The sequence below is a fragment of the Etheostoma cragini genome, chromosome 3, assembly GCF_013103735.1.
Source record: "Etheostoma cragini isolate CJK2018 chromosome 3, CSU_Ecrag_1.0, whole genome shotgun sequence".
NCBI lineage: Eukaryota > Metazoa > Chordata > Actinopteri > Perciformes > Percidae > Etheostoma > Etheostoma cragini.
Genome location: NC_048409.1, coordinates 20,723,572 through 20,785,740, shown reverse-complemented (window position 1 = coordinate 20,785,740; position 62,169 = coordinate 20,723,572). Strand labels below are relative to the sequence as shown.

At 39.0% G+C, this 62,169-nt stretch overlaps 5 protein-coding genes and 1 long non-coding RNA gene across 11 annotated transcripts; 4 read left to right on the top strand and 2 right to left on the bottom strand.

Annotated features, from left to right (window-relative positions):
• Positions 1-3,475: 3,475 nt before the first annotated feature.
• On the top strand, positions 3,476-7,508 carry serpinh1b (serpin peptidase inhibitor, clade H (heat shock protein 47), member 1b). 2 transcript variants are annotated; one of them, XM_034867748.1, is made up of 8 exons: positions 3,476-3,695; positions 4,328-4,359; positions 5,137-5,286; positions 5,419-5,611; positions 5,736-6,006; positions 6,126-6,224; positions 6,310-6,542; positions 6,651-7,508. In XM_034867748.1, exons 3-8 carry the CDS (start codon positions 5,168-5,170, stop codon positions 6,951-6,953), a joined length of 1,218 nt encoding a protein of 405 aa, XP_034723639.1. In that variant the 5' UTR covers positions 3,476-3,695; positions 4,328-4,359; positions 5,137-5,167; the 3' UTR covers positions 6,954-7,508. The 2 variants fall into 2 exon arrangements, with proteins under 2 accessions (XP_034723639.1, XP_034723640.1); XM_034867749.1 differs by lacking the exon at positions 4,328-4,359 and having other exon boundaries at positions 3,553-3,695; positions 6,651-6,953.
• A 2,165-nt stretch (positions 7,509-9,673) lies between these two features.
• gucy2f (guanylate cyclase 2F, retinal) lies at positions 9,674-19,712 on the bottom strand. 2 transcript variants are annotated; one of them, XM_034864931.1, is made up of 19 exons: positions 19,137-19,712; positions 18,268-19,083; positions 16,424-16,725; positions 15,944-16,298; positions 15,222-15,306; positions 14,537-14,633; positions 14,266-14,391; positions 13,939-14,019; positions 13,644-13,820; positions 13,312-13,468; positions 12,726-12,875; positions 12,418-12,566; positions 12,122-12,285; positions 11,848-12,040; positions 11,572-11,746; positions 10,880-10,978; positions 10,700-10,794; positions 10,524-10,609; positions 9,674-9,794 (listed from the first exon to the last, which is right to left on the bottom strand). In XM_034864931.1, the coding sequence occupies exons 2-19, from the start codon at positions 19,007-19,009 to the stop codon at positions 9,713-9,715; spliced, it is 3,315 nt and encodes a 1,104-aa protein (XP_034720822.1). In that variant the 5' UTR covers positions 19,010-19,083; positions 19,137-19,712; the 3' UTR covers positions 9,674-9,712. The 2 variants fall into 2 exon arrangements, with proteins under 2 accessions (XP_034720822.1, XP_034720813.1); XM_034864922.1 differs by having other exon boundaries at positions 18,268-19,712.
• A 4,012-nt stretch (positions 19,713-23,724) lies between these two features.
• Positions 23,725-33,409, top strand: tsku (tsukushi small leucine rich proteoglycan homolog (Xenopus laevis)). 4 transcript variants are annotated; one of them, XM_034864980.1, is made up of 3 exons: positions 23,725-24,148; positions 30,343-30,654; positions 31,283-33,409. In XM_034864980.1, exons 2-3 carry the CDS (start codon positions 30,349-30,351, stop codon positions 32,015-32,017), a joined length of 1,041 nt encoding a protein of 346 aa, XP_034720871.1. In that variant the 5' UTR covers positions 23,725-24,148; positions 30,343-30,348; the 3' UTR covers positions 32,018-33,409. The 4 variants fall into 4 exon arrangements, with proteins under 4 accessions (XP_034720871.1, XP_034720856.1, XP_034720865.1 ...); XM_034864965.1 differs by having other exon boundaries at positions 23,727-24,108; XM_034864974.1 differs by lacking the exon at positions 23,725-24,148 and adding an exon at positions 24,488-24,626.
• A 146-nt stretch (positions 33,410-33,555) lies between these two features.
• LOC117939547 lies at positions 33,556-35,607 on the top strand. Its single transcript, XR_004655602.1, has 2 exons — positions 33,556-34,801; positions 34,832-35,607. It is a non-coding gene; the product is annotated as an uncharacterized LOC117939547 (long non-coding RNA).
• A 7,454-nt stretch (positions 35,608-43,061) lies between these two features.
• mmp13b (matrix metallopeptidase 13b) lies at positions 43,062-46,460 on the bottom strand. The gene is made up of 11 exons (XM_034864944.1): positions 46,299-46,460; positions 46,010-46,120; positions 45,240-45,367; positions 44,978-45,126; positions 44,714-44,839; positions 44,476-44,631; positions 44,193-44,313; positions 43,926-44,059; positions 43,684-43,843; positions 43,475-43,578; positions 43,062-43,352 (listed from the first exon to the last, which is right to left on the bottom strand). Exons 1-11 carry the CDS (start codon positions 46,419-46,421, stop codon positions 43,252-43,254), a joined length of 1,413 nt encoding a protein of 470 aa, XP_034720835.1. The 5' UTR covers positions 46,422-46,460; the 3' UTR covers positions 43,062-43,251.
• A 6,832-nt stretch (positions 46,461-53,292) lies between these two features.
• LOC117942523 (matrix metalloproteinase-20-like) lies at positions 53,293-58,415 on the top strand. Its single transcript, XM_034868027.1, has 10 exons — positions 53,293-53,463; positions 54,160-54,398; positions 55,021-55,169; positions 55,424-55,549; positions 55,640-55,798; positions 55,939-56,107; positions 56,544-56,677; positions 56,927-57,083; positions 57,531-57,634; positions 58,239-58,415. The coding sequence occupies exons 1-10, from the start codon at positions 53,329-53,331 to the stop codon at positions 58,337-58,339; spliced, it is 1,473 nt and encodes a 490-aa protein (XP_034723918.1). The 5' UTR covers positions 53,293-53,328; the 3' UTR covers positions 58,340-58,415.
• The last annotated feature ends 3,754 nt before the right edge of the window (positions 58,416-62,169 follow it).

The window sequence follows — 62,169 nt, the reverse complement described above, 5'->3', positions numbered from 1 at the left end:
AGGGGGATCTGAAACAGCATTGACTTAACATAATTCTCTATATCTTCCTAATCAAAGACATCTACTCAAATATCCACTCAGGATATGTGTCAGGTACGAGAGCTGTCCCACATTCAACTGAACTTGTTTTTGTGTATTTTGAGTTCACTTTTGTTGAAATTTGCCAAACTGGAAATATGAAATGAGAGACATGTGTCAGTGGGCCCTGAACAGTAAGTGGGAATTACTATGACTAGAACTCCTCTTATTGACTGTCAACAGATACCTTCTCTGGCCAAAGGGGTGTACGTTTTTTGGTTTCATTGCACCCCATCTAGTGGTTGTTTGTCCATAATACAATGCAGTAGCAAATACAATATCTACAGTACAGTGAAGCAAACCATTAAAATAGTTTCCACTGGCTCTTTTAATTCAAACAAACAATTCTGACATTCAGAGTTTATATAAGATACAAAGAGTTTGTGTGTCTTTAGTTTCTGTGCAACAATTCTTCGTATTGCTTTTTTTTCTCAAGCACATAGTTATATACTGTAGAAAATGGAAGATAAAACAAAAGTCCACCAAGAAAAGTTACATTAATAACATCTCAAGGGTAAAAGAAACACTTCAAACTTGAATGACCTCAATTAAGACTTTAATTAAAGAAAACTTTAATGGCTTTGGAGGAAGCTTTCAAACTTTTCCCAGCAGGGGGCATGTTCGGTCAGTATTTAATCCATTAAAAAAAAAGAGTGTCCTGAGTGGAGCTGCCCTGTCATCATGAACTTAGACGGAAATAGATTGTTACTCTGCAAAACGGACAAAAAAAAGTTCTGCTGATGTTTTCCTTAATTATATAATTTGTGTGTTCATTCAATAAAGATTTTAAACTTGCTTGACATGGCCAGCTTGGAAATATTGATGGAAAGATAATTTTATACTTTGAATACATTTTAAATCAGACAGATACATATTGATGTTAGAGTTACTTAGTCTATTGTCATTGTACTTAACTGTATAGTGACACGGTGTACAATGTTAATACTGTTTCTAATAAATCTCCTAAAAATGGATGTGAGTGTACAAAATTATAAACAGGTTTGTTATGCAGTTACTACAAATTCCATATCTTCAAATCCATTACTTTCATTTTGACTACAGGCATTGGTCTGTTTTGTTGAAAGAGCAAGTGGTCTATACTCTCCAGTTCATAACCAAAAACATTACGAATATCTCAACATATCAAATTATGTGATATTATGTGATATCTCATGTGAGTCTGGTTTAGACTAACAGTGCACTACAAACTGTATATGATCCAGCAGCTCGCTGCACTCATTCACACTAAACTTCAGAAAGTTACATCATTCAGCAGAGCTGAAACATTTCTCAGGTCTTGCGTCATGGTCCTCTTGGCAGCTGTGCTCCGCTTCCTTCAGTAAAGTGGGCCATTTCTAGACTGGGTGAACCCAGCTTGGTCTGGTGTTAGTCAGAATGTAGATCATTTCCTCAGTGTGCCAGAAGGATTTGAATACAATCAATGCTGACAGATGCAGATCATCTATAAAACTTTTGAAACTTTTGAATTTTTTTAAACAATTAACAAAAACTTGTTTTCCCCTTAAGGTAAATACATTTTGGTAAAACAGGAGAGTGATTCCTTTGTTTGTTCACAATCCTCACCTTTAACTACAATGCATCTGCATGAGCAACTGTATAAATTAGATATTTTTTTGCCATCCATTGCTACAATATGCACTGTAAATCTAAATAAAAAGCTAAGACTAACATGATTACCTAACATTCCCCAACCATACTTCTTAAACATTGATGATCCTGTTTGTGAAAGTGTCGGTATTCTGTCAACCGTTTTATGATTGAAATCAAAATGTATAAAATGAAAATGAAATGATAACCAGCAAGCAAAAACCTTACTGATTGCTCTTTTAGCAATACTATTCCAGATGTTGAATGGGCTGCAGTTATGTGAGAATCGCTCCACCCTCTGAGGTCTGTTGCATGAGATTCTGCCTGTCGAAAAAGAAATCCGAAACGTGTCTGCACTTTACGTAATGTCTTTTAATGGAACCCTCTGACTATCTTGGTTGGTGGTGAAAAATTGTGTAATTTAGTATTGTGCCTATAGCTTTTAAATCTTTGCCTTTCCATGTGTTTCATGCTTTTGCCAAAGTGCTGAAAGCTTCTTTATGCTCACACAGACACCAGACCTGTTTGGTTACCCTCACTCTGGAATTTCAGTGTAAACTGTTAACTCCAGGTCTTCTTCCGAATGACAAACACCCCCTGAGGGGAGGAACCTACTCTTGTGTCAATTTTTAAAGTAGAAATAGGAAAAACTTAGAAATTGTTTGGTGGATTCTCTGTCCCCAAAATGTGAGTTATGTAATATTTGAATTTAGACAAAAGGATGGTGGAGTGAGGATCTGAGATTTCATAGAAATCTCATAGAACTTTCTGGATGCCTGTCCCAACATGTCTCCTAAAGAACACAAGCCACTCATCAGTTGGAATGTCAGGACAATTTGCAGAGGGCTGCAAAAGAGTGGGGTTTGGGAGAATTGGGGGAAAAAGATGGATGGAATTCCTTTGGTTGGAAAATAGTTTGTGACAGATAGCATGTTCGAAACTTAAAGGCTGCTGTGTGTGATGCAGAGTGATCGTTTATCTATGAGACATCTCTGTCCTGCCATAGTGGAAATGACTGAGGCAAATTTGTCGTTCGTTTCTGTAACTTGTTTACACAGATTTTACAGTTGAAAATGTTTAACTTTTATATGATAAGACAGGTATTAACAAGCTGTGAGAAAGCAAAGACTGAACAAGCTTTACACAGAATGTGGAAAGTATGTCTGACCCTTTACACAATTATTTAACTAATTCTGTTTTGTTGGCTCTTGTCAGGACACGTTAGTTTTTAAGACGAGTGCTCCTCCTCAACACCCCAATCCTCCCAGCATCCTGTAATCAGCTGTGGTGGACAGACGTGGCACTGTGATAGTGGGGGAAGGGCTGGATAGCTTCTGTTAAGAATGAACCCCTGAGTGAAGCTTTTAAAGTTGTGGAAATTTCCATATGGAATCAGACATCTTTGTAACAAAGTTAAAATACATTAAATGACTGCTTTTCTTCTGTGAACATTTGCAAAGAATGTGCCCTTTTGCTGTCTTGCCTGCTGAGATTGCAGAAGAGTAGTGCCCCATAGAGGCTCACACACTCAGATTTACAACAACTGCAGAAACAGTGTTTGCGTGCCACATATTTTAATGCATAAGAATAATTCAGTTCATATTAAATCACAATATATCACATGTGATGAAACTAGTGGAAGAGATTGAGTCAGCAAACAGCGTTAGAACCTAGAGGCTGAGGAGTATTTCTGTTCACAAGCAGCTAGATCTGACCCAGAATCAGATATTCTCTGGGTTTCTGTCTGCAGCCACAGGAGAAAAAGTTTCAAAGCTGAGCCCCGACCAGTGTTGAGGAGTTAACTTTATCCATCCCTTTTCATTCCAGCCTCAAGGGGGACGTCCCAGCTCCCAGTTTCCTGAAGAACAATATGAACCCTCATCTGAATATCCCATTCCCCCTTCTAGAAAGTTCTCTCTAGAACGATATAAAGAGCAGGAGAGTTTGTCACAGTAACACTTTCCACAGGACACAACCCAAGAGGAGAAACCCTGCAAATCCAGCGCGAGGTAAGGATTAGAAGGGAACCATCTTTGCTTTCAGGGAGGTATGCATTGTGAAAACGTGGTGCTTAGTTATTTATGGTTTAAAGATATAGTGCCTCATTTTAACCCATTTAACCCATACTTTCTAAATCTCATCTCTCTCTCTGTTTGATTGCACACAGAATATTATAGTTTATCTTTTGTGAAAAAATCAATTAATCTTTGACATATTTTAAAGATTTCACAATGTATACCAGATTGCTATTACTAAAGCTATTTGTGTCTTGCATGCAATTTGTTGCAGTCTGTCTTAATGCATTAGGTGCAATGAAATGAAGGGAAGTACTGTATGTGCACGCGATCTGTCTTTTTTAACTAAAATCCATCACTATTTGATCAAGAGAGGTTCAAATTTGTCCTGACTGGATTCAAAGATTTTATCTGGGTCAAAAAGAGACAATGGAAAACATTTAGTTGTCTGATTGAGGGGAAGTGATGACTAACTTGTTTAATAACACAACTTTAACCTAAATGTTTTAGTCTAAAAGGTTGGAAACTAGGATATAAAATGAGACACAGAATGTCTCCACCAGAGCCTGTATACTGTTTTACTGTCTGCTCTATATAGATTATTACATACACCTCTTGTCTTTCAGAATGAAAATGGCAGACATGAAAACATCTCAAGGTATCCGACCGTGATGTGAAATCATTTCTGCTGTATCACAAAAAAATGCAAATAACAGAGATGTAGACAACATATCTGCAGAATTGTGGAGGTGGATTAGAAAGTTGCTGCTGCAGGGGGTTAATTACAGCCGTTTGCATTTGGATCTTTGTTTGAACAAGTGATGGGATGAGTTAGACATAGCCTGCAGGCACACGCCCTTTCTTCGAGACAAAAGATGGCTCAGAGCCCTGCAACAGAGAGCATTTAAATGTTAGACTGCACTATAGGGCTATACAATGAAAGGCACTGATTTCTGATTCTGACGTCTACTGGCTTAAAAAGGAGTCATTAAAGCCGTCAAAGTGCAGATGTGCAACAGTTTGCATTAATCCCAATAAATGTAGAGAACAGAGCATTTCAGTGTCCAGTCAGCACAGAGCTTCACTCTGGGTGGACTGCAGCTCTAGCTGTACAGTTAAGCCTCAGTTGCTGCTGACGTGGCGAGAGTCTGGAGGCGTTCCCAAGCTTCTGTGTGGGCTGAGACAACCCTGCCCTGCCACGCCACTAAAACCTCCACATCTGAATCATGTAGTCTGTGTCCTGGCATTTTGTGTCTGAGATATATAACGGTATCAAATCAAAACACTTGTGAATCTTTATTGTTTTCTCACAAACTCACTCTGAGGAGACATTTGTCTTCCGTTTCAAACTCAATACACATTAATAATACTTAAGGAAACCGACCCACATTAAGAGATGTTAACCCTATCTTTGTCTTTTGTTCGTTTTGCACAGGCTGTGACCGCTGCTTTTTGAGACAGACAGGATGTGGATGACTAACATTGTAGCTCTTTGTCTGCTGGCCCTAGTGGCCTCCGCAGAGGATAAAAAGCTGAGCAGCCATGCCACCACGCTGGCTGATAACAGCGCAAATCTGGCCTTCAGGTCTGACATCTATATATTACTGCAATCATACTAAAATATATAGCGATGGACTTGGTTTTGCATATGCACTTTTGGTTAAATTTGTCTTCCTCGAAACACAAGCAAACAATTTTTCTTGTGATTGCGATTCAGCCTCTACCACAACATGGCAAAAGAGAAAGACACTGAAAACATCCTCATATCTCCTGTGGTGGTGGCTTCTTCTCTGGGCATGGTGGCCCTCGGTGGCAAGGCATCCACTGCCTCGCAGGTCAAAACCGTCCTCAGTGCTGAAAAACTGAGGGATGAGCATTTGCACGCAGGCCTGTCGGAGCTGCTCTCTGAGGTAAGTACAACCATATGAAATACTGTAAATGATATCTTATAATAAGAAGTGGATCTAAAGTGGAACTTGACCCTTTGTACTCATTGCACATTTGTCACCGTTTATACATTGTTCTTGTTCCCAGGTCAGTGATGCTAAGACACGCAACACTACTTGGAAGATCAACAACCGCCTCTATGGCCCCAGCTCAGTCTCCTTTGCTGAGGATTTTGTGAAAAACAGCAAGAAGCACTACAACTACGATCATTCAAAAATAAACTTCAGAGACAAGAGAAGTGCAGTCAACTCCATCAACGAGTGGGCAGCCAAGTCCACAGATGGAAAGCTGCCTGAGGTCACCAAGGATGTGCAGAACCCAGATGGAGCCATGATTGTCAACGCTATGTTTTTCAAGCGTGAGTTACAAAATATTGTCTTATTTTTATATTTTTTCATTTCTCATTGTTAATAACACATGGAGATGTCAAAGGATTGGGCACCTATGTAACTGAGTCCAATGTGTTTTGTCCCACAGCTCACTGGGATGAGAAATTCAGTGCTGAAATGGTGGACACGCGTACTTTCCTGGTAACCCGCTCATTGACCATTGGAATTTCCATGATGCATCGTACAGGTGAGTTTCTCCATTGCCTCTACTTCTGACTTTTTTATGTTTTCAAAGCTGCAAGCAAGATATCCAATTTGTCTGCTCTTTGCAGGTTTGTATGACTTCTACGAGGACAAAGAAAACCGTTTATTTGTGCTGAACATGCCTCTGGGCCAGAAGCAGGCCTCTATGATCCTTATCATGCCCTACCACCTGGAGCCCCTGGATCGCCTGGAGAAACTTCTGACCAGAAAGCAGGTGGACACCTGGATCAGCAAGCTGGAGAGAAAGGCCGTGGCCATTGCCCTCCCCAAAATCGCAGTGGAAGCCAGCCACAACCTGCAGGTAAATGGTGGCAAATTGATGGGCCGATTATAACAATAAAGTTGACTTATAGACCTCTTAAAATCAATCAACCACTCTTTAAATTGAGCAATTCTCCGTCTTTTCTAGAAACATCTGGCTGATCTCGGCCTGACCGAGGCCGTTGACAAAGCCAAGGCTGACTTGTCCAACATCTCTGGAAAGAAGGACCTCTACTTGTCCAATGTCTTTCATGCGTCAGCCTTGGAACTGGACACGGCTGGAAACCCGTTCGACACCAGCATCTACGGCAGCGACAAGCTGAGGAACCCCACCCTTTTCTACGCAGATCACCCCTTCATTTTCCTAGTGAAGGACAACAAGACCAACTCCATCCTATACATTGGCAGACTAGTTAGACCTAAAGGAGACAAGATGCGTGATGAGCTATAATGTTAGTGTTATGAATTGTGGTGGGTGCCTCTGACTGTTACCTCATGAGCACATTCCAATAGGCAAACTGTGGACTGAGTACCTAAGCCTACTATTACTTTATAGGTACACCAAACATTCCCAGGGAACATTCTATAAAAGTTTTATCTCTCACCATTGAATCCTTTTCTTCTTTGAGATAAACAAACGGCAGACAACATGCTTATATTAAGTAAGTTTTCTTTATACCTTGTTTTTCGAAAATCCGTGTGCATTTTCTTGCATCATCTTTAATGTTTAAAGTAAAAAAGATCGTTGCACGTTTGTTTTCCAGCTCTGTCTCACTTCTTTCCTCCATGCATTCTGTGGTTTTCAATTTTGCCTCCAGTCTGCACTGAATTGTTCCCCTGCTCGAGGTGAATGTGCAGAGGAAAGGTGGAGGAAGCGTGGTGCTCAATTCGTTTGCCAACCATACTGTGCCATTTTGTTGCTGTAGGTAGTTTCCACAAAGAAGCTGTTGGAATTGTGTGATTATGTAATAATGTGTTAATTTTTCAATAAAAATAACAAAGAGGATCTTTCTGTGTGTTTTATTTTTTGCTAATCATATCTGAATACCATCCAAGCACAGTTCATACAGTCTTTTGGAGCGTTGCACAGAGGAATGTGAGCTAGAGTCATCTCGAAAGCATAGGAAAACAATCTTTCCAGTTGGCTGGAGGTCCAACAATCATCACAGGTCTTGGATGTAGGGGCTATTTCTAATCTGCCATAGATAACTATCCAAGGAATGTTGTGGTTAATTTCCCTTACCACCACTGGCCTAAACAATATTGTCAGTGGGATCTTTGTTGGGACAGCCCAAACAGAGGAAAAAACGAGTTGCAGTGCTACAACTGGAGTGCATGGTTCTCATGGTGATTGGGAATCTTCTGCAATTCGAGCACAGTAAACACAAAGGTGTAGTTGCAATGCAACATATTGAAAAAACAATATAAATGTGTAGTTTTAGAGGTGAACTTCATAAAGCTTAACTTGAATACTTCTCTCTGACAAAATAATGCAATCGCAATTGTGAGAAATAAATGCGTGAAGGATTTTTCTGTAAGAAATGCAGCGCCACCTTCTGGTTGCAAAGAGGAAAAGGACTGCACACTGTAAGGAACTGCAAACAATGAAGGTGTTACAAATTAATTATTTAATAACTTAATCATGCCATATTTACATACACATTCACATACTTTACATTGCAGCAATTTAATAGAACACGGATAATGTATATTTATATATATAGCCCAATATGCATGATTCTGACTGACTCTGCTGTTGTTTTGCACACATAGCATGAATTAAGATGCTCCTATAATCAACATTGAGATGATAAGATGCAGGGGATTTGAGATGTCATATTTGGATCAAAACAATACTTTAACAAACACATTTCTATCACATAAAATATTTCTATGTTATTATCTATTTAGTTTGATATTATTTTTAGTGTCAGCTTTCAGGTATTCAGTAATGCCTACATGCTTTTTTTTTTAAATTAAATTGCAATGAACATGTTGCTTATTATCTTTACCTCAAAAGCACATCTGTTGATAAATAAAAATAATTTAATGCTCCTTAGAAAATATAATATATAATATATTTGAACACTGGATGGCGTTCTTCAACAGCTGCACAGCTCTCAGATTCATCATGCATGGAGGACTTGTTGATTAGTATAATGGCAACGTCAGCTGTTGGGGAAACCAGGGGACACCACTTCCAGATGAGTTTAACATTGTGCACACAGTTTGCTCTCTCCTGATCTCAGGAATAAACTTTTAGGGATTTGTGTGCTTTGACATCACAAAGTTAATTGGTTTGTGACATAAATGCAATTCACGCGTGAGCATCGACACAGAGATCATGTTCTCATACTGACATGCTAAAGATAGCTTGTAAACTTGTGATGACGGAAAAGAAACAAGATTTTAAAATGCTGAAATACAGAAATGATTGCCTCACAAATCTTTTTTTAGGATGAATAGTGGAATTACCGCATTACTGAGCACTTCGGAAACAGCAAGATGTTTCACTAATGACCTTAAAACTGTATTGACTATAACAGAAAAGGAAAATGTTTCTTTGTTGCATTGTCTTAAATTTCCAAGTGCTGCCACTCTTTCATTTGTAAGAAGAAAAGGTGACAGCTCATAAAATTGTTTGTGGCAAATGGTTGGACCGGACATATTCTTTCTAGTCATTCTAGAGTAGAAATTAATGTCTCTTTCTCTCTTCTGATAATTATACACAATAGCAGCCTTTGCCTTGGACTTTGGAGGGCTAATGACATATAATATTCAACCATAGCTAAGTAAAATCCTCAGCCTCCCAACAGACATCATCACCAGAAAAAAATACAACATTTCATTTTGAAATAGGCATTTCGGGCGTTGACTCTTCTGATGGGTGAACCTCTGGTTGCCTTGAAATAGGTGACCACTTAGTGGCCGGTGAGTGCCTCCTTTGTCGAGGCTTGGTTCACCTTCCCTACGCTGCTGGCAGCAGGCATGTAGGTAGGTAATGCGACAACTCTCATTACATTAGCACCGTGGTGTACTGCTGCGTTGGCTGCAGGCAGATTAGCCAGTCGAACGGGCAATCCTCTTAAACAAGTCTGCATTAAGCCAAAGTGAGAAGCGGGGTGGTGCTCTCTGTCTTCCTCTGGATGTGTCCTCCTCTTTTCTTCTCCCCTGGTGTTCTTTTAACATCTTTCCTTTCTTTCCACTCATTCAGATCTTCTTGTCCACCTGCCTGTTGGCCTTGCGAAAAAGCGTCTTGATCTCTTCTGTCACCATCTCCTGCCAGTTGTCCCTAGTGACAAAAGAGGGCGGAGTATTATACAGAGACATTTTTTTTTAAGTAGATCTCTCCGGGATTCAAAGACATGGAGACACCATTAAAGCAAAAAGCAAAACAAATGCTGCCTAAAACATAATAAAATAAACGAACTAATTATGAAAATGTGCCCAGCCAGCCGCAGTAAAAGAAGGCTTTCCCCAATCTGCTTAAGATGAAGAAGGTGATAAGATCAAGAGATTAATTAGACAAGTAGATCACATTTCAGGAATCATTGAGAGAGGTCAGACTCAGAGGTTGCATTTGGTCACATCCACAGACATCAAACTGACAGCCACAGTAACAAATCCACAACACAACACCAGCTGGCATGCAGGTCTCTACCTCCTGTATTTGGTCTAAGAAGGTCAAGCCTTTTTTTCAGCTTTCTTTCTCATGTACGCTGCTATATCCTCAGGGTCCAGCCCGTGATTGCCTTCCCTAAAGTAACATTCAGACAGATTTGCACGAGTGGTTCAGTTCAGTTCAGTTCATTTGCAAGTGTAGGAGACAGTTACAGAATGGGTTGTGAAAACACTGATGAAATGTGACATTCCTTTAAATGTGTATGCAAACTGCGTTATGAGAACACGTGATTATTTCTGGTGCAAACCTCATAACACAAATAATTATTTGTACACATATATTTTTTAGGATTCAGCCATGCAAAAGGTACAAGGAGCAGCAGCAGTTTGAAACTCTTACCCTGGTTTGATCTCTGGCGGTTTTGGCAAAGGCTTTGTAAAGTCGGTTTTCCCTACAAGCCAGTATGTCTCTTCAATACCTTTACCCTGAAATACAACACATGCATGGATTTATAGAACCTGAGGCTATCTCTTCTCATTACCAAATAATAAGGTAGAAGGATTGTAGACTTTTACCTTTAGCTCTGTCTTGCCTCTGACATTTATTTTGTAACCCTCATTGAGAGAATGGAGGATCTTCACAGTGCTCATATTTACATGGATTCTATAAGCTGAGGGACAAAGAACAGAGAAGAATGCATTAGTCCAACAAAACATCAAAACAAAATATGGTGGGTAAGTGTACACGAAACTCACGCAGCCCAGTGGATTCCATACGAGAGGCAGTGTTGACTGTGTCTCCAAAAAGGCAGTACCGAGGCATAGTCAGACCTACCACCCCAGCAACACAGGGCCCTGAAAATACAACAAAAAGAACCACGGGATCAGAGACAGTAATTGAGCCCTTGTCAGCAGTGTTAAACAATTTGTCCATTTATAGGAGGACTCAAAAACATTGAGTGAGACTTAGAGCATTTTAAAGCTCACTTTAATACCAAGGCTATGCCTACAACTGTATCGTTTTGTCCCATAGGTTCACATGTTCATATTGATTCCTGTTGTACAATTTACTAAAGGCCATCACAAAGCTTGGTAGCCACTTAGTCAGCATTCATCAGCGCTGTCATTGGCAGTAAAAGTACAACTTTTCAGACAAATGTTAAGAGAAAATCACTGATACAGGAAATACCTGTTGAAGACAGCTGGTGCAGCCTAAAAAAATTGTTGGTTGTCAGTAGAGCTGATAAATGAGAATGTCTCATCCGGGCTGCACCATTATTAGATAAAAGATATAAATAATGCAGACAAAACGAGGTAAGCTCCACAGTCAACCTCATATTCATTGAGGCAGAACATATATTTCAATCTGCAAAGAGGTTTGCACCTGCTCAACTGGAGCATAAAGTTTGAATGTTAACAGTGTAAAGGAGACTTTTGTACCGTCTCACCTGAGTGGATTCCTATGCGTATCCTGACGGGCACGTCTGGCATGTGCCGCATATGGAAGGTTCCTACTGAGCTGAGAATGTTCAAAGACATATTGGCGATCTCAGCCGCGTGCTTGTTGCCGTTTCTCTTTGGCAGACCCGATGCCACCATGTAAGCATCACCAATGGTCTCCACCTAAATAATGTCAACATATTCATACATCAGTGCGTGTCTCGGTGTACTGTGTGTGTAAGACACTTGCTGTTAAATTACATGTTGTATGTATGTATACTGACCTTGTACACATCGTGGTTACTGAGCACGGCGTCAAACAGAGAGTAGAGGTCATTGAGAAGGTCAACCACTTCAATGGGATCACTGAGCGAGGAGATGGTAGTGAAACCTACAATGTCACTGAAGTAGATCGTCACGTGGTCAAAGTGCTCCGGCTGCACTGTGGCACCGGTCTTCAGGGCCTCAGCTACAGAACTAAAACATTACAGAACCAGATGGTCAGGCATTCTGTTTGAACTAAATGTTTTGTATGTGTGTGTGTGTGTACAAACTCACGGTGGTAGCATCTCTGACAATAGTTTTTCTGTTCTCTGTTTTTCCAACTCCAGCTCCTCGGTTCTCTCTCTGATGAGGTCCTCCAGGTTGGAGCTGTACTGCTCGAGCATCCTCAGCATGGAGTCAATTATGTTAGTCTTCTTACCCTTGTTGATAATCTTAAACTATTTATGAAAAAAAAACACAAATGCACATTAAAAGCTTAGGTTTAATGTTCTTTAAAGTGGTTTATCTGAGTATCTAACAACTGTGAGGTTGGAAACAATAAGGCCACATTGGTGTCTCCAATAATGTACCCTGTCAAAGATTTCTTCAAATGTTGGTCTGCGTTCAGGCATTTCGCACCAGCACTGCTTCATCAGCTGGATACATTCCAGAGGAGCCTGGTCCGGGGCCACATTGGGGCGACACATCGGAGGAGGCTTCTTCACCTTACGGATGATCTCTGGTAAGAAGACGGAGGACTTTTAAATTAAAAAATCTAGTGAATATTGGTTCCTGAAATCGACATCTCAGTTGTCTCAAACTTTAAAAATAAATCCCTATGATATGTATCTGCTTCTCTTTATCTACAAGTCATCTTCCCAGATGGATACATACGCACCCTTGGGCGGTAGACCCAGCATGCAGTATGGTGGCCCTCTGACCACCACCTCTTGAAGAATAATGGCAAAGCTGTACACGTCTCCCTTGTAAGTGCCTTTACGTGAATTTGCTGGGTCCCTTAAGAACTCTGGAGCTGTCCAAAATAAATCTGAGTGAAAAGGAGAAAAGACTGGTTAGCAACATAATACAACTCCTTAACAACTGTAATGCATGTATGATTTTGTGTGTGTGTGTGTGTGTGCTTGTGTGTGTGTGCACACAATACTGTGCACAAGTTAAAACCCTTTAAAGCAACACCATCACTTTTCCTTTTCGGTCACCCTACAGGTTGGAAGTGTAATTGTCCATTACTGTTCTCTCATTGGAGAGAGCATTCTGGCAAACTTGCATAAAGCGGTTATAGCCAATTGAGAGCCGCAAAGTCAATGCAGAAGTGCCGTTCACCCTGTTACATGTTGATGAACCACTGAAACAATTTTGGAAACATTATTTTAAGATATAAAAAGAATATTTGGTGTTGCTTTAACCTCACCTTAACACCACACCTAAAAAGCTAAAGTTTTTTTTTCAAGAGCAGAAGGTACCTTCAGGTGGAGGTTCTTCTGTAGGAGCTTTCTGAGACTCCAGCAGTTCATTAAAGCCATAGTCAGTTATCTTGAGGACAAAACGCCCGTCTACCACACAGTTACAAGATTTAAGTCTGCCGTGGGGGAATTCTCTGTGGTGAAGATATTTCATACCCTGGAGGCACAATATGTTCAACAGTGCAGTTAATCATACAAGAAATATCAACAAGCCAGCAGGGATGTTGGATACACCTACTGGTTAATTCCAGTAATGTTGTGCATATTTAGTACATACATGCATATACATACATACATACACACATACATACATACATACATACAGCGTTTACCTTGATGAGGTCGAGCACAAGCGAGGACTTGAACATCCAGTCTAATTTGACGTCCTCGTTCCTCAGTAGGTCTTGTAGACTTCCCCGTGAGCAGTGCTCCATCACCACCGCAAACATGGAACAGTCCAAAAAGAAACCAAGAAACGGGTTCACATTCTCGTTTCTCAGGTCTTTCATCTGAGAAAGCAGATAGACATTGATATCGTATTACACCACATTGTTACCATACAAGGATACCATTTTGATCTACAGTAGTTGTTATTACAGGAACTACAGTTTTTTTGTGGCTTTTTACCTTTGTGAAAATCTTGGTAGTGCTCTGCTTCACTTCTTTGAACTGTCCCTCCTCAAATTTCTTTAGCCACACCCAGTCACCCTGGAAGAAATGCCATGTTTTTACAGTACATACAATGGAAATTACACATTCTAAACAATATTGTGAAAAAGATGGGTTGACACTTTGTGGAAGATGTGACAAGAAAATGTGTTGTTTATGTTGAATATGTACCATCAGAGTTGAGGGCCTAGACAAGGACACTCTTCACAAACTTTTCTTTTTGATATACTGCGAACACACACAGGCTGAGGCAGCAGGTGCAACGACTCTTACAGTGTTCCCTACCTCGTAAACAGCTACATTGGTGGTCTCATGAGTCTCAGTCTGCATGCTGTTCACGGAGTGCGAGCAGTTTGCAGATTTATCCTCTAGAGCACTCTTGGATTCACTCAGATCCTCTAAAGTAATTTTCTGTGGGACATCAATTTGATTCAAACAAGTTTCATTTAAAAACAATTCATTCCGTCAATTTTCACAATTTATCATATTCTGAACTATAATGCAATGTGTTTTTCATGCCGATGACTGAAAGACAGTAATGCTGCATGCTGCTTACCTTTTTGCTGAGCTGAGGATTTATAAAAGTGAGATCCTCTAATGTCAGGAGGATTCGATTGGGACCTTTGACCAGCTGGATTTGTTGGAGTCTCCTCCTGCCCAATGAGATTTAGATACAGATGAGAAAATCAGTTCAACCAATGGCAGTGGGTTTTCTAAAACTATGTCAAAGATCATCTTTGGAGCAAAGTAAGATGATAACCAAGAAAAGCTTGTCCTTATATGAGAACTACTTCTGGACTCCTGATAACATAATGTAGGAAAATATTAAATAAGGGTCAGGATTTTTGATTTCAGTAATCAAGTATCTACTTTTGGAAAATGCAGTCATATGATTTCAATAGTGTTGTTTAACATACTGGCTTGAAGTGCATTTACAGTAAAGGTTACTTTGACTTATTGTTTTCTTTTGTTTAAATGTGATTCTCTTTACTCCAAAGAGGGTGATGGCCCATGCTTTCAGGGACTTTTTCCCTCAATCTTCCATTCTCGTTCTCAAGCATTTACACGGAACACCCATTATTGTGCACATCACACTATAGATTGTGTGAATGCACCTTCTCTGATACAAAAATCCCTCTCCTTAAATTGATGGGAAAGACAGAGTGGGAAAGGACAGAAGACAACACAAGAGTTAATTTGTTTGATAGAGAATGCGATATGTTTGTATTTAAAGGCTGTACCTGATATAAAGACTTATGATGAGCCCTCCCATAGCCAGAATGAAGATGACAGCAAACACCACTATGATGTAGGTGACCTCCACACCTTAGGATGACAACAGGTGATGATGTCATGGAAATGGGAAAATGTATGGAGAACATGCCAAAAAACTGTGAGAACTTGAGACAACACATCCATAAATATTCATGTGCACCATTACATTCCCACACGATAAATGACTATGAACATACACATGCCAAAACTCAGTGAAGGGAGAAGTATTTAGATCCTTTACTTAAGTAAAAGCATCTAATACCACACTGTAAAAATACTCTCTTACAAGTTAAAAGTCTTGAATTGAAAATCTTACTTAAGTAAATGTATGTAAGAATCATCAGGGAAATGAACTTAACTAAAGTATCAAAAAGTAAAATGCAGAAAAATTCTTATTATTATAAAATTAGAAACGATCAAAATTGGCTTATCATTTCAACTGTACTTGTAGGCCGTTTAATAGATAATAAAACATTGCGTTTTATAAACTACATGTGCTTTGTGTGCAAAAACTAAAGCTGTCAGATTAAAGTAGTGGAGTAAAGAGTACGACATTTCTCTCTAAAATGTAGAGGCGTAAAAGTAGAAAGTGGCATGAAGAAAAAGTACCTCAAATTTGTACTTAAGTGAAGTACCACAGTTAATGTACTAAGGGGCATTCCACCACAGCCAAAACAAAGGCTCTTACCTCCGTTGCAGATGGCATTCTTGTCGAACCAGCAGCTGGAATCAGACGGTGGAGGAGATCCTCCTGGAAAGTTAATGGACCTCCCAGCAAAACTAAGCACTCCAGACATAAGATCCACTAAATGGGTCTGGTACAGCTGGCTTCCTCTGTTGTCAGAGTCCAGGATGATGTAATTGGTCTTAACATTCCCACTAGTGTCCACCTTGACCTTCTTGTTGAAGCCAGTGAAGGTTATGTTTTTTGTGAAGTAGGCTAGGTTTGAGCCTGACAGCGGCATGCCTCCTCTCCTGGCGTTGTGGATGGACTTGGCCAGCAGGTAGATGCTGTCATAGATGGTCCCAAATAGTGGGTTAACCTAAGTGGCACAACAAAAGACATGATGTTTGACCACTTCACGGTCAGTATGGACAATAACAGCAGCTAATAACTTTTTCAATGCACATATGAACATGTGAGTTTTAAGACAGAGTTGGTTTCTACCTTTTCTGGCTGCACATCTGGCGTAATTTCCCCACTCCTCTGGGCGGCAGCAAACGCCTCGTTGAAGGACAAAGGCTCAGAGGCCATCGTGATGGTGAGCACAGCATCGTAGGCCTCCCTCAGCCTGCTGTTATTTTGCAGAGGGAAGTATGAGACGTTGGTGTAGGGCACGCTGTAGTGGAGGGTGTCATAGGGCACAAACACATACTTCCCCGTAGTCAGGCCCATTGTCTGTGCTTTGAGAAGAAAAGTGGCCTGCTTCTCCCCTCCAACCAGGATTGAATGCATGCACATGATGATGACTGATGCAGACAAGAAAAATGACAGTGAGGTTTTGCTCAACTCTTTAGAGTGATAACATGATTTAACTTGGTGTTACGATGATGTAATGTGTCAGTAGGTAACAATTAGACCAACGCAGCATTGGGAAGAGAACAGTAATGTCCTCTTCAAGTGAAGTGACTGTAATTTATTCTAAATGTTAACAACATACCTACTTAATTGAGTTACAGGAGTAATGGTACTTAGTTGCAGTACTTTGATCCTTGGACAACTCAACTCAGCTTTATTTAGAGAGCACCTTTCATACAAACACAGCCCACAGTGCTTCACACAGCCAAATTGAAACAACACAGACAACAAAAACAGACTAAAAAACAACAATAAATAAAAGTTTGCAAAAAACAAAAAAATAACAAACAGCAAAACTTTAAAATGTGATAAATAACAGTCAATAGAATACAAATTAAAATAAACCAATGATGAAAAAATATGTAAAAAACAATTATTAAAACTTGAATATTAATGCTTTAACTTGACTCCAAATATTTCTTTCTCTCTTTTCTTTTCTTTTTTCTTTTGTATTATTAACCAATATAAAATAAAAAGAAAGAAAACTATAGTGCAACAGGAAAAAAACTATGAAATGTAACTTGATATGACAACACTATCCGTCCATCATGTTTACACATTTTATTTCATCTTATTCAGTTCAAGAGTTTGCCACCTATAGCAGTCAAAAATGAGAAATCAGCGTGCCCTGTAATTTAATCTTTCTCTCGTCCCCCACTGTGCTCTAGCAGAGGCACACAAAATAGAATTGATTATGTTGAAAACCAACACGTTACGTTGCTGCCCTAGTTCACCTTAACCACAAGGTGAAATATGCAGTGTCAAAATGGCTTCCTGGTCAGATGGTGCAGTGACAAGCCTGTAGCCTACTGAAGAGGATGTGTGCCGCTTGGATGTGAGAAAATCCCGGTAGAGCAAATCAGGACAGCTGATGCTTTGATATTTGGCAGTTCTGCAAGTTGTTCACCTGTGATGTACATCCCTGTCTGCTCCCCATGTTTTAAATTAAAGGTGCTATATCATCTTTAAATCCACTTACAATAACGTAATGGTTGATAATTATGATATTATTGTACTTTGTGATTAACTCCTCTGGTGTCACTTAATACAGGACATATGATAATTGTACATGTAATCCCGGTATGTATAGAATACCGTTTTATTCAATATTATATGAATAAACAAACACATAAGTGAATGAATAAATACCTCAATACATCAACGCATAAATAAATATGCCTTTGAACTAAATTAATTAGGCAATAAATACATAACAAATTAAATAAATTGTAATATTCATGGAACAATGAATCAATTAGTTAAATATATGACAAGGTTTTACTTTCAATTAATTCATGGTACTTTTATTTCATTTATTTAATTCAAGAGACAGTTACAGTTTATTTATGTATTTTTTCATTTATTTAATATTGAATAAAATTGCATTCCATAGTAATGTAGCTAACTTGTGTATGTCAGCAGCTCAGACTCACCATTGATGTTTCCTGCAGCCTGGATCTTCCTCAGCGTGCTCTCCACCTCCGTCTCATTTATACCAATAGATGTAACCAGGCCAACAGGAAGCCCCTTCTCTCTGAGAGCAGTAGCTACTCTCACAGCAGTATCCCTCCAAATGTCCTCATTGGATGAGACCACTACAATACTGGCCCACCTGAAGTGTTTAAACACGGTGAACAACACCTCTGTGGGAACTGGCACCGTCCTGGCAAAAGTCGGGTGTCCCATGAGCTGGTCCAGCTCATAGTTAACACAGCTGTAAGAGAAGATGGCTTTGTCCCAGTTCTTGGCCAGCAGAGAAGCTGCAGTACAGTATCCCGGGTTGGATGGGCCCACAAACGCATCCGCCATCTGCTCATAGTAAATAAACGCAGTGAGGGCTCTGGATGTTTGGCAAGGCTCCTGGAGGATGATAAAGTCCATTTTCAGTCCCAGATTCAGATTTAGATCTCCATTTATCCTGTTCACAGCGAGCCTGGCGGCTGCAGCAGGCAGAGCCCTGTAGGCTACCGGGTCGCAATTCCAAGGCCCCACAACCCCCACTTTGAATATTAAACAATGGACACAACAAGGGAACGTCAACACTCCGAGGAGGACCCATAACAGAAAGTTATAAAAGGGCAGTGTCGTTAAAGTTAGTCTGCTTTTAAATATTGGCATACATGGATGGTTAGACTCCCAAAGTGGTCCTCTGAAATTTGGATGAATATGTTGCATTGTCCTTCCAGGGTGTCAAAGATAGTGAATATTTGTGTTCATTAAAGAATTATCAACAAGACCAGTAAAACGAGCTGAGATAAAAGAATTAATAATTACGGATTTTAAAATAATTGGCTATTGTAAGTTGTTTGGAGCCATTAGGACAGCTTCATGGTCCGACGAGACAATCTTACACGTATCCTCTCAGATCTCCTTTTCTGAATCCAAATAAACTGTCACCTTACCATCCCAAAAAACCTTACCTAGACACCCGAGGATCCACGGTGTCACTCCGGTGAAGACACAGCCAAGTCATTGTGTTCGGATTATGGGCTGAGAGTGACAGGCAGAGAATGAACGCTGTGCCTGTCGCGTTTGGAGACAACTTCAGCACCCTGGAGAGCTACTTAGGTCCCGCAGTGAGCGCCTCTTAAGGCTCCTGTGCGTTTTTCACAAACACTTCTGTTCACAGGAAGCATATCTAAAGAAGGACAAAGAAAATCACCTACGCCCCCGGGTTTCCTTTCTTCATTATAGATCTTCACAAAAAAATATATATATATTAGATATTAAAAATTCAAAATAAAATCTGCTGCAACAATGAGCACCCTTCCCCAAAAATGTGATATTTAAAATTGGAAGCCGGTTCTGATGTATGTACAGTGTCCGCTGCAGGCACATTCAATCAAATCCCTCCAAAGTGACCCAGGACCAAAACGTAAGTGTTACCCTCTAATCCTTTTTCAGTGAGGCACAAAATAAGAGGATTGAAAACAGGCCTTAGTCTACTCTAAAAGCCTTGTAATCATGCAGGCTGGTGAGACAACAAGGCCTCTTCCCTGGAAGTCACAAATCAATCATATATACTATATACAGTATACAGATATACATAGTATATGTGTATGATTGATTTGTGAGAGGCCTTGTTGACATGATATTTTATCATAAAATTACTGAATTGCTCCCATTGCCTAGACCACATGCATATGGAAATAATTTTTGAGTACACAAATATTTCCTGATGCGCAGAGTGGGGTCTTGCCATGGAGACACCTCAGCTATACTGCATAAATACATCTCAACCCTGCTTTAATTGGCCTAATATGCCAGCAGTACAGCAGGTTCCACAGTAAATGGATTTGAACCCTAGTGGAATGGTAGTAATTAAAGATAACGAAGGGCTCTCCCTGTGGGTTCCCTGAGTCCTGCGGCTTGTTTAGCCTGCGTCAGTCTTTTTTAGACTTCACCAGGTGAAGAAGCCTTGCCTGGCAAATGAGTCAAAGCTGGTTGCCACAACATCAACCCCGTTTGGCAGTGTTAAAGTCAAAATATGGGCTGGATGGATGAATTAACAGAACCATATACTATGCACTGGTAGTGAGTCAGTGACGTTTTTTATAGAAAAGCAATTGTTTAGAGGAAAAATACTTTAATGTAATTCATCAGAACCTTGACATCATTATTCTGTGTCCCATTGACAATACGCTTGAAGATAAACTGAGTTTATCAATGTATGTGCATGTGTGAGGGAGGGAGGGAGAGAGAGAGAGAGAGAGAGATGAGAGACACTCATCCTACCGTTCTGTCTCCTTTCTCCATCTGCCTGTCTCATTCTCTAACAGTATGTGTCTGCGTGCGTGTGTGTGTACAGTATGTTTGGAGGACGTGACATAAGTGAATTCTGACTAATAAAGACAACAAGCAAGGGAATAAAGATATAGACATGTTGCAGGACTATTACCATACCTGATATTGTGCCCATTGAGCTGGAAAGTGATTTCACCTTTGTTGACCTATATCTCGCATAAGCTGATCAGCCTCTTAAACGTAACACCTTGACACCGCTATCCTGCATCCAGCAATAGGGGACAGAAATGACGACTCAGCGCTCCGTCCACCCAGTGAGCTGTGAACACAACACATCTAATGCTGCTCCTGAGACCAGCTCTGTGCTGTTTTAAACACCATGGAAGAAAATACTTGTCTACACAAGCAAAGAAAATTATAAATAAATAAAATAAAAAAGATATAAAACAAAATATATAGTAATTGTTGGAGCTTGTACTGCTATACAAATTTCCGTGCCGACTTATAATTCAAAAAGTTAAATAGGGAGTCAATTATAACCAATAACATAAGACACAACTCTATATACACTATACAGTGTGGATCCATAGACTGTAAATATACTAACAGTGTATTTGTGGAACAAGGATGATGGGGAATGCAGTGTAGGGAAAAAAAGAGATAGATGATTCTCCATGTCCTTGGACTGATAAAATAGTGAAAATGACAATATGAGGGGAAGAAAGTCAAGTTAAAGGTAAAAAAACACCAGGGAACAAAAGGGCTTTATATTAATGTGTTGAAGTCAGTCCCACTTTGCATAATTCCTATTAAATTGAAGTCCCCACGATAGTCCAATCTTAAATTTTCCTTAAGCTAAAATAAATAACGTTTAACAGTAATAAGAGGTGTATTGGATCTGTCCTTTTACTGACAAAATAAGATCAAATTGATTATATTCAATTAATTAAGTGACTATTATTTTTACTTAAGGGGAGTATGCTTATGTCAGGACAGTTTTCAACACAAATGTAATTACAAATTATTTGGGCTCAGATGGATTTTGAACGGCATTGGTCATTTTTGAGACATCATGATTTGATAATCAGTAGGTATCTCAGGCCTATATTGAGAATAATTTACATCGAGGTTTATTAAGAGCTACCAAAATACTTGGTGCTCACAACTACTGTGCAAGTCTTATATGAATGCCGTGATACTTATGCTGTTAATACGACACCTGCGCTAACCTCTTGTGTCTGCCAACAGTTTTTTTTTATCTTGTGCTACTTTTATCAAAAGCTCTCATGTGTTTAAAAGTGAGTTAGTTTCTCTCCATTGCTTTAAAGGCTTTCACTGTGCACCTGAAGAGATCTAGTTGAGGTTTTATTTAGTTCTGGCGCCATCTAGTGGAAAGGTCTTACAGTAGCTTATTTTGCAGTGGGATGAAAGTAGTGGATCCATTCTCGATATACTGAATATCTGATCTTAAAATGTACCTCTATGTATGCCCAAAAAATAGAATAACCCCTCCTTTTGACCTAGTTTAAATATGGGTATTGTCCATAACACTCTCCCTTAACACAGGAGCACAAGTCAGTTAAGGAGAGCTGAGATGATCTATAGGCGTATTATTGTAACTCCCTTAAGCAGAAAACATCTATTATATGGTCATTATTTTAAAAATGAACTTGCTGCAAAATACTACTTCAATATTAACACTCTCATTTCATGTTAGCTTGATCAACACATAATGGGAACAGTGTGCTGTAACTAAAGCAACAATAAAAACAATAAAGGAAAAACATAAGCAAAGTTCTGGAAGAATTGAATGGAAGTGATAGGCTTAAGTTTCAACAAACAACTTCATTTATTAGTTTTTTTTTTGTTCTTTTCTTTTACTGAAACTGTGCCCTGCATTTTGTCTGCCTGCGTCTCTGTCTTATCTTTATAGTCTTGAAGAATCCAAGACACTACAACATGCAAGAGGTGTGTTTATGTGTAGTACCTACAAGTGTAACACCAAATCATATAGTTAAAATGGGTTCCCCTTTCCATTACAGCTTATGACATGTGTTTTTATTTGCGAGAACACAATCATCTTTCTTTCCTTTATATTTTGGCTAAACTATGCATGTTCGCTTGAAAGTGCAAGTTTGAGTGAATTGGTAGGCCTATGTAATAGCCTACTGCACTGGGTGTGTGATGTCATGCTCTCATGAGGGGAGATATGGCTAAGGGTGCAGATGAAAAGCAGAGGCCCCTCAGTGTTGCTTGAGCAGAAACAGATGTTCACCATAATTGCTAACACTTGACCTCTGTGTTTCTCCCCCTTTAGAACTTGTTACAATATCTCATCTAACATGATGTAGCCGAATGTCTCCACAGATTTGCTGGCCTGTGCCAATAAATGCATTATGCTACATTGTCCTCGTAGGCTGTGGTTGACTCTCCAGATAGTCCTGTCTAGAATAGTTTGGAAATGATTTTCTGAATTTATAACTATTTTTACCCATTATATTATAATGACCTGTTACTTAATAAAACTATGTGTATATATTATCAAATTACTTTACTTAAACCTGCACTATTTGAAAGGTTTCCTATCTACACAGCCTTTGTTAATTTTTGTAGGCTGGAGAACCAAGACAGAGGCTATGCTATGCTGCATAGGGCTATCTGTTTTGCAACATAACAGGAAAAGTCTGTGTTTCCTTTCACATCTTTTTAATCAGTTTCATCGAAATGTGAACTTTGGGCCAAATGAAACAAACCACCGCCTTGTTGCGCAACGCTGTTTAAGCTTCTCTTTTCACGTTGGTTTGTTTATAACGTCTCCACTAGAGTGAGCACTAACAAGCACCGTCAAAACTAGCTAACTTTCCGAGACAGGAAAGTAGCCTACCCGTGTTGGCCTTCAAAATAAAGGTGCACAGATATATTGCCTTCATATGAGACAATATTTGTTGTGACAGTTTCTGCTATATATGAGTATCTAAAATTAAAAAAGTCAAAAATATTTAACTTAACGCTAGCTACACTTGATGTAAAGCTGCAACGCTAGCTTGGATATTTTAGCTAGGCTAACGTTAACATTACCACCTAAAATCACCATAGCAACAGTAGCCAACAACGAAAACCTTAACTGGCCTAAATCACAACATTTAATATCAACAGCATTTAGCTAGACTATTTATCGCAAACATTTGCCAAAAAAAAGAGTAAAACCATAACCAAGTTGCTTTTGAAACATTTTGTTTTGGAAAGCATAGACAGGAAATGCTCTTATTTTGTACGCTGGAGGGCTTTACGTTGGTAAAACGAGCCGAAGAGGCAGGCAAGACTTTATGGGATGAAAACAGACGAGTGTGTATCAGTGTTTCCAGCTACTGACAGTTAATTGTGACGCAGAAGACACGCCGAAGGATCCGCAGGGCTCATGTAGACCAGCAGGCAGACTAACCACCGGGACACGGGAGCGCAGCGGGGGTCTGGAAAATGGTAGCGGTGAAGTGAAAAGACGGCCAAAAGTCTGGATGAAAGGCACCAAAGTAAGTTACTCGGAACATAGGCTGACGAGAAGTTCTGAAAGAAGGACCGTTTTTTATTCTCCTATAGTTACTCCGTTTTTGTTCGTCAGAAAGTGTCTGTTAAATCTTCGGCTATCAGCAAATAGTTTCCGACACAGAAAGGCAGCAGACCAGCAGACCGCTGTGGGCAGATCGGATTTCACGTTTTCCTCTGTGTTTAAGAAACCGCCCCTGGTGTCCCGTCTGGACTGACCAGACTGTCGTGTGTCGTTACCGCATTTTATTAAGACGGAGAAAAAAACTTTTATGGGAGTGTGCAAACATATGTGCATGATGCCCGCAGATGTGACGTGTTAAACTTTGATTGACAGCGGGTAAGGGGCGGGGTTAACGTTAGAGGTGGTCAGTGGAGATACTGTTACACCTGTGATATTTATTTAGGTATTTTATCCGAAAAAGCTGCAGTTGAATCCTCAGCTCTCTTCGTTGTTTGCCACGTACGATCTGCAAGAAATTTGATCTGCGGAGGTGCCCATCCATCAGTGAGTGTTTATACCCGCCTCCTGTGTTAACTTTCCAGGGCATGGACGTGGTTCATCGTGGTAATGCACAGAAGGCAGTGACACATACTGTATGTCACTGCTGGTCCGACTTTTATGACGGGAAAACCTGCTGGAAACGGTGATGAAAATGAAAAACTGGCATTGGCCTATAGATAGGATAGGTGCTCGTTGTACTTTGGTTGAATAAGTTAGTAAAATAAAGGAAATATGTATCAAAATATTAGTTAATATGAACAGCAACATGTAGGTAAAGTGACAGGATTTCAGTCCTGTGTTATTAAGAATTTACAGTACAGGACCAACCTTCTCATTTGCTGCGTTCCTGTATTTTCATGAGAATTTACATTTTAAATTATCACTGAAGGCATAGAAACTATGAATGAACACAGGTGGAATTATGTACTTAAAAAAAAAGTGTGAAATAACTGAAAACATGTCTTATATTCTAGTTTCTTCAGAGTAACGTCCCTTTGCTTTTTTATCTCTCAATGAGCTTCATGAGGTACTCACCTGAAATGGTTTTCACTTCACAGGTGTGGCTTTTCACGGTTAATTAGTGGAATTTCTTGCCTTATTAATGGAGTTGGGACCAACGGTTGTGTTGAGCAGAAGTCAGGTTGATACACAGCCGACGGCCCTTTTGGACAACTGTTAGAATACATATTATGGCAAGAACCAATCAGCTAAGTAAAGAGAAACAAAAGGCCATCATTACTTTAAGAAATGAAGGTCAGTCGGTCAGAAAGATTGTGAACACTTTGAATGTGTCCCCAAGTGCAGTCGCAAAAACCATCAAGCGCTACAACGAAACTGGCTAACATTAGGAGTGAGCCATTATATGACCCCAAACACACCTCCAGGCTGTGTAAGGGTTATTTGATCAAGAAGGAGAGTGATGGAGTGCTGCACCTCCAGTCACCGGACCTGAACCCAATCAAGATGGTTTGGGGTGAGCTGGACAACCGAGTGAAGGCAAAAGTTCCTCTCTGGGAACTCCTTCAAGACTGTTGGGAAACTATTTCAGGTGACTACGTCTTGAAGCTCAACAAGAGAATGCTAAGAGTGGGCAAAGCAGTAATTTGTGTAATAATTCCACATGTGTTCATTCATAGTTTTGATGCCTTCGGGGATAATCTACAATGTAAATAATCATGAAAATAAAGGAAACGCATTGAATGAGAAGGTGTCCAAACTTTTGGCCTGTACTGTATTTTTAAGTTTTGCAGTCTGAAGCGTAGAAATAGCAATAGAAAAATGAATCCTATATTTCTAGGGTCTGGAGTTTTGTTGATACGTGAGATTCAAGTTTTCGAGGTTTGTTTATTATTTTGTGTGTGAATACAATGCAGGAAATTACAGGCAAATATCCCAATATACTTTCTTCAGTGGGCCATAGGCCCAGTCTTGATTGTGTTACCTGGCGCTGAAACACCAAAACCGAATATCGTCCGTCGGACAGTCTGGCGGGGTCAGTGACTCAAGTCTGTGTGGTGTGTTCCGTGCCGTCGTCAGTCGGAGGAAATATTGAATCGGAAGGCGGGCAGTCGGAGTCATTGACCAATCTGATTGGTGTAGTGCTAACCCGGAAATTACAAACGGGATGAGTGGGACTAACAACCAAGGGGGTAAGCCTCTCCTCTCTAAGCATAGCTCCCATGGCGCCATTTTAATGCTAATAAGCCATCACCTGCAGTTAGCAACCCATTGACTGCCATTCATTTTGTCGCCACTTTAACATTAAATCATTTTACACCGGAAGCGTTTCAAGCCTCTATTTAGCCGATGTTTATTTCTAAAGAAACACGACAGTGTATAAAAGGCTCCATTACCTTGTACCTCACGGTATGGCTCAGTAGCAGACGTTTTTGTAAAAATAGGCTAACGATTGCATCGAAATCACACATATGCTCAAGTCAGCGTCACTTCGGTGTGTTCCGAGGCACGTTTTTGACCCACTCAGGGAGGTAATCAGTCCAACTGTCTTTTTGGGTTGGTGTGTCAGAGCCTTCAAGGATAGATAATGACATAACAGGCATTTATTTAAATGAAAATCTTTGAGATTACATCTTTAACTTTCAAAAGTTTATAGTGGCCCCTGTCTTTGTTGTACATCTGCATATTATTATATGTTATAATATTAAGTTATTATTACTGATGGATTGATATCTGTCATGTTGTAGTGTAGTGTACTGTTAAATACTCTTGGGTAGTTTACAATCCATACTATTGGTTATCCTAGATTTTTTTATGTAAACTATTAATCTACAAAAACATTATTACCAAAGCCATTAAATAAACGTACTGGATTAAAAAGAACAATGTTTCCCTGAAATGTAGTGGAATAGAAGTTTAACATAGCATACATTAAAAAAAAATAATCACATAAATTACAAGTACCTCAAAACAGTTCTCAAATAAACATAGACTGGAAAGTTATGGCCATTTTGTCCTCCCCTGGTAAGTCACTTTGATCAATTTGAGCAGTCTCCTTGCTTGTGAATGTATTTACAAATGTAACAATAGGTGTCCCAGTGCTGCTTAATTGTTTGAAAGCACTTGAGTACCAACAATTCATTTAAACTCAGTGTACTCACTCTGCATTCATTTGGCTTAAATTAAGTACATTTTCAGCTTTCAACTTCAAAATTCAATTAGAACAGAGCAGTCTCAATGACATGAAGAATACATCACAGTACTGGATGATGTTGAACATAATATTTTTGACATAGATGCAATTTAATCTGTTGAATGAGACCATATGTATGTTTGGTATGTTGACTCTGTCTTTAGCTTTAAATGTGCAGCTTTTTATTACCAGACAGCAGGATCACAGGATAAAAAGGTGTGAAAAGACTGAAAGTGATGAGTGAAAGGTGTTGAGGTGTAATTTCACAGGCCTTTGCCAATTGTCCACTCAGGGGGTTCGCAGGTCTAACTGCCGTTGCCTTTGAGTAATTGCAGTAATTAGAAAGTGTCTGATTTGAAGGCAGGGCCAGCAGCAGTTGGCTGTTAGTTGAGATTTATTGGTGAGAGGTGGAGGGGAACACCTGGTGCTGAAGCAACAGATGGAACAAAAGATGCAAAGTCAAAATATCTTTTGTAGTTTCCCTAAGTAGAAATCTCTTCTGGACACTGGGAAAAATTGCTGCAAGAGTTACAACGGAGACACACAACAAGCACAGGATTAAAACAATAAAAAAACAATTGTAAAGTAAACCTATGGGATACTCAAAGAGCTGTGCAAATTGCAAATTACCATTTTCTATACTATACAAAACAGCCATCCTTTCTACATTCAACACTCATTCCTACTTCCATAAGTATCCGTGCATTCTGTCATAAACATTCATTTATCCATTCTTAAATGTCCATACATTCAGTTAAAAATGTGCATTCATTCCTCCATTCATATCCCTACATACTCAGTCAAAGATATACAATAAAGAAGTCAAACTTTCATCACTGCTCATAAATGAGCTTGACTGCGAGAAGAACAAATGAGTGCTTATACCTGTTATATTTGCACAGGGGATCCCTGCACCTCTTTTCTGAGTTCAATAGCTCAAACTCTGAAGACAACACGTGAGAGTTAGGAAAGGAAGGAGAGACCAATGAATGTGGCAACAAAACCACACCGAGGTGACAAGCTGCTAAAGATCAGTGTGGTGGGAAACATGTATAAGCACTTTGTTCTCCTGGCAGTTTCCCCATGTTTAGTTACCATATGGCATATGGCTTCTTTGTGTCTGATCTCTTTGAGGCCTGTAGTTTGCTTGAGGTAAAACAAAACTTATAATTACAAAGAGGGCGGAGAAGGACCTAATTTTTTTTATGACAGCTAATTATGTAATACACACAAATTAAGAGTTTAGCAGTTGCTACAAAAACTGTAAGTGTACATTTCCACAAAATGCCACATCATGCATTGACGTTTTTTAACCTCTGCCTCACTTGTGGCTTGTTGTTGTTCCATCGGTGGATTATTTACCTTGTAAAGAGCTCAGCCAAAGATTTTGTGTACTCAGCTCAATTTAATTGTCATACAACTCGCCGATTCCTGAGTGGTCAAACCTTTCAGCTGGAGGGACTCAGGTCTTTATTTGGAACACACACACAAAAGCATCCACAGTTTTAATATTAAAGATACACCCTTTATGCATTAGAAGGAAATAATAATCATCAAGGATTAAAAATACATGGCAGTAAACCGAGAACCCTCTGTACATGTAAAGTTACAAATGCAGGTCACTGAGTATGTGAATCACTATACTAAAATAATTCAATAACATTATCAACTCTCAGCGTTACAAGCAGCCAGTAGTAGTCAGTCAGTTCAGGGGTCAAAACAAAAGAAACACTGCACAGAGGTTAGCAGCTCTGTCTGAATAGACTTTGAGCCAGTGTAATCAGCCTGCATGCTGACCCACAAGTACTATGCAGCTATGTACTGTACAATAACCTCATCCTCTTACATAAGCCACAATATATCAATGCAACCCGTTAGATATTCCCAATAACAGCCGTAACCTAGTCCCTTAGTATGTTTTCAAAGCATACCCCAAAAAGAGTCTAAATTTAAAACAAATGTCAGTTTAAGGATTAGAGTTTACCAACATGTATTTCTTAGAGAGGCTGGGTTTGCTAATGACAAAAAAAAGTTACCCTCCCTTTCCTTTTTTAGCATTTTTGGTAAATTTTGAACAAAAGTGCTCAGTAATGTCCTGTTTATTGCATTCAGAAACAAATGCGATAAAACTCTGGATTGTATCTTAAACACACGTCATTCCCAGGCCACTTGAGCATGACTGTTCATTTTTACCTGTTACACAACACTTAATCTTTGTCCAAATTTCACACTTATTTCAGGGATGTGTGCAGTACATGTTGCTTAAGTTGAACTGGGTGAGCTCTATTCAGCTCTCATTTACACATAGGTGGACAACAGCAACAGCTATGGAAACACATAAAAAAAAGGTATGATATTATTCTCGGGTTTAAGATAAAATCTTTGTATTGTTTTTTTACGGAGCTTTTTTTCACTTATTAAACTTATACTTAATATGCATTTTATTCACTTCTGATTTTTTAAAGGAATCTTATACTTCAAATTACTTTTTCCGTATGTTATTGTTTAAGATGCAGTGCGCTTACAATATTAGACTACATGGCAGTATACGGTATCAGCTCCCTTAGAGCTATTTTCTCCTTTTGTTTAAGATAGGACAGAGATATTTTAAGGGCCTTGATTTACAGTCATTCATTTTACAACCATGCATACTCATTCTAGTGAGTAAACTAAGAAAGTGCAAATAAACTCTTTGATCAAAGAAATTAGGTCACACCCATTGTGAAAGCCAAGAGGGAGGGATATTGGGGCTACTCAAGTTGCACCCAATAAAAGCTTAAAGTCTTTTCACAAAGCTTAACAAATACTTTGAAGATGACATTTGTGCAGGAACAGCTTCTCTAATTTCTAAAACAACAAACAAGGTGTTCTGTGAAGGAATTTGGACTAGGTGTACTGATCTAATCTGGTGAATGAGGTTGTGCATTTTTCTTAGCAGTGATTGCTCAAAGGCTGATTTGATCATTGTTAATAGAAAACTTTGAATAGAAGACTTTTCTGACCTCAATAGGACTTCCATGTTAAAAATGTTTCCAATGTCAAATAATTAGTTTGTACTCTCTCCAGAGCATAATGGCATTCCTTCTGTGGCTTGGCCTGTCGCTTCTGACCTCAGTCCGGTCCAACGCTGTCAAGAACTGCCACCATGGTTGTCGCTGCGAGGTGGAAAGTTTCGGCCTGTTTGACAGCTTCAGCCTGACCAGGGTGGACTGCCGAGGGTTGGGACCCGCCACCACCATGCCCATCCCCATCCCACTGGACACTGCCCACCTAGACCTGTCCTCCAACGCCATGGGCCCGATCAGTGACACTATGTTAGCTGGTCCAGGCTACACTACCCTTGTAAGCTTGGACCTCAGCAGCAACCTTATAACAAAGGTCAGTTGTTAGAGTCAATATTAGACCTTTTGCTACATGATAAGGTCATGTAACCTTTGAATGGTAAACAAATTACACATTCTTACTCCTACATGTTAAAATGTATAAACAATACAACATCTGTAATTCAACACACTCACATGGGGTTTTGGTGCTACAGTGTTACATATTTGGCCACAGCTTGTGGCTAATGTTGGGCAATCAAAAGTATAACATTGGCTGTCTTTAGGGAAAAGAAATTCTAAAACCCAACTGAAAATATTTACCAGACACAGCTAGCAGTTCCATAGTGGAGGACTTGGAACCTTAAACTAGGCATTTTTCTCAGAGTGGGTGGAGACCTAAACAGAGTTTGTTACATTGGTTGACCCAAAATGAATAGTAATGTTGTTTGTTAACTGCTGTATGTGTTATAGGTTTGCCATATCAGCTTTATAAGGTTGTAATACTTGGTTGTAATGTTTACAGATTGTTAATTTAGCTGCCCCTAACTGGTAAAAAAGCAGTGTTACGGGTGAAGGAGTCTTCTCTACTAGTTATGTTCATGTTTTAGCATCTTACAGATATACATTATATTACATTCTTATTTTTCACTTTGTTTATCTCGTTCTTGCCTTCCTATTATCAGGTAACACCCAATGCTTTGTCCAAGCTGCGTTACCTGGAGTCTCTGGATCTGAGCCACAACAACCTGGAGAGCCTCTCCCCAAGCTGCTTCTCCAGCCTCCCTCTGGCTGAAGTTGACCTCAGCCACAACAGCTTCCAGGAGTTCAACATGGATGTGTTTGCCACTAAAATTAATGGTCAACCTGTCAGCGTGGATCTGTCTCATAACAAGCTTGTTTCAGTCTCCACAACTTTGCAAGTGTTACACATTCAAAGCTTAAATTTGTCAGCAAACCGGATGTTGAGCATACCGAGGCTGGCAGGACTTCCTCTGCGGTATCTCAATCTGGATGGTAACCCCATCAAACAGATCAAGGAGGGAGCTTTTGCTCAGCTGAATGATCTGGGTTATTTATCCATCAGTGGCCTCCATGAGCTTCAGGAGATTGAGCCGTACAGCTTTAAGGGCCTTCAGAACCTACAAGTTCTGGATCTCTCAAACAACCCCAAGCTCAAGACTATAAACCCTGTGGTTTTCAGCGGACTAGACTCCCTGCAAGAGCTGAATTTGTCTGGCTCTGGTGTAGTGTCCTTGCCAAATAACATGCTGACCCACCTGGCCAGTATTAAGAGTATTACACTGGGCCAAAACATCCACTGCTGGAGGACCCAGAAACAGGGTCAGTTTCACCGGCAGCTGGGTCAGGTCCAACACAACGACGTGCTGAACTGTAATGTAGAGGGCATCGTGCTGTGAAACGGTGAGTGTAGAAATTGACCACTCCTTAAGGAGCCAGTGTACTCCATCAGAAGTTCTTGTCGGATGGTTGAATGGCTTCCAAAACCCCCTCTCCCTACACCATTTCTACGTTGAATATAACTATTAAGACTTTTTATTGGGCTAAATAACCCTCTTACAACCAAGTTCTGCTAGACCATACTCTGGCCCTTACAATCCTGATACCAGAGCTGTGCCTTATCTGCTTAAGCAAAACATTTTTTTTTGTGTTCCTTTCACCCTATTACCTCTGTACCAAGGTGAGCCTTTGGAATATGTCTTATAGGTTTAAAGTATCCTTCATGAGCTCTGAGCATACGAGTATCATACCTGCTGTACCCTTTAGAAAAACAATGATAAAATGTACAGCATCCTACATAGCACATATACATTTATTTTACATCTTAACATGAAGCCTCAACTGGTAGAGAACCATTACTAAATCAAACCAAGCATTATTCATACGTTATGTACTTAAGTTACAGTGGGACCATAGTAAGAGCTATTTCCACTTATTCCAGTTGCAAATAGCTGTAATTTATATGATGCACTAGAAACATGGCCTTAATTTCATCCAGTACTATATACCTTATGTGCATTGCTCATAATATCCACACTGAAGAATATTTTACAACTGTTGACCACTAAGCTGTTTTATTTGACTTTGAATGTGATGCTTTATTGAAACCATTAAAGGGATAGTTAGACATTTTGGGTAATGTATTTACACGTATGTTTTCTAACCCAGAGTTAGTTAAGAAGATTCTCATGTATGTTTGTTTAATTTGAAGCTACAGCCAGCAGCTGGTTAGCTTAGGACAAAGCATGGAAACAGGGAAACAGTTAGCCTGGCTCTGTCCAAACCTCTAATTAACATGTGTCTGGTTTGTAATAAATAATAGAATAACTGCATTTATAATACGTGTGTAAAAACAATAGTTGTGGTTGTATGGGAGGACAGCTTCCTAGAGTCTTGTCCTTGTACCCATTTAACACAATAACCTGTTTTTATGCGTCCATCCTGTTTCCAGTCTTAATGCTAAACTAAGTTACTGGCTGTAGAGTTACCATACAGATATTTTATATGTGTCTCCTAAAACCAGACATCTTTTATTCAGCAGGGTCTGGGTGGGAAACTGACAGTAGCCGGTAACGTGTGTAACTGTTAAAGGACAAAGATTTCTTGCAACACCCACAAAATGACAATTTTTATTACTTGAATTTTTTATTATGACCACCAGCCCAAATCTGACATCTAGTCAAATATGTATGGACAATGTACCTTCAAAATGACACAAGTTGGGTGTACAACTTTTGCAAATGAAGTCAATTCACCCTTTGACATGGTGCTCAATGAGTTTTTGAGATAACAGAACAAGTAAACAAGCCATGACCACGTTGACCGAGGTTTATTTTGACCTGCTGTTAAATCAAACTCCAGTTGAACAAGACACTAAAACATGGCAACTTTCATAAACTAGACAATGCAGTGATGCACTATGCTGTCATGTTCAACTTCATCTTGGCATTCCTAAAGTATTTCAGTGGACCTAAGATGATGATCAGCCTCAAGATTGCACATTAGGATTTTTGAATGTTTTCTACCGGCCAATCAGAAATTACCTCCTCCAATTCTCCATTTGGCTGAAATTTTTACCCACACAGTCAATTTAAGCAATTGTGCAATAGAGTTTTGTCAATTTCCATCCAATGTATCAGGCTAAACCTGTTGAACTGGCATTTGTGAAGGCTTTAGGCCTTTAGTGTTTTGGTTTTCAGATGAGAACGGTCCTGGTGTGTGTATGTATGTATGTATGTATGTAACTAAATTGTATATAACTTTATATAAATCACATTGGTAATTAATTGACTCCCCTCACACTTGTTGTTTAATGACTGCTGTTTGTCCTGTGTGACCTAAAATTGGCCAAAACAATTCTTTGGCGTGCCAGCAAAGGAGCACAAACACATGCAGTATTTCCGGACTCACTTTTTACACCACAGCAACATGTTGTGTATAAAACACTCTTGCTTTATGTACTTAAAAGTGTCTGGATACACAGACATGCACACACTTGTGGTCTTGTTTTTTATAAGTGTTTTTTTTTGGCAGGTTTGGCAGAATTCAATGCTTCACTTGGCCTGGTAACCTGCCAAGGAAGTGACTGGGAAGGAGACAAGAAGAGAAAGGAGAGAGATAGAGCTGGGTTTCAGTCATGGCAGCTTACAGATCTCCTGTGGTTTAGTCCAGTGAGACAGAGAACACATTATGCCCTTCTTCCTGTGACACATCTTTTAAATTTAAAGAACCAGAAACAGCCAAATTAAGGCTGACTAAGGCAAGGGTTTTTCACAGATTGCACCATAGCTGTGCTGTACATGTCACATCCTGAACATTGAGCATAACAATATGGAGGATCTTTAGTAGCCAAGATCTCTCCAATGGTCTTCCACTTGAGTCTGTTTATGCTTATGGTTTGTGAAAACCCCTTAACGGACTGACCCAATTGCAGAAAACATTTCCAGATGTGTGTGTATGTTGTTGTCCATCTCCTGAAGCGTTGGCATGACACCCAAGGAACATGTGATCCATCAAAAACCGTCCTAGCAACATTCAGTAGCGCAGAAATAAACGCAATAAAATCGCAAAGACATCCAGGGAATACAACAGCACAACAAATCATGTTACAGATCATAAGTGGGGGATTTCTTTTCCACATTGGTCCAACGATTGTAGCTTTTTATTTCTGAACATAGAGTCTGGTTTTGAATTATGTAATTTCAGTAAATGAGGACTCATTCGGATAGCTACTCTGAATCTGATCAGCTCACGTGTCTCTTTACTTCCATGTCTACTTAGTTTGCTCCTAACAATGTCTCCCTATCTAGTCTGGGATATGCAAAGACATGTTCACGTGCAAACGGCATAATACATTACAGGCTAGCTAGGTGACAAAAAGGATGTGTCTACTGCTCTGTTTGGAGAAAACACAACACCATGAAAGACAATTTGTAAGAGTACCTCTAATGGTTTTTCACAGCTAGTGGAGATGAACAAGTTTCTCTCAGAGCTGGATTCAATAGATTCTTGACAGTAATGTTGACATATTTTTTTGTCAGACACCTAAAACCCCTTTATTTGACATTTAATTGTAAAGTGCTCTCTGACAGGAAGTTCATTTATCATGAATGTAAAAAAAACAGACGTGTTCAAATCCGCAGAGCAATGACTATGTAGAAAGGATGTGTATGATCTCCTCATGACATCTTGTGGTTTGGAGTAATGTCATCACATGAACACGGTACAGTCATAGGAACAGGGGCAGTATTCAGAGGAACAAGAGTACCTTTTTAGGTGGATAAAGTTGACACTGGTTCAGTAGAGGCCGTGAGTGAGGTAGGCCATGTTTGCAGTTATCTGAAGTCTGAAAAAACAGTATTTGAACGTCTGATGTGCACACGTGGTGTAACCGCTACTAAACAAACAGCAGTTCACATTTGTGCAAGTTGGAGCAAACAAGATTGAATTCCTGCCTCAGCTTTTACTGAATATAAAGTGACATTATCTACCTGCTTTTTTGTGTTGTTTTTCAAAGAACGCCAATAGCAGAAGGAGGATTTAATTTATGCAGGGTGCTTGCATAATGGCTAGTGTGGGGCATGTGAACAAAAAATAAATAAAAAGGTAATCACTCGCTTCTCTGCAGTGGTCCTGCTCCGAGATGTGATTACTTCAAAGCAGAGGGAAGCTTTGAACTGTGTATAATTATTTCAGGCAAGCAGAACCAGGGTGGCTCAACTAAGTGCTCTGATCTTGCTTGAACAACTATCAAACAAATGTAATGTGACCTTCCCTGGATAGATCCTCTGGAGGATCAACCTATCCAAGCAGCTAATTCACGTTACTTCAACAATAAGTCCATACTGCTCTGAGGCTGAAACCCAAGATTTATATATTTATATATATTTTTTTACAAGAAGGTTTCTGAAATGAACATAAAAGTAAATAAGTGTTTTCTTAACTTATGGATTTCCAGAGGCGTTGTAGCACATTTTTCATCTGACCACAGTGACATTGACGTGTCAATGCTCCGAATGCCCTCTGGCTTGTTATGCTGCCGTGACAAAAGAAACCAAGGCACTGTGTCAGCGTACTGCAGCTCAGCACAGAGGTTTTGTTTTTCAGACAAACAAAAGATCAGCACAACTTGTCACAGACCACAAAGATGTGCTTTTCTAAAGAGACACTACATCTGTTGAAGTTTGTACCACTGCATGGCATTCATTTGCATTCAGTAAATCCTTGCCAATTAATTTGCCCTAAAAAATGAAAATGCAACATATGACTTGATCTTCAGCATTTGCGAGGTTCCATGCACACGATTGAATTTGATGTCTGTGTAAATAACGCAATGCCACATTTGAGGCAGTATTAACCAACTTAGCGTTTTGGGACCTTACACAATGTGGTTGCACAATAATAAGGAAAGTAGAGAAAGAAGTTCTGCTACACTTTTCTTTCAGACTTTACCAAATGCTTCTTTAAATGCTTACATAATCTCTCAAACAAATAATGTTTTGTCTCTCTCTTTGTCACAACCTAAATATGTGTAACCTGTTACAATGGGATGCCAACGAACACTGCTTGGTTTAAGGGTTGTGATAAAAATTTACTGCTCTGCCTTAAAGACCTCATATTAGCAAATAAGGTAACACGTTTCAGGAATAATAAAGATCCCTTTAGATTGACCCATCTATTTTAAAGACTGTAACATGACTCAGCGTGGGGAGGACCGGCTCATGGTCCGTAGTGCTGTATAGTGGACATTGTATAATGCTGATTCTTCAAGTTTGCAAACAGAGGTCCTCAAACTGATATAACAACAGTTCCATCAGCTGTTCACAAGTCTGCATTCAACATCTGTTCCCTTGATGGAAACTCATGTTAGAAACTCATCATGTTTTGTAAAATATAGGGAAACGAACAATTGTCAAGTATTATTTTGTATTTAGATATTATGTATTTTTGCACAACAGATGGTGGCAAATTCACTCAAGATCAAGCAATTCTAAACTGTTTCTGATGTAGGCCACGCATCAAAATGCCCATGTGAATTTTACTCAGCCAGACTGTGAAAAATAGTCTCTCCTAAATGTCAGAGAAAGTGTGACTTGTCCACATGTGAATAGCCCCTACAGATTTATGTTGCAAATGAAGGTGTTGCATTATTTCCCTTCATAGTGCTCTGGTGTCATAACACAACAAACAACACAAACTGCACCTCGTTCCTAAAAGGAGGTCTTAGTGTTATCTGCTATATATCTACGGCGTGTAACATTAGCTATGTGAGAAAAGTTTGACTTGCTTGACCAATCCTGGATCGTGTTTCTCTCACAGACGACTTGGCTTACACTGTTTCTTACACGAGAAGAAGAAGCTCAATCATACAAAATCATAATTGGACATGGAAACACTCTATGTCTTCCTGGTCAAAGTATTGTTAGTATGCAGTTTTATTTAACATCCTCAATGATAAAACTGTGAATGCAAAAGTTTTAAGCGTTCCTGTTGCAATTTTTAAAACTGATAAACTGTACAGCAGGGCTATTCAATTACAAATTCAGTTGGGCCAGATTTTCAAACCAAGAAGGTTAGCTGGGCCAGTCATTTCACCAGACATTTCTGACAGCAGCATGCAGAATAAGCGGTGTTGAAGGCTTGATGTGGAGAGAATAAAATTAATTGTGGCCATAACGCTGTCCATTGTTGTTTTGAGCGCTCCGCTTAGTTTTTGCGCATAACACCGCCTGATGCACAATACAGTTTAAGGAGATCAACTGAGGTGCAACAGCGGACCAACGTGCTGCCAAAGCACTCACTTTACCTGTCTTGGATGGAGCCCCATCTGTCACAAGCATGCACACACGCTTCATATCTCGCCCATTGTCTTTAAAAAAGCGGAAACTTTATCGCAAGTTGTGTGTCCTTCTAACGGTAGTAGGCCGAGTAGCTCCTCTCGGAAGCATTCACCGTCAAAATAGCGGACGTATATGCACAACTGAGCAGTATCTGTTTTGTCTGTGGACTCATCTACTGCTACAGGCATAGTATCAGCTTTCTTCAAGTCTCCTAAAAGCGTTTCATACACATCCTCAGCAAGAATTTCAACTCTACGACTGTTGGAAGTATCTGACCGGGGTATGTTTTTATAGCAGATGACGCTTGTTTTATCTGTATCGTCATTTATGACCTTATCCACGACGGCCAGCATACAGTCCTTTACGGTTTCAGAGTCTGTGAATGGCCTTTTCTTTTTTGCCAATATCCAGGAAACACGAAGCGATGCTGCGGTAGCTCTCTCTTGGGCTGTGAATGACCGCACCGTGGTAGTAGGCCTACTGCTCCGGTTGTAAGATGCAAATAAACTCTGTATTTTTGCAGCCAACTTTTGAGATCCCTCAGGGAAATTGGTGCAAATCGTCTGGTGTAACTCAACGCAGTGCCTCCGCAGATTGTAAACTTTAAGTATTGCAACGCACTCATTACAAATCAAACACATCGGTTCCGCGTTTGGTTGTGGCGGTAAAATAAACAAATATTTGTCAGTCCAGCCAGGGTTAAACTGACGGTTTTCTTTGTCAATTTTACGTTTGAGTGTTGAGAAAGACATTGTGATAGTAGGCTAATCTAGGCTACTACCTGCACAGCACGCTCTGCATTGTTTGGGTGTTGCTATTTTGGCGGACCACGGGCTGGGCCACTTGGCGGTTGCTTCTGGGCCGCATATGGCCCGCGGGCCGCGAATTGAATAGCCCTGCGTACAGTGTGCATGGACCTCTTACCAAGTGCAACAGCTTTTGCTTTTTGCACTATAAAATTAGAAATATTTAACCACAAAGTAGGTTGACCAACTACCACTACTACTATTTCAAACGTTTAAATATTGAGTTTCAGGGGAAAAAATATAAATTAACTTATAATACTGTACTCCATTCATGTTTATACAACATAGAGACTCCCAGAACACCAATATTGGTTTTAATCTAATGTTGCATGTCATTTTAACATTACAGCGAGCAATCATAAAAGCATGCTGCGTGGTCTATTGTCAACTCAACGTCAACTCTTTTTCTGGACTTACTGGTCACTTTTACAACACAGTCAAATCTGCTGCTGGGTCATATCTGGTCAGCTTCATACGTTTGGGTCAACACAGAGCAGAGCCTGACTTTCTTAATATGCCACTAGCATCTACAGAAGAGGAAGTAACATAGACTGCGTCCCTTTCAGTAAAGCGCTGGCTACTTTTGAAACACTTCAGATTTTCTATTCATGGAAAAACAATAATACCAACAGGCTGATAAGACAAGTAGGCCAACAGTACACAGAAGGTAACAGAAAATCAACACATGACTCCAAAAGGATATTTGCCGATATCATTAGCACTGTTTAAATAAAGGACAATACCCTGTCCTGCACTCTAACATGCATGTTGTAAAACGTGTATATCTATGTTAGTTTGTCAATTAATCGGTTTAAAAGATATGAATAAAAGTTGTTGTTGTATCTTTGACATTTGATAAGCCCCTTAAACCACAGGGCTTGCTCAAAGTCGGAATAATCAGCTCAGTGAGGAAGTTGCAGGATTGCATCACACTTCTCATATTGTTGGTGTAAGGAGGGAGTTCCCCAGAGGAAAAGGGATATATCCTGAAGCTGCTGCCCTCCCCGTCATTCTCCTCCATCTGGTTTCCATCAGGAGCTGCTGGGCTGGACTGTGTGAAGGTTTTCTCAAAGGACACCACCTTTTTTTTCTCTTCTTTTTTTTCCTCAGCAAATGCCATTTTCATTGATCCCTTGCAACTTTCTCTATCCTTGCTAAACATTTGTATTAACTCTAAAGTGCTATTAAACAGATCCAAATAAACAAGTAACATGAAATGTCCCCTTAAAATGAAAGGACACATTGGGAAAAATAAAAATGGGGTGAGAATATTTCTAGCTTCAGGGAGCTTATTCCAGGGCTACAGGATCTAAATCCTCCGCTTACGGGGCATTGAGTGGCTGTACTTACTGAAAATCAGTAAACCCACATCACTTCACCACCTAATGTATAACCAATGGAGAGATAATAAAATTCCGAATTCATGCTCTTTTCATTTCGTTCTAGGTCAAATCCTCAATGCTACATCTTAAACTGGTTGAAGGAGTCGGATAGGGTAATTACTTTTGACATGGGGCAGGAACAGGGAGAGGAGCCCAACTGTGACTGGAATGAGGTGGGGGGAAAGGACACTTACATGACCTTTAAATCCACATGGGGTTTTTAATGTTTCTCAGTTCCACTACTCTATAATTGCCCAAAGTTAAGTCATTACCAAAAGTTGCTCAATTTCTAAAACCACCAAGGAGCAAGAGCATGTCAGCAGTGAATATTTAGAGATAAGAATTTGTCTTGTTAACTTTCTCAGAGGGGTGAAAACACATCCAGGTACAGGAGACTAAGTGATCATCTCACTGAAATAAACGTACAGTACAGTGCAAAGCTTTAAATCTTACGCTGCCAGCGCTCTTTGCAGTAAAAGGGAGGATTTTCAGTACAGGCCTAGAGTCAGCTGGTTACTGAGCCTCCCTCAGCCCATGCTGTTCATCAAGCTCTCTTGTTTAAATGTTTCCTTTGTCCTGTTTCTGCACTTGTTTGCATTGCCCACGGCAAAATGACAATTTCTATTCAAAACACATCAACACTTAAGTGACAAGCTGAATGGGAAATATCAATTTCAGATAAATGCAAATGACAATGATAATCTTCATTTGATTGAAAAAAGGCTTATGTAAAAGATGCATTACTTTCAGATAAACCATCTTATAGACTCTCAAAGCCAACATCGGTGATGAACACAGAATTTGTGAAGCGGAGACCCAGTCTACACCACGCAATACTGCGGAAACAAGCAAAAATGAAGTGACTGCTTCACTGCACTGTAATTACATCCACATGATTGGGCCTGTGGATAATGCTGATTGGCTCGAGCTTCATTGTTTCCTAAACTTTAGCTAGAGATACTCCACTTTTCAAAACTGGGCTGCTCACAGTACAGTACATATTCTTAATTTGTGTAAATAATCTCAAATGTTCCTAAACCTTCTGTTCAGATGATTGGCTTTAGGTTATAAAATGCTGGAGGATGAAGATACTGTGTGTAATGGGCCTTTATTAATAGGCTCAGTGCTCAGTCTGTTTGAATCAAGGTATGCTCGGATCTAATATGGCCAGAGCCAAAGATTTTTCTCAACATTTATTGCGCTAATGAAGTGTACACTAATTTTGTTTTCTCCAAACTAACTCAGGAATGGATTGAGACACTTGGTGTAGAGACCTGACAACTCAGCAGTGTAAAGTTGTCATAATGGTGCATATATTGGAAATTACTTGGTTTTTCTGTATCTTTACTCAGCCTGTCCCAAAACTGTCAGGACTCTGGTTATAAGACCTTTATGCAGTAGAGCTGTTGATGGTGGTGCTCTCTAGTGGAAAAGATGGGGAGCTACATGTGCATTATAAATTTATGTCAGAGTGTAGGAATAAACAACATATATCATCGTATGGTTTGGAGGACTTGTGGCCCACTGTGTCATGGTAGTGTAACCAAGGCAAGTGGTGGCTGTGGTATATACCATATACCATCCCCTATATTCAAATAATTACCAAATATTGCCATAACTTCCCCACAAAATGATAAAATACAGAGACTTTTTTATTTTGACTAAAGGGGAAATTTGACAGTATTTCTTTTGTTAAATTAAATACAATAGAACAAAAACTCAAGCAATGACACATAGAAACAAGATGCTAATGCCAACAGTGCCAGGGATGCTAGAAGGGAAAAAAGATGCAAAAATATTAACTACTCATCCTTTACAGGAGCCAAACATACAGGGGGGTTACCTGGGTGCTACAGAATGCCTGATTAGAGGCAGAAGGTGGAGCCTCCCTGAAAGGTAGGTATTAGGTGGTGGCATTACTAGGTCACAGGCCTACCTGTCAGAGTAATGCGTAATTCCCATAATAGTACATTTGTACTACATGTGTTTTTGCAAAGCTACAACTGAAACTCTTGTGTGAGGAGCATGTTGAATGTTGATACCTTAAACATATAAGCATACCTGCAATTCTCAATGTGATCATTGCAATGCTGGTCTGTAATAGCATTTATTTTTCATTTTTTCTAGCCGATAACATCCTGCAAGGTAACACTATCCGAGAGTTTTTTATGAGGGCTCCATGTCGGAAGTCTTACTGACTGAAGTTACAGCAGTGTGTTGTATGCAAACATGCTGCCTTTGAGTGGCAGAAAGAGTTTAGCTGCTAAAAGATTATGCTTTCCATCTGAATTCCCACTCAAACGAATGACTTGTAAAATTGTGTAATGAGTTTTGAAATAAAATATCTTTGTGCAAAATATGTTGTATGGTACACATTTTATTTAACACATTTCAACCAACCATCAAAAGGTTTTTAAAAAACTGACGAGGGAATTCACATACGCCAGTCAGTGCTAACATGCAGAAGAAATGTGGATTAAGTAAGAGGCTCTTTCAACCACATTTCCATCCATGTCAAGTGTTAAACCTCATCTTCGGCACAGTTGACAAGCCATGTCTAGGATATTATTCTTATGCAATCTTGTATGTTTGAACTCCCTTAAAATGTCACTAAATAGGACATAACTTTACATTCAGCGCTTCAGCACTTCAACACAAGAAACTTAGCTTTAATTTTTCTGCTTTTATTGTAATTCACACAATTTACAAAAATCTAGAAACAAACAAGAAAATATTAAACTGCTGCACTCTCTATTGAAATACTATGCTAGTTCAATGAGCTTACAAAACAGCTAAACCGTCACTGACAAGACACTTAACCTGCTAAGGATCTTCATTGTCCATAGAGACATTACAAATACAAAGATGTAAAATAAATAGCAATAATCCGAGGAAATATATCTCTGAGGAATCACTAGTAAAAAATAAACTTTAACTGTAACAGGTCAACCCTGCAGGTCTCCTTTTCCCTGCTTGTTCAATCAACTGCATCTTCCCATGTTCAATTTTTAACATTTGAGTATTTTATTTATTGCGAAAATGTGTTTTGTGCCATGATGCAGCAAAAAAAATTTCATGTCATCACTGTCGTTTGCAGACCAGCTCATCAGCAGTTAAGAAAGGAGTTGGTCCTCATGATGCGAATGACCTTCCTTGAGTTGTAACTGTACTCATACTGTATGTGTTTATGGAAGAAATACAAGAGTCCTGAAAGAAAAAAGAGTGGAATATCATTTAGGAAAAGCCGTGTATTGGCTTTCCTGGAAAATAATTATACTTTGGCATGCTTTAACTATATTGAAAATGTGGTAATTGAGACTTCACAATACCATAGTGATAAGCAGCTGCGTCGACCTCGTCAGCCATCCCAGGAAAATCATCCTCAATGGTTCGTGGGTAGCCAATGTCCATGGTGCCTGTTGCTTCATCATAGCTGTAGGTGACGAAGAAATGCAAAAAAATGTTGATGAAATACAGAATTACATGAGGCAAGAATGATAGGAGAACGTGTCATGACGTGACACTCATCACCGCATACCTCCAATAATCGTCATCAGTGAAGAGCAGAGTTTTCCCTGTGTCTCCAATGTGCACGGCTGCATCTATTTTTCTTATTTCCTTGGGAAAACCAAGTTTGTGTATGTATTTTGGGTAACCACTCACAAGGTTATATCCATTCAAAGCCCACATCTGGATCCCTGTTGAAACACAGATTTACACACCGTATTTATTATCTAATTAAAAAAATATTATAGCAACAAATAAGTATGTATAACCCACCACTAAATATGATGACAAGATCCTTCTCTGGATGCTCGTATGCTGCATCCACCTTGTTGGGGATGGTGGGCCACGTGGACTTGATTAGTGTTTGCTCAGGCTCCGGCATCTGAGGATGGAGACGCCAGTAGAATCTGCAACAGAGTGTGGGGTGTTGAAAATATATAGCAATAAATAGATTGACAATATGCAAATCTTAATGTAGAGTAATTGTTTGGGTCACAGAGTAATCAACTCTTTTATACATGCATGCATCTCCTACTGCACCTGTCTTTGAAGATGATCGTTTCCCCTCTAAGCTCTGTCACAGCATCAAAACTTAGCATGGGGTCACATTTGTTTGGTGCATCAGGCTTTGGCTTCACTTTTCTTGGGTTTGGGTTTGGGCCTGTGATTGAACATCTGGCATCAACGCATAGTTCATACATTTCCGTGCAAAAATAAGTCTAATGCTTTAAAAAGCACAACACCAATTATGATTTGACTTGAATTCAAGTTGTTGAGTTTAGAATCAGTTTTGAATCTTAAGACAGAGCATTTATTTTCCCACCATAGAGAGCTTGAATGCCTTCAATGTCATCCTCAGCCAGTGGGTAGCCTGCAGTGTATGAGTAGATGGGGTACATCAGGGCACCGGCGTCTGCCGAGTGGGACATACCAAGGGCGTGGCCCAACTCATGGGCCGCCACTATGAACAGGTTGTAAGCTGCAAAGAAGAGATGCTTAGCGTTAATCATTATATGATACAGTTTAGGGGCTTATGTTGTACAATTGTGCATGTCTCTTACATGATGAATCTTTTGTCCAATGTTCATCCTCATCAAAGTGAGTGTCTCCTCCGAGACCTTGGCCGGGTGGGTAGGCATGAGCGAGTAATCCATCAGGCCCATCAAAAGGGTTGTAATCTCCATGCTCTACAGAATAGAGTCAAATTTTAAACATAGTGAGCAAAATGCACATATGTTGTCTATTCTTCAGAACATTCGATTAGCATGTGCAGTGTAGAAAAAATTATTTTTGTATTCAGAGGATATACAGTGTGTCAGAATGACCTTTTTCTCCAAAACTAATCATAATGTCAGCAGTGCCTTTGTACAGCTTCTTAAAGATCAGAGGGGTGACATCTGACCAAACGTTCAGTGCATTGCGGATGGCTCTGTCTACATCAGACTTCTTCAGATCTGGCGTATAATTCACTATCCTGGAACATCATGTGATAGACAACAATGAAAATTAGTGAATATTGGTATTCACTCTCTGAATAGTTATACTCTTTGTGAAAACGTTTTTGAGTCATATCATTTTACTGCGTACCTGAATGTGACATTGTTGTTTTGCCATTTGAGGTGACGAGGGAAGTGATTGTACTCCCCAACGTCAGGGACGCCACATCTGGCCAACTTCATCAGCTCCAAAGTGTTGTCGTCCAGATTCCCAGTCACCTTCAGAGGCAGGAGGTGGAAAGAAAACATGTGTTTCCAAAGTACTGTAGAATTTGGTATTTTAAATTGTTTAAGGTACTTTATTTTGACAAATAGATTTTAAGAAAGTCATTAGTTGTATTTGGTTTATTTTAATACTATTTAGGCTATTTAAGGCTTACATTGTAAAACTGTGACCTGTATTTATACAATATAGTTTCATTTGCATGCTGTGTTGAATTTGTCCCATCTGTCTTGCACTATGAGCTCAACAAGGCAAGTCCCTAATACAAGTTGTTAAAATGGCAACAAAGTTCAAACAACTCAACCCAATACCAATTCTTTCCCACAGAAAGTAAATTATTTTGTAAACCAAAATATCATCTACATTCCGCCGTTACACAAGAGCAGCTCCATCAAAACCAACCGACCAACCAACCAATGAGGTTCAGAAAAAAGATCACTCCTCAAGCAAATATCACATTAAAAGATCTGAAACACATATTAAGGTGGACCAACAACAATATGCTAATTTGATTTTTGAATCATTATTTTCATCACTCTAAACTATGGATAAAACCTACCCAAATTAGGAGACATCAAATGCTGCTCATTTACAGTACCAACAAGATCATAACTAGCCTACTTTCCAGATCTTGTCACCTTGAGTTTGTAGAATCTCTGCATCTCCATGATCTTGGTCTGAAATGCACCTGATGATCTCTGTCTCCCTTGGAGACCAGCTGGAAGCCCATAGAACCGATGGAGGTACTTCTGTTTGTTGAAAGAGAACACATGCCGAATTTCATTCATAGTGGTATGAACAAGCAGGCGTAGATTACTACACTCAAGATTGTGTGGAGTCTTTTTTCTTTGATTATGGCAAAAAAAAGCCACTTGATGCCAGAATACAGGACCAAATTACGTCTGAATTAGAGGGCTCGGATCTTACCTCTGCTAAAAGTTGGTTGTCTTTGTCCCCAGACGGCAGAGGCAGAGCAAAGGAGTGAGCGACCAGAGCCAGCAGCAGCAAAGATATCATTGTTGTTGTGTCTGTGTTGTCCAAACCAGTCATTGGGGTCAAAAAGCTCTGCAGGGTATTTATAGTGTTTTTAGTCCAGTGTTTCAAAGGGTCCCAGTGATTCATGTAAAAGCACCTAGCCACTGACTTCCTCCTTTGATAGGAATGTGCTTGTATCTGTAAAACTACAGTCACTGTGGTTTGGTCACACTCCTTTGAACCCACCTAAAGGCTTTTATAAAGAATTTCCCATTTCTCAAATTGCATCCTTTTTTGGCAGATATTCAGAGTCTTTCCTTTAATAGTGATGTCATATCAGTAGTTAATTCCTCTACATTTGAACTACATAAATTAAAGAATGTTCTACTATGAAAAAGCAGGGAATTTTAGGAATTCTTTCATGCTGCTGCTGGTCTCATGATAGTCATTCTGTGTCTTGTTATTTTAGGTGAAGACGTTTTAAGATATGTGACTAACACATCAAAATAAAGAAAGAGATGATTAAAGCATGACATTTATATGTGTACCTTATGATATATTAAGTTTTACATAAATGCATTCAACATAATGTTAGATCTGTCCTACTGACAAACCATGAGACAAACACATGTTCTGCATGTAATTAAAAGTGCATGTTCTGCATGTACTTGGCTGGTAATAATTGACATAAGTTCTTCGTAATTTAGTTGTTTCTTATGTTGCCCTTCAGTGATTCACATTCACCGGAATTAAGCAGAGCACAAATGACTAAGAATGAATAAATACGTAAATGATCCTAGTTTTCTCATTCAAGGGGAAGTCTAGTCTGCAGCATAGGTTTGAGCACAGCATAGAAACCTTGGTGATACCTGCTAATTTTCATCAGCCTCAGCGCTACTTTATGTCTGGTGCTAAGCACCAAATGATAGCATGCTAACATGCTCAGCTAAGATGGCAAACATGGTGAACATAATACTAATGCTAAAGATCAGTATGTTAGCATGTGAGCGTGTTAGCATGCAGCAAGCATTTAGCTCAAAGCAGTGCTGTACAGCTGGCATGGCTGTAGAGTTAGACTGGTAACAGGTAGAAGACAACTCATTACAGACAGATTAAAATAGATAGAGGGAGGAATTATAGAATCTGAATTGATTGTATAGTAAACAAAGCTTCTCACAGAATATTTTTTATTTAGAGTACTACAATACTACAAAAATTCAGTTTATGAAATGTTTAGGTCACTCTTCTGTTTGGCATTGCAGTTGAAATGATGTTCAAAATTATTCTGGGCTATATAGAATTTGAGAGTATTGTTCCAGACAATAGATGCCTGCAGGTCTCTGGATTCAAGGCAGGTAAATACATGCTGCCTATAACTGTCTACTAGCTACATCAGTATCTGTGTAGACTGTGTGAGACAACAATGGTAAGTATTTGCCCCTGTCACAACAGTGGAATTCCTTAACTTTAAAAGAAAAGTCTGGTAATGACCACTAGAATTGTACATTTAGAAAATGTTTATATTGTCCTAAATAAAATCGGTATTTTTTTACTGTGTGATCAATTCACATTTGGATACAAAAGCACTCTTTTGTAGAGTTAACTTAAATTGCTGCACTGACAACAATAAGGAGACGTCAAACAGAAGAATGTGACTGCATGTGTTACAATTGTAGTAATTATCAACATACTTTTGGAAAATGTCTGGTAATGACAATGCTTTGCTAAGTATGAGACTGTGCGTCAAGTGCTGTAGTCAAGGTAGGTATGAAGCTGTTGCTTTGCCAGAGACAACCCAAGCCAAAAACACTGCATTGAGAAATGTAGATTACAAACAGGTGGTGGCATGTTGATTGGTCATGGGTGAAATGCTCGTCTGCATCCAATTAGTGATATCATGTGTATTGCATAACAAACATTGTGTCCAATCACTTCTATATCCTGTGGAGACAAATATATTTTTGGAGTAACCTCATTGCTGAAAAGGTGGTTAACAGAGTGCTCCTGACTCATGGCAGGGGAAGTTAGCAGCTAGGGGGATTTTTGCTGTTATTTTTAAAATTTACTGACAAACACGCACACAAAAATATGGAAACATATATTCACTACAGATCTTTGTGTGATCTAAATTTTTAATTTTCTATCCACATTGCCTAATGGTGGCGCCAGAGGAAACCACATGTTGTTTATCCTCTACATAACAAGTAGTATTGGACTCTCCTACTCTTAGCTACAAATTAGAAATAACAATGCTAACAATTTTGCATTTCAATCTTGATGTGTTAGCAAATTTGAGAGAAAATCATTTTACATAATAGTTTATACAGCATGTCCTTGCCGACATGACGTATGAATCATTTGGCTCCACTTGCTTTAGAAAATGAGTCAGAACGAACTGGAAGCTGCATTTAAATTTAGCTGATTTAGCGACTAACTTACTTACTTACTGTACAGCACTGTGGAGATAGATCTGGCAATGCAATTGACTATCTGAATGTTGTTTTGTGCCTGTGGCTACTTCAAACGGCTTTTACAATAAAGGTCCTACAGGAAAAGCACTTTAAGGATCTGCATGTGTATTTTTGGTGTTTTCTTTTGACAATTTAAAATTTGTGAATGAGGTTACTTGAAAAAGTAAAACATTCAATTGATTTGAAGGTAGGCTTTAATTTTAGGCCCTTTTCTCTGGTAAAAAACAGCAGAAGCCTATATTAAAACCTTCAACTGTTTTGTGGTCAGAAAGTTTGGACATAACCAAGATTGCCTCCTTTCTAAGAATTGTATGTGTTTCTCCTAAATAAGTAGGTAATGTTTGTTAAATAAATGGTTTTCTCACATGTTAGCATTTAATTTAGAATGTTCATTTGAAGACTCCGTACAATGTGGCTCAATGTTTTCTGTAATAATAATAACTAATAATAATAATAATGATAATAATTTATACTTTATTAATCCCGCAAGGGACATCATATCACACAGTATTAACAACAGACTAAGGAAAAATAATTTAAGTTTATTATACAGACAATTGTCACTAATTACACAACCCCAATAGCATTATTGCTACAAAAGTATTTATTGTATTTTTCTTTGGAGAAAAGCGTCTGCCAAACAAATGCTACATAATTTAATGACAGAGCATGGTCAGTGAGCCACAATATAATTCAGCTAGCTTGCAGTAAAGAGAGGATATTCAATTACGCAGATGCAAAGATGTATCACAAATGATACAGTACACTATTGAAACTGTTATTTTATCTTTGCACATTGCAAGTCCACAAAAAAACAGTAAACAATACAAAATTTAAATGCTGAGCAACAGAAAATATTCAAACCACAATGACTGCTGTGGTTTAAGGTCAGGCCAACTCAGCCAACTACGCCATGTTCTGAAGAGATACCACAGGAGGGCAGCAGAGACTGTTTTGGAAGGGGAGCTGGTCCTCTTGTCATGCCCTCCAACCTTGTGCTGAAATGCAAAATTTAAATACATACAGCACAAATAACTTTGATGTCAGATTTTCTCCAGCATCAAAAGAGCCTAAACATATTTTTGATTTGATATCTAGTCTCATTTTTGGCATTAGGGCTAAATTGTATTGATGGTTAGCATTTAGTTGTTTGCGTTGGACACAGATTGTCCAATGACCTCATGTACATTGGGGCTCAAAAGTTTGGGCACCCCAGGTAAAAATTTGTATTAATGCCCATAAAGAAGCCAAGAAAAGATGAAAAAATCCCCAAAAGCCATCAAATGACAGATTAGACATTCACATAATTTGTCACAAAAAGTTAGATTTTATTTCCATCATTTACACTTTCCAAATAACAGAAAACAAAAAAATGGCCTCTGCAAAAGTTTGGGCACGCTGCAGAGTTTCTAGCATGCACCGCGCCCTTTGGAAAGCTGAGACCTGACAGTGTCATGGATTGTTCTCAATCATCGTCTAGAAAGACCAGGTGATGTCAATCTTAAGGTTTTAAATGCCCAGACTCATCTGACCTTGCCCCAACAATCAGCACCATGGGTTCTTCTAAGCAGTTGTCCAGAAAACTGAAACTGAAAACAGTTGACCCTCACAAAGCAGGAGAAGGCTATAAGAAGATAGCAAAGCTTTTTCAGATGCCAATATCCTCTGTTCGGAATGCAATTAAGACAGTCATCAGGAACAGTGGAAGTTAAAAAAAGATCTGGAAGACCAAGAAAAATATCAGACAGAACAGCTGGCAGGATTGTGAGAAAAGCAAGTCAAAACCAACGTTTTACTGCACGATCCAGTCAGAAAGACCTGGCAGACACTAGAGTTATGGTACACCATTCCACAATAGAGAGATACTTGTACAAACATGGTGTTTATGGAAGAGTCATCAGAAGAAAACCTATTCTACATCCTCACCACAAAAATCAGCGTTTGAAGTTTGCATATGAACATAGACAAGCCTGATGCATTGTGGAAAAACGATCTGTGGAAGTATAAGGTTAAAATAGAACTTTTTGGCCGGAATGAGCAAAGGTACGTTTGGAGAAGAAAGGGCACAGAATTTAATGAAAAGAACCTCTGTCCAACTGTTAAGCATGGGCGTGGATAAATCAAGCTTTGGGGTTGTATTGCAGTCAGTGGCACAGGGAACATTTCACGAGAAGAAAGAAAAATGGATTCCATAAAATGTCAGCAAATTTTGGATGCTAATTAGATGCCAACTGTGAAAAAGCTGAAGTGAAAGAGAGGATGGCTTCTACAAATGGATAATGATCCTAAACACACCTCAAAATCCACGGTGGATTACATCAAGAGGTGTAAACTGAAGGTTTTGCCATGGCCTTCACAATCTCCTGACCTCAACATAATTGAAAATCTATGGATAAAACTTGAAAGAGCAGTGCGTGACAGACAGCCCAGAAATCTCAAAGAACTGGAAGACTTTTGTAAGGACGAATAATAAAGATATCTCAAACAAGAATTGAACGACTCTTGGCTGGCTACAAGAAGCGTTTCCGAGCTGTGATACTTGCCAAAGGGGGCAGTACAAGCTATTAACTCTGCAGGGTGCCCAAACTTTTGCAGACACCATTTTTTTGTTTTCAGTTATTTTGAAAGTGGAAATGAGGGAAATACCATCTAATTTTTTGTGACATATTATATGAACGTCTAATTTGTCATTTGATGCCTTTTGGAAATGTTTCAATCTTTTCTTGGCTTCTTTATGCACATTATTAAAAATTTTTACCTGGGGTGCCCAAACTTTCAAGCCCCATTGTACACTAACATGTCGGCCTCCAGCTACAGATTGTAAAAGCTCTCAGAGCCTTACCATGTACTCATTACTGAGTTTGTTCTTATGTTTCTATTGTGCAAGTGTATTGCTATATCCAACAGGTTTTAAAAGCCCCTATAAATAGAATATTCATCTGATTATAGATTCTTTTATATGTCATTTTCTTTAAAGAAAAATAATCCTAGTTCAAACAACTGTAATCCAGGTATTGCATTCATCCATTCATCTCAGTTTGGATCTTTAGGGAGGATGCACTGTGCATTGTACATTGTACTGTGCCACAGTGACCACTATGGTAAGCCAAATTCAAGTACTTTAAAATTATACACATAGTGGCCCTTATTTCTCTCAGTTTTAATTGTTAGTGTCAATTTCTCATAGTGGCACAAGGAGAGCAGAAAAGAGAGCTTTTAGCAGAGGTATGTTCAGATGTGTGCTATTTTTAAACAAAAACTGGCAATACAAACGTATTAATGTTAGCATGACCCCCTGTCAAAATAAAGGTTGATAGTTTATGATACTTTAATTTAGGACCCATGACAAACATTGACTCAATAAATAGTTATGTCCATTAAGCTGCATCTGCACTGCATGTGTTTCAACTGCTTTAATTACCACATTGGTTTCCCCCAGCTTGTAAACAAACTATACTCTCAGTCATCACTCCTGCTAAAAATGACTTAATTACCTTGCCTGTACTCAGACCATAAAACCAAAGCAACACAAATTCTTTTTGTCTTTTTGCCAAAGAGCGTGGGGTACACTGGGAAAGTCATGTTGCCCTGCAGAGGAATGCTGTTGGTCCCATGTGGCACCACAATAACCAATCAACCGTAATTGTACCCTGAATGTACCACGGCACCACCCTTGCCAGTCTATGCGGCCTGGCTGGCGGCCATTTTCTTGTTTTTGAAGGCCTTAAATCCACCCCTGCAATTTCAGTTCCCCCTCAGCAAATTCTCTCACTGAAAGGTCTTACATGTATTTGCTGCTAAAACGGGTAAAGAATGTGCTTTCATGGGGCTATTTCAGGAGCCCTTGCAGAATGTGTGGGACTGAGTAGTGCCACCTAGCTCTTTGTGTTGCATCAGTCGGGTCTGGAGGGAGTTTAGGTTGCCCTACAGAAGTTCCACTGAGGAAATACTTTACTCAATATCAGAGTTGCTTGGATTTTGATGGTGGAAGTATCAACATGTCTGTGCCAAACATACTCCTAGTTAATGAAATGACTGCAGAAAAAGAATTCTTGTCTGTGTTGTGTGTTGCCTCATCAATTGTTGATGGATTGGTATCTGTGAGTCAGCAAACTGCATTTTAAAACCTTCAATGTATGATTTGGGTCTCTAACTTATTCACTTCACTTGAATTACTATCAAAACAATTTAGCCTAAATTTGCATCGGATTGGAGTAAGATGTTGAAATTGAAAGCAAACATTGAAAATGTTATCCATTTAGATCATTAGATCATGATTTGAGCAAACATCTCATGTGACCAGAAATGTCTTTTTTTTTCTTTTCTCGTTTTGCTGTCTTTGGCTTTCTGCAAACCCCTCCCTAATTCCATGGTACTGTCTGAGCTTCCCTTGGATTTGCAAGTGGTATGAGTCACAATAACCATTTAAAAGGCTTTCTCATTAACCAGAACTTCAATCTCCATGTTTTTAAACTAGGCCACTAAAATCCATGTAGTGTTCAGTCTGTAAAATGCATGTCACGCTGCTTTCTTGCTGTGTCTTAGTCTTACTGATGCCTGGTCCGTGTCTTACTGCGCCCACACTTATGCCAGAGAGTGAGAGCTCTCCTTCTACAGAAGCACAGGTTGACTTGAAGCTGGCCACAGTAAGTGCATAATTGCATGAGTTGCATGACATTAGACTGGAGGGGATTTAAAAAACATGCCAATGTTAAGGTATTTCGTTTGAAGGATGGACATTGCAAGAATCCCTTCTCACCTTGGTGCTGGATGATGAGATAATGTTTTTTTATTTCATTTGTTTTTGTGTGGGTGGGGGGCAGAGGTAAGTAACTGTACTGCCCTGGGAGTTCTTGTAGTGGTAACAATGCATGCTTTAGGAACTTCGTCTTACATTCTTACAGTTTTTTTTCTCTCGTCCTAATTTCCTTTCATAAATGTATTCTTCCAAGTGTATTCTTGTTGGGACAGACATCCTGCATGGAAATTAGTTACCAATGTTGTTTGCAAAATCTTTATTCAGTTTTGAATAATTTGAATTGTATTTATTTGTAATTTTAATTGCAATTATAGATGACCTAATTGACATTTGATGCTGTTAATCTGATGACCCAAGGGTGGAGATTTATATCTTTATATAGATAGAAAGTTATAAACAATGTGATGAATGTAGCCAAGTATGAAAATAACGTGTAATCTACAATTATGCATGCTGCAAAAAAAAAAAAAAAAGATCCCCAAAGGTAACACAACTTTCTACCCTGTCAATAATTAAGTTGCACAAGATCAGTATTAAATTCCCTGACTCTTCATTGCAACATAATAACATAATCTACTCACAGGAATACCTCCAGCAATACTACAACCTCCAAAATGACCCTATGATGCGCATAAAGCGGAGCGGCCCCTCCTTTACCTCAAAGGTGAAAGATATGCAGATATTCTTTGGGCTCAATGCAACAGGTGTGCTAGACTCAGTCACCCTGGAGATGATGAGGAGCGCTCGATGTGGCGTGCCAGATATGGAGGAGTACATCCACATCCAGGGGACACGATGGAACAAGAATGTCATCACCTGCAGGTGTCTAAGTGGGCTATAATGATGTTTAATGATCATGATGCTACCAATCTTTTTTAACTTTTTCAGTGGAGTAGAATTGCAGTCTGACAGATATATCTGTAGATGAAAGATTTAGAAATGTCTGACCCAGACTGGTTTTCCCTTAAAATGCAAACTGCACCAATACTTGGGAAACATTTTAATGCAGCAGGACATAAAATCTTTGGCAGCAATGGGGAGCTGTCACAAATCATTGTGGTTAACACATTTATTGGGTTTGGGAGTTCTGCCTCTGAGAGTTATTTTGGCCTCGTACAAGTGCCAAGTTCTCTATACAGTATATGCTTGGACTTATGTAACACTGTATGGTACGTCCTAATCCATTTCTTTGCTAGTTCTGTTTCAGTTATGACTGCTGGATTACATACAGAATGTATGCAAAAATAAAGAAAAACTAAGACAGGCAGCTGTCGTCAAAGGCTGTAACCACATAGGTGGTACATGTCATCTATGAACTAGCTAATATTCTTTAAAAGTATCAGAAGTTGGGATGTTGCCATCAATAATTTTTAAACATATTAAGAAGACATTCTAGGGAACAACGTTTTGATCCTCATGTTCATCAACAAGATCGCTATTGCAGCATTGGCAGATACACCAGAGATTTGCCTCGCAACACTGTGGATGCTCTGATTGAGTCAGCGTTCAGCGTTTGGGCCAGAGCCAGCAGTCTGACGTTTATCAGGTCACACACCCTCAACGCTGACATCATGGTGGAGTTTGTGAACAACGGTGGGTTGGTCTCTTTGCTACACACAGGAGAGATACAGCATATGTGATATTTTGAAGTGCATTGAACAGATAATGCTCTCATAAGTTTTTCTTTGAGTGACATATGAAGTGTTATGTCAACAACAATCTTATGATTATACACACAGGGAGCTTCAGTAATCATTCAACTGCTAAGCAAGGCAGCATCATCATGCACTGAAAATTGAGTTATCTGTGGTTTCTATTTCATGTTTGGCTTGGATTACATTTTGAAGAACATGGTGACTTATATCCATTTGATGGACCCAGAGGCAGACTGGCTCATGCTTTCGGTCCAGGGCTGGGCATTGGAGGGGACACGCACTTTGATGATGATGAACACTGGACAGCAGGAGGGACAGGTGCAGAACTAAATCACACTGGCAATTCACAATGATGCTGAAGGGATTTAATGGAAATCTTGTTGATGCATATTCTTTGTGTCATTGCAGGTTTCAATCTGTTTGTTGTAGCTGCACATGAATTTGGCCATGCTTTGGGCCTTAAACACTCCAGGAACCGAGAGTCACTGATGTACCCAACCTACAAATCCTTCAGTTCAGCCAACCTGTTATCCATGGAAGATGTAGCAAACATCAATGCACTTTACAGTAAACACCTTCTATTTATTTGAAAAGAAAAATGTTATCTTAATGGAAGTACAGTAACATTAATACATTACAATTTGAGTGTTTTCATTGTTATTATTGAAGTGGAACCTGATCTTTGAGTGTGTGCTTGTGTGTTTTAGGTCCCGTCAGAGGTCCAAATTTCTTTTCGAGGTTCAGCTGGAGCTCTCAGAACAACCCCTGGTTGTCAGGGTCGCTCTTCCCTTGGCTCATGCAGGACAAATGTGCTTCAGACCTGACCTTTGATGCTGTGTCCACCCTTGGGGATGCAACGTTTTTTTTTAAAGAAAGGTACGTTGATGAATGTTCTTTTTTTTATTCTTTAATTTAAACCACTTATTTGTATTAAGATATAATTTGTCTTCAGAAAAAGCAAAAAGATCAGAGGTCATATATCTCTAAATGAGGTACATGCATATATGTATACATATATATATATATATATATATATATATATATATATATATATATATATATATATATATATTTATATTTATATATATATATATATATAATATAGTAGATGGATTTTAGGATCTGATGGTACGGAATATGTACAAGTTTGATTTATTTACCATTTAAAGCAAACTGAATGTGATATTCTTCATGGGATTGTAACGGAATTAATACATGTATAAGATTTTGCCTGAAGGATATGCATTTTCTTTTAATTTCCTGATAATCATGAATGTTTTGGCCTAACTGAAAATGTTTTTTTTCCCACAAGATACCTCTGGATCAAACACAATGAGCAATATGACATCAAAGAAGGTCCCATAACCAACTTTATGCCCAAGATTGAGACCACCATTGATGCGGCCTTCTGGGTGCCTCGCAGATCCACTGCTTATATCATTCATGGTAACTATCTTAATTCAGTACTGCAAACTGCAACATGATATTTTTTGGTCTTACTGCCTCCTTATAATTAAATAGAATCCCAATTGTTACGCACAATCCAACAATTAATCATCCCATAATTCTTCATTCACAAACATTCATTATATGTTACAATTTTTACAATCACCAAATTAGTGAAATCCCTCTGACATAAAAAAGAAAAGTAGCAGATAAAGACAAACACAGATTTTTCCCCCTTTGTTTTGACAGAATCTAAATTCTGGACAGTGAAAGGCTCGGTTGTGAAGGGAAAACCTCGACTACTCAGCCACTTTGGATTTCCAGCCTGGGTCCAGGACGTTGATGCAGCAGTGCACATAGTGAAAACAGGACGCACCCTTTTTTTTATGCATGACACTTACTGGAGGTAAAGTGAAAAGTGAACAACATGAATTCAATAATTGGACCAATCATGGCAATTATAGACGGCACTGCCGGTTTTGCACTATAGATTTTAATTTTTGTCATGAGGACAGAAGATTTGACTCCAATATCATGCATTAGCAGAGTCACATAAGAAATTTATGTGTGCGTGCCCTTCCATTTGAATTTTTAAGGCTAAATATAATACTTCGAAAATTGCATACATTTGATGAAAGTGTAATGGCATAATTGAGACAAATCACAAACCACCGGTAGTTAGGGACATTAAAAAAGTTGACTCCTACTGAAAGATTCCGTTTGTCATTTGGACCTCCCATAGAGAGCAAAGGGCTCAATTTGGACTTTGATGATGTGACCATACCAGTAGCAAATGGCCTTGAGTCATGACTTCTGATGAACACTGTTTATATCGTGTCTTTCATTGTTTCAGTTACAATGAAAACCGAAGGGTTATGGATTTTGGTTACCCAAAGTACATCAGCGAAGACTTTCCTGGAGTCAACACTACAATAAATGCAGCTGTTCATAAAGAGGGTGAGCCAGTGTAATTATTATTACTCACTGAACTATATGTTTGAAAAGTTCAGTCAAATCTAAAAATGTTCCACAACATGCATAATATACACATCAACAGTATCAATGTTGTAATGTAATAAAGTCTAAATACTTCACTACTGTAAAATTTTCACTTATCTGTCCTTTACTTCGTTATGTATATTTCCAGAATATTTTTTCTTTTACTCCAATGCATTTCCTTACTACAATGTATACTTCTACTCCACTGCATTTGCCCTAAGCATCTCAGTTACTTGTTTCCAAAAAGGAAAGTGTAGCCAGGCTACAGAGTTGGGAGGTACTTCACTCTGTAGCTTCAGGGGGCTTTTGCGGTGTGTATGTTTATTAGTAGCATAGGAATGGTAATTTACATGAAACATCAGCCAAGTCTAGTGACATTTTTATAAAGCATAATGGTTCCCCTCTATGATTTAAACCGTATACTTTTTCCCACTTTACTAGTTCACAAAGCTCATCATCATCATCATTAACAACAAAAAACATTACAGACAACACAGCATGATAGAGGTTAAATATGTGAATCACTTGGTTTGCATCTTTCAAATCTTTTTTTTTTTTTCAGGTTTCATCTACTTCTTTGTCGGACCACAAGTCTACAAATACGACTACACCCAGAAAAATGTTGTTGGGGTTGAGAAAGCTAATTCATGGCTTGGATGTTGAAATACTGTAAATCCATGAACACGTGGCAAGGAAATTACCTCAATATCTTGAATAAAATCAAAACAACAAGAAAAAGGAAAAAATTGCTTCTTCCGTTTTGAGTAAATTTGTATTATTCGTTCATTTTTTGTTTTTTCAAAATAAAATAAAATAGTTCAAACCTGATAATGATGCGTGTTTTTAAATCTGTGTTCCACAGTGAAATGCTCCCAACATCAGGTTTATAGTTTGTTTAGTGTAAAAATATTTATATCAAATCTGCATGTCAGTGTGGAGGAAACTGATGTACTGTATACAGTATACGTTGAATGTTAATTAGGGTTGCCTCACTAATGCCTGCAGGTTTTGACATGACTGAGTACAATCTGTAGAAATCACAAATTACACACTTGCCCTTAAAAGGGACAGAAAGCCCAGACATTATATAGACGTCTCAAGTTTTAACCACAAAAATCTCCAGAAAATTTGGGCTGGTACACCCACTGTAACTATATGTGCTTTTGTGAATTGCCCAACAAAGAAAAACTTCACCTTTTCCCCCGAAAAGCCTAAATGGAAGAACCACACCATCACATACATCTGAGATGTTTAGTTTTTACTAATAACTCTAATATTGTAAAAGCATTTTCTTGTAGATTGTTTTATTTTGTTGTTACGGGAACTACAGCTGTGGAACTTGTAGCTTGACAGTCTCATGTGTGTGTTTGTGTGTGTGTGTGTGTCCGTCGCTGGCAATGCAGGATTGTCAAATTCAAGGATGTGGCAAAGTCCTTTTGTTCAACCCTGAGGATGTGGAGAGATCCAGCGCCACTGAGGTCAAAGTCAACCATGGCAAAGCTGAAATTGTCTTCACCCTCTCCCGCAGAACTAACTCCAAAAAGCACTCACGGTAGAGTTACCAATTATGGTTAATAGTAATGCCACAAAAGAAAGAAACAAAGCTTATTGCATGTTAAAGTCCTGTCTAATTCAGTTTATGAAGAAGTGCATTTTCCATTGCAGCCCTTGGAGATTTCTTTCCCTTTGATGGACTCCAGGGTGGGCTGCCCCATGCCTTTCAGCAAGGAGAGGGGATGGAAGGAGACGTACACTTTGATGGAGGATGAAACGTGGACAGTGGGGAGTCAAGGTTTGTCAGAATGAAACAAAAGATTACCCTAAAGAAGCTAAGAATCAGAATAGTATGCACACTGTCAAAACAAAGCTTTGTCTTTCATAAGTCTTGTTGAGGTAAATCAATACTTTGAGTTAATCATACCACCATAAAAAAATCCACAGTGGCGAAATGCAACGTGCATTTCCTCAAGTATTGTATTCAAGTACAATTGTTAAGTATGTGTTCATTATTTTAAGCTGTGTTACTTACTCCACTAAATAATAATGTTACTCCCCTATACCACAGTTTTAGCTACATTACAATTTAAGATTATACTTGCAAAAATCAACTTGCTCAAGAAACTGTTATTCAATATTTAATTACTGCATACATTAATGGATACATAATACTCCAAGAATCCAATATATGCCATAATCACATAAATCCATTTTCTGTAAGTATTTTTTAGTTAACTTTTTGCTGACAATACTTTAACTACAAATCATGACATCAGGAATTGGACTTTATTTTATATTTATACTTTTACTTGATTATGGGATCTGAATATTTCTTTCAACAATGTCAATTCTGAACCAAAATTGGCAGCAAACAGCTGTTGCACTACTCTTTGTGAGTTGAAACCTTACATAGTGTTACACAGCAGGTGTTGCACGTGCCTTTGACAGCTTTTAGAAAACTTCTGCTGTGACATCATCACTAGGGTGTGGCCAAAAGTGCAACTCTCCTGAAAGTTTGAAACCCGCAGATGGCAGTTTTCAGTGTGATTCTGTGTTATTTTACCCATCCAAATGGACTAACAGGACTTGTCTGTTGTTGTATTTCAGGTCACAGCCTGTTCACTGTTGCAGCTCATGAGCTTATCCACTCACTGGGTTTGTCTCACTCAAAGACCCCTGCTGTCTAACACCCAAAAATTGGTATCACAGCAGTTCACAGTACTCTATTTCCAAAGATGATGTTGGATCCAAATGCTTTATGGTGAGGAGCAAATTAAAAATACAAGGTACTTGTTAGCACAAAATGGAAATACAATGATGAGAGAAAAGTGAAACATGATGTACAATGTCACATTTAAAAAAAGTGAAAACACAATCAGTCCCTAAAAGTTGACCACAACCTTTCTTTTGATGCCACAGTTGTGATTGGAAATGAGATTGTTTTCTTTAAGACCAACAACATAATTCAAAAATGTGTTTATATTATGATTGCAAAAGAGCTTTTTAGCTGCAACTGTTTCTGCTTATTGTTTCAAATGAGGTGGATATGGATGAGAACAGCACAGACAAGTTATTGGAATTGCCTGCTTAGAGGGAGTCACAGCAGCACATATTTACTCAGCATCAGTTTTCACATTGACGCACACTGCTTTGCTAGATTTCTAGCAGGGGGAACAGTTGCGCCCAAATTACAGCTTTGTGCAACTTGAGTGTTGCAGTTCATGCAAGAAGCTCGTTGAGTTTGGCAGCGCTTGTGATATGTTGCCTTTTTCATAGTGTCCCAAAATGCAGTGACACGGCTGTGTTTTTCCAGATCAGAAGTACTGGGTGGTTGAGTAAGGCTTCTCCTCCAGGGTCAGACAGGTTGATTCTGCAGTGAATTTCTTCTTCATTATAGAGGTGTATTACAGGTACATTGTTTGATGCCAACTTGCTTCACATTGAACATGAAGGATAACTTACCCATCAAAATTGATTAACAAATACATTATCATCTTCACTACAATGCCCATTCAAAGCCAGTACCTACCTCAGTTTAACTAACAGACAGGCCATTTGACCAGAAGGAAGTTTACACTATAGCTGAACAGCTGAAACTTTAATCAGAAAACACTGTCATTAGCAAAACAGCAAATTAATTCCAGTATGGAAAAATAATTAAAGAAATGGAATTAGTTGAGCAACATTATAGATGACCATGACAACATTCCCACACTAAAATGATGAGTATGATGAGCACAGGAGAAGGATTGACCCCGGCTTTCCCAGACTCATCCAAACAGACTGGCCTGGAATTCCAAGAACTGTTGATGCTACCTTTACGTTAGATGGTAAACAAAAAGAGAAAAAAATTACAGTTTATGGTCATGAATTTTGTCAAAGTCAAAGTCGAAGTCTGCTTTATTGTCAATTTCTTCACATGTCAAAAACTTACAAAGAAATCAAAATTGCGTTTCCCTCTAACCCACGGTGACAAGACATTTATAACAAATTTGGTCCACAGACAAACATAACATTCAAGTAAACAACATAAAAAAAGTAAAAATAAGAAGATATATACAATGAGGAAAATAAGAGGAGCGATATTTGTTTTAAAAATGTGCAATTATGCATACTGTCGACAGTCTATGTAATGTGCAAAAAGACAGGCGGTAGCATAGTGGTGCTGGTTATGTAGAGCAGCAGAAATGTGTTCTCAAGTGTTATCGAGTGTTATTGTACATCGAGGACCTGAGCAGAAGTATACAACTAGAACACAACTGAAACAGAAGTTGTAATTTTTTGTATACCGTGTTTAGGTGATAGACAGGTAGAGTTCAACTGCACTGGACAACTTTTATACTGAGAAAACACTTAGGTTTAGAACAATGTGTCACTCAAGTAGAAATCTTATGTTTACAGCTAAACTTTGTTGTTTACATTTCATCTCATCTGTTTTGAAACAGAATAGGAGATAATACACTTTTTGTATGATTTTCTGTCAACAGGTAGCATCT

Coding starts and splice junctions, on each gene's coding strand:
- serpinh1b (XM_034867748.1), top strand. CDS start 5,168: ATGTGGATGACTAACATTGTAGCTCTTTGTCTGCTGGCCCTAGTGGCC. Junction 5,287..5,418: donor AGCGCAAATCTGGCCTTCAG/GTCTGACATCTA, acceptor ATTGCGATTCAG/CCTCTACCACAACATGGCAA. Junction 6,007..6,125: donor CAACGCTATGTTTTTCAAGC/GTGAGTTACAAA, acceptor TTTGTCCCACAG/CTCACTGGGATGAGAAATTC.
- gucy2f (XM_034864922.1), bottom strand. CDS start 19,009: ATGCAACATATTCATCCAAATTTCAGAGGACCACTTTGGGAGTCTAAC. Junction 13,821..13,938: donor CTACCAAGATTTTCACAAAG/GTAAAAAGCCAC, acceptor CTGCTTTCTCAG/ATGAAAGACCTGAGAAACGA. Junction 10,795..10,879: donor TATGGAATCCACTGGGCTGC/GTGAGTTTCGTG, acceptor TTTGTCCCTCAG/CTTATAGAATCCATGTAAAT.
- tsku (XM_034864956.1), top strand. CDS start 29,532: ATGTTGCTTAAGTTGAACTGGGTGAGCTCTATTCAGCTCTCATTTACA. Junction 29,625..30,342: donor TGGAAACACATAAAAAAAAG/GTATGATATTAT, acceptor TACTCTCTCCAG/AGCATAATGGCATTCCTTCT. Junction 30,655..31,282: donor GCAGCAACCTTATAACAAAG/GTCAGTTGTTAG, acceptor TCCTATTATCAG/GTAACACCCAATGCTTTGTC.
- mmp13b (XM_034864944.1), bottom strand. CDS start 46,421: ATGACTGGTTTGGACAACACAGACACAACAACAATGATATCTTTGCTG. Junction 45,368..46,009: donor AGAGATTCTACAAACTCAAG/GTGACAAGATCT, acceptor CTGCCTCTGAAG/GTGACTGGGAATCTGGACGA. Junction 43,353..43,474: donor CGCAGCTGCTTATCACTATG/GTATTGTGAAGT, acceptor TTTTTCTTTCAG/GACTCTTGTATTTCTTCCAT.
- LOC117942523 (XM_034868027.1), top strand. CDS start 53,329: ATGCATGTCACGCTGCTTTCTTGCTGTGTCTTAGTCTTACTGATGCCT. Junction 57,084..57,530: donor ATGCATGACACTTACTGGAG/GTAAAGTGAAAA, acceptor TCATTGTTTCAG/TTACAATGAAAACCGAAGGG. Junction 57,635..58,238: donor TGCAGCTGTTCATAAAGAGG/GTGAGCCAGTGT, acceptor TTTTTTTTTCAG/GTTTCATCTACTTCTTTGTC.